Source organism: Sphaerodactylus townsendi, linkage group LG06 (genome assembly GCF_021028975.2).
Source record: "Sphaerodactylus townsendi isolate TG3544 linkage group LG06, MPM_Stown_v2.3, whole genome shotgun sequence".
NCBI lineage: Eukaryota > Metazoa > Chordata > Lepidosauria > Squamata > Sphaerodactylidae > Sphaerodactylus > Sphaerodactylus townsendi.
The window spans coordinates 59,712,754-59,784,842 of NC_059430.1; the positions used below are offsets into that span (position 1 = coordinate 59,712,754).

At 41.0% G+C, this 72,089-nt stretch overlaps 1 protein-coding gene and 1 long non-coding RNA gene across 4 annotated transcripts; one reads left to right on the top strand and one right to left on the bottom strand.

Annotated features, from left to right (window-relative positions):
* Window positions 1-3,479: 3,479 nt before the first annotated feature.
* On the bottom strand, window positions 3,480-41,972 carry RAP1B (RAP1B, member of RAS oncogene family). Of its 2 annotated transcripts, none has more exons than XM_048500472.1 (8): window positions 41,817-41,969; window positions 20,490-20,576; window positions 18,080-18,148; window positions 15,703-15,759; window positions 14,100-14,240; window positions 11,916-12,059; window positions 11,024-11,139; window positions 3,480-4,737 (listed from the first exon to the last, which is right to left on the bottom strand). In XM_048500472.1, exons 2-7 carry the CDS (start codon window positions 20,544-20,546, stop codon window positions 11,053-11,055), a joined length of 555 nt encoding a protein of 184 aa, XP_048356429.1. In that variant the 5' UTR covers window positions 20,547-20,576; window positions 41,817-41,969; the 3' UTR covers window positions 3,480-4,737; window positions 11,024-11,052. The 2 variants fall into 2 exon arrangements, with proteins under 2 accessions (XP_048356429.1, XP_048356430.1); XM_048500473.1 differs by lacking the exon at window positions 3,480-4,737 and adding an exon at window positions 7,092-7,686 and having other exon boundaries at window positions 41,817-41,972.
* Window positions 41,973-42,104: 132 nt separating this feature from the next.
* LOC125435062 lies at window positions 42,105-49,890 on the top strand. 2 transcript variants are annotated; one of them, XR_007244850.1, is made up of 3 exons: window positions 42,105-42,265; window positions 43,423-43,561; window positions 48,268-49,890. It is a non-coding gene; the product is annotated as an uncharacterized LOC125435062 (long non-coding RNA). The 2 variants fall into 2 exon arrangements; XR_007244851.1 differs by having other exon boundaries at window positions 42,105-42,243.
* The last annotated feature ends 22,199 nt before the right edge of the window (window positions 49,891-72,089 follow it).

Sequence of the window (72,089 nt, forward strand, 5' to 3'; positions counted from 1 at the left end):
AAGGGAGATTATATACCACTTTACTGTAAGGAGCCTCAAAGCAGTTTACCACTGCATTCCCTCCTCCCCAAAATAAGACACCTTGTGAGGGTGGTGGGACAGAGTCTTGAGAGAACTGTGACTGGGCCAAGGTCACCCAGCAGGCTTCATTTGGAGGAGTGAGGAAACAAACCCAGTTCTCCAGATTAGAATCTGCAGCTCTTAGCCACTATATCATGTAACAGACTTCCCTCTGTGATACACCTCTGAAGATGCCAGCCACAGATACAGGCAAAACGTTAGGAACAAGATCCACCAGACCACGGCCACACAGAACCATCTTGTGGGTGGTTCCCACCATCCAATCGGAGAGGCAGGAAATGAACTGTCTTCCTCTTCCATTGGACTGGGACTGCCCCTTTCTTCCAGTTCTATTTCTGCTTCAAGGGGAGTAGCACATTTCTGGATTACCTGCTCCTCCCTTACCTTTTGTCTCTAACTTTCTCCTGTTGTCTACCTATTTAACCTGCCCAACCTAGTTCCCAGGGACATAGGTATAGATTTTTTATGGGGGGGCTCGGGGGGGCCACACCCCCACCCGCCCCAGGGCATGGCCACGCCTCCCCAAGCCCCGCCCCTGGCCTAGCGCTTATAAAAGCAGCTCTCCGAGGTCGGGGATGGCAGACTCCCCTGCCCTGCCCTGCCCTCCCCCGCCCCCCTGGGCTGAGGCATAAAGGGAAAATGGAGCCTGGTGCAAAATCTGAGTTGCCCCCCCCCCCCGGGGCAGCCGCTGTGATGCAGGAATCCACCCCCAAACAGCATCACTTTCAATGGTGTTTAAACTAGATCCACCTTAAAGGGAGAATCTGGGGTCCCTAGTTAAACAACATTGAAAGTGATGCTGTTTGGGGGTGGATTATCCCCCACCCTGAAACAGCATCACTTTCAATGTGGCATAGTGGTTAAGAGCAGGTGCATTCTAATCTGGAGGAACCAGGTTTAATTCCCTGCTCTGCCACTTGAGCTGTGGAGGCTTATCTGGAGAATTCAGATTTAGCCTGTGCACTCCCACACATGCCAGCTGGGTGACCTTGGGCTAGTCACAGCTTTTCGGAGCTCTCAGTCCCACCCACCTCACAGGGTATTTGTTGTGAGGGAGCAAGGGCAAGGAGATTGTAAGCCCCTTTGAGTCTCCTACAGGAGAGAAAGGGGGATATAAATCCAAACTCTTCTTCTTCTTCTAAACTGAGGACCTCAGATTCTCCCTTTAAATCCATGCCGAAGGGGGTGGATTTAAAAGGAGAATCTGGGGAAATTTGGGGGTTGCCTGCTGTCAGGGGAGCAATGGTTAAGCTAGAAGCACCAAACTTTCAGGGTATCTTTAGGAGTCTCTCCTAATGATACCACCCAGGTTTGGTTAAGTTTGGTTCAGGGGGTCCAAAATTATGGACCCTCAAAGGTGTAGCCCCATCTCCTAAGCTCCCATTGGAAACAATGGGGGCACCCCCTTTGGGAGTCCATAGCTTTGGACTCCCTGGACCAAACTTCACAAAACCTAGGTGGTATCAATAAGAGACTCTCCCGATGATCCCCCCCAGGTTTGGTGAAGTTTGGTTCAGGATGTCCAAAGTTATGGACCCTCACAGATGTAGCCTTCATCTTCTATTAGCTCCCATTGAAAACAATGGAGGATGGGGCACTCCCTTTGGAAGTCCATAGCTTTGGACCCCCTGGACCAAACTTCACAAACCCTGGGTGATATCAATAAGAGACTCTCCTGATAATGCATCCCAGGTTTGGTGAAGTTTGGTTCAGGGGGTCCAAAGTTATGGACCCTCAAAGGTGCAGTCCCCATCTTCTATTAGTTCCCATTGGAAACAATGGAGGATGGGGGCACCCCCTTTGGGTGTCCATAACTTTGGACCCCCTGAACCAAACCTCACCAAACCCGGGTAGTATCATCAGGAGAGTCCCCCAAACAATCCCTGAAAGTGTGGTGCTGCTAGCCCAGGGGTAGGAAACCTGCGGCTCTCCAGATGTTCAGGAACTACAATTCCCATCAGCCTCTGTCAGCATGGCCAATTGGCCATGCTGGTAGGGGCTGATGGGAATTGTAGTTCCTGAACATCTGGAGAGCCGCAGGTTCCCTACCCCTGCGCTAGCCCAAACAATGCACCCCCTGCAGGCCAAAAACCAAAAAAGCACTAAAACGTTTTAAAAACCCACAAACGGGCGGGCGGAGCTTCTGTCATGAATGGGGGTTTTTTTCAAACCTGAGAACCCCCCCTTACCTACATGCATGCTAGTTCCTCTCCACCTGAGATTGCTAGCTCTTAAAACTAATACCCAATCATTATAGAATCATGAGTTGGAGGACACCACAAGGGTCATCGTCCAACCCCCTGTAATGCAGGAACCCACTATGGTCATCTTCAGAAGCCTCGCAACCCAGGAGAGGGCCATCTTAAATCATGGCATCAAAGCTCTGGAACTCGGCACCCTGGGAGATCCCTGCCCTCACCTGTTGCCACCTTCTGTCAGTGGGTGAAGACTTGTTTAAAATTTCATTTGGCACTCCCTCAGTGATCTCTCCTTCCTGACCTTTAATTGCGATTTTTAATGTCTCTGTATGTTTTAATCTTAATTTGTTTTAATGTGTGTTGGGTGTGTGATTTTAATAGTTTTAAAATGTGATTTTAATCATGTGTGTCTTAAATTGGGAGGGCTGAAAGAGAGGATACAAATTTTGTAAATAAATAACAAAAGCTGCTATACCCAGATGTTTTAAGTATGCCCCTTATCAGCAGTATAATATTTATGCACAACAGACAAATTTATCTGAACGATATGGAAAAACATAATTTTAGCTTTGGCCAAAGATAACCTGGAATTACTAAGCCATTCACCACTTGCAATAGTTCTACCAGATGACACCAATGCAGGTACGTATGGTTCAGCATTCTGAACTTGCTTGTAGATCAAACTGGTATTCTCTGCACCTTAAACACAGACTTTTTTTGAGTTGCAGTACAAAAATGGTTTCAATATAGAATAAACAGCTTTTAGAATAAAATAGCTTGCAACTGGTGCCTTTTAAACCCAAGAATCTATGAACAGATTGTAGCCCTAGAAGTCTTACAGTATATCACATTCCTTAATCTTATAACGTTAGTGCAACCTGCCATTTTTTTAAAAAATGTACTTCTCTCCTTATCCCCCGCCAAAAACCAAAACAAAATTCACATTTGTTAAAAAGAAGAAGCTTAGGATATCTATAATGCTTGGATGCACTGTGCAGATACCTTACCCTGGAATATTTCAGTTCTAATAAGTACGTTATTAGTTTCTAGCTATCTGTGGAGTATTGACACAATTACCAAGAGCATGAGTTAAACTTGCTTGACTTCTAAAAATAGGTAATCCCAGGTTTTGTTTCTCCAAAATGAACATTATAACATCTTAGCACTAATCTCACTGAAATATTACACAAACACATTCAGTTACAGGAAGTTGTAATGCAAGCCCTTGCATGGCAATCCAAATTTATTGAACTACTGATGCTAAGTCATACAAAATTGCACCACTTTTAATTAAGGCTTTTAGTTTACATTTGGCCACCTCAAAGCAGTTGTAACATTAGGTTGGTCAATTTAAATACTGTGGCTCCCTGTTGGATTTTACACGCAATCTTTACACCCAAACGTTAATGCATACAAAGCAACAAGGCATTGTTAAATAAATCTGCAAAAAGGTAATTACTGCAACTTAGGCCCTGGGACCAATTACACATGATTAAAATTACTTCCCACATTCACATCCACAGTACTCGTCCACCATTTAACATCTCAATCAAAACATTACACATGTAAAACAATCACTAACAGGCAAAAATACTAAACCTGTATATTTGGTATTGCAAATACACTTATGCATGAGCAAGCAAGGGAATTCACAGTGAGAATCTACAGCTGCAGAAGCCCAAAAATGATTTACAAAAAATTGTTAAATCATTAAAAAATTGTTTTAAAATATACACTTCTTGTTGTAGACCCCCACTGTACACACAACTATAAACATTGTTCCCTATGTAAACAAGGAAAAGGAAACATACAATAAAAGGTTGAAAAATCTGGACATTTCCTTCCCAACAGATATTAAAGGCGATGTCTATAGTCAGACATATACTGAAAGGACTCATTTTAAAGACTAGATCACTGTCTCCACAGGTTTTTTTATCCTAAAATTAAAAAACTATATAGCTGTTGAGTTAATCAAAGCGCTTTTGTACAATACAATGATGATCCTGTATTTCTTTTAAAAAAGTTACAATAAGCTACAAATACCGATGAAGCAAAGTTATCTGGAGTAGTCTATATAGGAGCTCTTTGGACTTTCTTTTATTATGCTAAAATAGTGGTGCTTTTAGGATTTACATTATTGTACTCTCCAATAGGAAGTATGGAGTTTGTTGCAGTATACAGTACAGTTTTCATACATGTACAACATTGGTGGATGAACAATGTCTCTTATCAGTAATACTGGATGTAGGCTCTGGTTTTACCAGTTGTATACACATAGATTATTTATAAGTAAAAATATCTCGTGATACTGGAAAGTGATTAGAATGTGCAAACTGATGTAGTAGCTGTCATCCATTTCATAAAGGGTACCACCACAGGAAAGTCCATTTTAAGATGTTGATAAGTTTAATAAAGTTGGAATGCTGGCACTGTTGTAGTCAGCAACAGTTCTTCAGACCTGGAACACAGATAAAATGGAGATTTAGGTCTTAACATTTATCTCAGCAATGAAAGTGAAACATTTCTTGATTAAAAGATGTTTCATATACCATGTTGTATGTTTCCTCTTATGACTTAATGCTTGTTTTGTCTAACTTGTTTTTACTGATGGTAAAATTATTCCAATTGAAGACTGAAGGAGTGGCAACCCACAGCCCCTGATAATATAAATATAACTGAAGCATAAACAAGCATCTGTTTTCTCTTGACTTCCATTAGTCAGGTGCAAACTTTGCCCCCAAATTCCTAAGTTTAGGTATAAGCAGTAAATTTGCAGAATAGAACAGACTGTGAAGGGAGTGATATATAGGTTGAACAAAAGTAGAAAGAGGGCAGAAAAACTGCACTGAAAGCAAAAAAGACAAGGACTGAAAAGCCCAGAAGAAACACTGAAACACCACAGATTTGAGGCATGCAGTGGCAATGAATAGCAGGGGGGCAATGATATTCTAATAAGCGTGGGGAAATCATTTTTCAGCCAAGACATTTTCAACCCAATGCAGAGCCAATAGTGAATCCCAACTGGCAAATAGATTTAATGGTGCTTTTACGATGTTTCAGAGCACCTAATACAAACTACATTTCAAATATGCAAGCTTAGCACAACAAAAATCTTGGTTGTCAACAATGGTAGGTATAGTTTTATAGCAACTTGTCAAATTTGTTTGGCAGTTGGCTAACAAAAAGTAATGTTTCTCCTTATTCCACCATCTTCTAATAAACCTAATGGCGGAATATAGAAAGTCTCACTTCAGATCTTACACCATATATTAGCCCTCTTTTATTGATCTGCATTTTATAACAATGAACCCTAATGAAGGAATTTGAAACCTCTGTCATTAACGGCCACCCTGATGAGTAAAAAGAGATGCAAACGCTAATATGCCAACAGATGCTGTATCAGTGTCTCAGTTTCCAGTGTGGAAATATGGTAGATAATTCTGTATATAGAGAAAGAATACATGCTAGGACCCTCAACCAGCTAGTCTGTCACCAGGTGATATTTTCGTATTGATTTTTAGCTAGTAATCAGTAATCTTTTGCATATTTTATTTAAAAATATGAAGACAGAATATGCCTTACTAACATTTTGAGAGCGGAATAGCATATTACAAGCAAATGTCTTTTTCAACAGTATATATACATTTTCCTATGAGCCAAAGGAACATGGAAGACAATAATGTCATTTATCAAGGAAACAGAATATGACAGTTAAGGACAATCTATCAAGGAATATCTTTAATAACTTTCCATCTTACTCTGTCCCTTCTTGCAACTATATTTAAAGTATGATGAAGCTGTTTTTTTCTATAAAAATATTAGGCACATTTATTTTTTGACAGACCTAAAAATCCTTTTGACATGCAAAATCAAAATTTTAATTTCACATTTACTCACAATCCAAAATTGTAAAAAAAAGTTAGTGGCTGTTATATCCCCCCCCCCCCCAAATACTGAATTGGGCAGCATTGCTGTTCAGCAGAACAAACTACCAAACATAAAAAACCCACAAAAACAAAACAAAACACTTCCTCGATCTGGCAGCTTAAACTAGCCTGTGAATTATTAAAGAAAGATTTCCATTGTGATAAGTGACAGTGCCACATCTATAAAAGTTTCATGCTTTTCCATCAAGCCTTTCTTGTCCAGTTTATACAGGCACATAAGCTGATTCGCTAAAACTGAACTGAAGGACCATGACATAACTGAAAGCCGTCAGAGCAGTCAGCTGATTTGATAAAAGCTTACTTGAAAAGAAATTCCACTCAGTTCAATAGGGCTAATTTCTTGATAAGTATGCTGGCCAAGGCAGGATATGAGGGGTAAAATGTGAGATACTGTATATATACCCTAAGGCTGAAAAATGCCCCCTCGGCTTATACACGAGTCACCAGCAATCACAAGCTGCTTGTTGATGCCCTCCCCGGAGGGTGAAGGGGAAACCTCCGCAGCCAGCAGGCTCTTCAGGCCTCTGCCGAGGCTGGGGGCATGGCCCGGGACGACCTCCCTGCAGCTGCACAAGCTGCTTATTGCTGCCTTCCTCGGAGGGTGAAGGGGGAACCCCAAGGCACCCCGGCTGGCTGGGCTTCCTCAAACACCAGCCGGGAGGCAGAGGGAGCTCCTTATTTGGACAGTGACATCAGGGGGAGTCACTGTCCAAATAAGGAGCTCCCTCTGCCTCCCTGGGTGGAAGCCTAGCCAGCAGGCAGAGGGAGCTCCTTATTTGGGCAGTGACATCAGGGGGAGTCACTGCCCAAATAAGGAGCTCCCTCTGCCTACTGGCTGGGCTTCCTCAAACCCCAGCTTCCCACCCTCAGCTTATACACAAGTCAATAAGTTTTCCCAGGTTTTGGTGGTAAAATTAGGTGCCTCGGCTTATACACGAGTCGGCTTATACACGAGTATATATGGTACTTCCCTTCTACCCAAGGGCAAGAAATGTTCCCTAATTATTCTCATCTTCTGAGCTTTGCTGCTGGGCAGCTTTCATATATATATAAACTTCCTCGGTTTCCCTCCAGATTGTCCCACACTGTACCTCTTCAAAATAAATGTACATATGAACCAACTTAGGGAATTGAAATGGTCCCCCTCCTCTTCACTCATTCTGTTTTACCTCAGATAACCATGCTAGAGACTTCTAAAATTTCAACCAAAACATTTCAACCAAAGAATTTTATTGAACATGTCAGGGAAATAGGATAGGAGAGAATATTGCTAATAAGGAAAGAAGCAATTTTATATACAGGCATGAAGATATTCTTGAAGTTCAGCTCAGATGGTGTTCTGCTGTTTCATATGATTTCAATTTTTCACAGAGTTTTTAATACTTCAAAATAAGGTAGACTTTCTAGATGTAACACAGCTTTGTCTTTATACCCAGAGGTTCACGTGTTAACTCTGACACCTGTAAAGTATAAGGAAAAGAGTATTCACCCAACTCCCTTTCCCTTAAAACTTCTCCAAACTTTAAGATCACTTTACAGCATTTGAAGCAATTCCTCCTTAAAACCAGGGATGGGAATTCTTCTCCTACATGCAGTGAAAAATTCCCCTCCTGACTTGAGAGTGGTTCTTCTCTGACACAGACTCTCTCTTAGTTCCCTCAGTTCCACCCACTCTGTCCAGAAGACAAACTACCTCTGTTATTAGAACCTGGGCTAGAAAGTCTTTTCTCCCTTGAAGATAATTCTCTCCCCTAGAAGATAATTCCACTCTATGGCTAGAGTATGGTTCTCCCTGCATCCCAACTCTCTCCCTGTCAACACCATAGGCCTACTCACAGACACTACACGTCTGATCACTCGGATTTCAGAGTGATCCTTTCATTCCTGCCAGAAGCTCTCACTGCCTTCCTAACTCCACCCACTCCCAACCTGTCACTCACCACACAGGCTGTGTGAGAGATTAACAATTCATAGTCAGGCTTTTCTGCTTGTGCATGCTATTTAAATCCATCACACATGCATATGATTAAAGGCTCAATCTACATGAACAATAAAAAGGATGGAAAAAAACGACATATTCCTTGAGAATTTCTTAGTAACTTCATGGTGACATGTTCTTGACACACAAAGAATACCCACAAGGGAAAGTTCTCATAAAACACATATACTGTGTGTCTGACTATACAAAATAATACTAGTACATTGTAAAGCAATCCTGGCTACAGAAATATTTATAAGAATAATCCTTCTAACAGCAAGCTAACTAGGGTCTTTAGTATCAAAAAAGTGATGAAACAATAATAAAGTACAAGATACTCTAAAGTAAAATAAACAGAAAAATTAATTCTACAAAGGCTGACATTTTATTTAGCTGTTTCATGAATAAAAAGATAACAAATTTTTTATTGCTAGTACGGTGTGCACTGGATCATGCCAAGGATGTCTGTAGATTTCAGAAACAATAAAGAATGTTTCCATCTAAAGACAGCAAATACTCAAAAACATGTGGCAGGATAGTATCTGTTTGAGAAATTCTCCTTGATTGCAACCACCTTCACAAACACATATGAATATGACTGTTTCCTAGCCTGAATTTAATTTTTTTTACATTTGTTGAAAACTGTGAGGAAGATTTTCCATGCTGTGAGGAAGATTCTCCATGCTGCAAATGATCCAAAGTCTGCTTGGGTTCTCTGCCTCAACAATAAGAGATGCAACCACTGGCAATATCACTTATATCTGATTGGCATCAGTCTGAAGAACCATATCTGTCCTGGCCAGAAAGGCACAATTGGAATAAGATCTGTGTCATTTTCTTCCACCTTGATGAACACTCTTCCTTTTAGCGAAGGAGGAAGGAACATACACAACAGCTTTCTTGTCCATTGAATGTGGAATGCATTCTCTAATGTCTCCTGCCAAACAGCAAAATTCTGGTGTCTTGGTGTTTTGACTGATTGCAAACATTTCCACTTGCAGAAGACCCCATTACTGGAAAATGTCCTCTAAGTAGCAATCTTGGATCACCCATTTGTGATTTCACAAGTTCACTCTCTTCAGACAATCTACCTTTCCATTTTGTATGCCCATTATATGAATGGCCAGAAGTTTGTTGTCCGTAGTTCATATGGTAGTTGCTTCTAGAGTCAAAAGCCAGGACCCCGTACCACCCTGCTTGTTTAAGTGGAAGATTGCTACAGTGTTTTCCATTTGAATCAACGCTGTCTTGCCACACAAAGTATCTGTAAAAGTCGTTAGGGCATATTTAATGGCTCTCAGTTCTAGTAAACTAATATGTAAATCCTTCTCCACACTTTACCATAACCCTTTACCATAACCCTTGGACAGAGTAACTCTCACAATGAGTCTGCCATTCAGCTAATGAGGTACCAATAGTTTCCACAATCTCATGAGAACTTATATCAAATTCTGTTCCCATGAACAAAAACCTTCTATTCACTGACCTGGATAGTGTCCTTGCTATGCCCCTAGAAATAGTAAATTTCTTATGTGCTGAGTGTATATCTGGCTTAAACATCAATAAACCATGATTGTAATGGTCTCATAAATAACCTGATGGCCAATGCATAGACCATCAAATGTAACAAACATGGAATCTTCTTTGTGTCCCAGAAATGATGAGTCATGAACCTCCTGGTCATATGTATATTCCTACTCCTCCTCTCCTGAGGCAGGATACCTTTCCCTTACACAGAATCCAAAACCACCCCAAATAAACTGTGCCATGTGAAAGGGTTCCATTTGGAATTTCTTCCAGTTAATAAATAATACCAGCTCTTCATGCTTCTGAAAAACAGTGGCAGTATTGTGAACAAGTCGCTCCTTTGAAGATGCAACAATCAGCCTGTTGGCTAAATAAGGATATCCTCCGAGGATAGCAGTGTCTCCCTCTTTTTAGGCATTGCAAGTAGTTCTGCCTTCTGCTTCTTGCCTGCAAGCAGGTTGCCAAGCAGAGCGGTGGCTGGGGGGAAATTCCCCACTGGTATACCTGGACTACCAGTCTAGCACTAAAAAACTTTTGCCAAAAGGCAAAGAAGTCCACCTCTCCCCCAAGGTGCAGAGTCACACAAGAGGATGTGAGGAGACAAACAAATAAGAAGAATCAAATAGGTGTAGATAGAAAAAACACACAAAGAACAGTGGCAGTTAAAGCCACTGTGACTGCACTTCCTAAAGGCAGGAAGCAAACTGGAGAGAGGAGGGCAGATCCACGGCACAGAGAGGAACCTGGGAAAAATTTACAGAACTTCCTGCCTCCCTGATTGGTGATCTAGCAAAACCCAGATGTCCTTTTGCTCAATGGAGAACCATTCCAGCCTTGTTGCTGTGCTTGGACTTTGGCTTTTTGGCTGGTGGTTCAAACAAACTCTTCAGTTTTTGCTATTACATTGTAAAATAGATTTTGCCTGTTACTATGATAAACAATGCATAGTTTGGAATTTACTTTAAGCAAGAGTGTCTCAGTTTTACTATCATTCCCTAGTTAACCGCCAGAGTATTTATTCCCAATGTATGACTTTTCAAATGCATATTCTTGATTTCAGACAATTAATCAAATCTGAAATGATTACTGTGAATTCTGGACACTTCATAGAAATATAATACTTTATATGTTTCTAACATGCAGTTGACATATAAGTATACTGTTATATTTAATTTAAAAGATCAATAGAACCTGCCCCAAAGCAAAAGTAGTCCATCAATCTGCTACTAGTTTAAATCCACCCAATTATCTGTTGCAGCTTTTCAGCATAATTTTCTACTCACTAATCTTACCTGGCTCAGTGCTACAGTACACACATGTATTAAAGTAGCTGACACGACGACTTTTTGCGTGCTTTTCCAGGCACAGGAGTTTTTCTGTTAATTTGCCGCACAAGGTCATAAAAGATCTGTAAGAAGAGAGCTTGTTTTATATACTCAATGTTTTTCAAGGAATTTAGTCATTTGCAGCAATTTATTAGTGGTTTTAAACATGGAAAATGTAAATATCACTGCATATTTTTTGCATTTCAAGGCATTACATTGTAATTCTAGGAGTGCTTAAATTCTACTTCTATTTTTAAACTGAAAAACTTATTAAGCAGACCAGGGGGAGCTCATGAGTAGAAGCTCATATAGTCTATACAACAAAGGAGTAAGTAGAAAGTGCTAATTGGTTGTTGAGAACTAACCAACATGGAAAGCTAATTGCTCAAGTGGCACTAAACAGGTACAAGCCCTAATGCAGTTACCACTGTTACTTCAGGTATGAACTTGAACTGTTTTTTACTCTATTTTCCAACACAAAGCCCAAAGTGGTAACTCACATTGACAAAAAGAGAAAGACATCATTTAAACTTTGTCATTAAAACTGTCTATAACGTCAAACCAGACAGAGTTCATGCTCGTTACACATCTCTATCCTCTTCCTGCAAGAATTCAAAGCACTTTATTTTTGTTTCCCAGACTACATGACAGTTGTTGAAGTCAATAGGATATATCAATGATGACTGACATTTAGATCTTATTGATTTCTTCAGAACTCTGGCACAAATATATTTCTTTCCTGGCTCAAAGAATACAAGTTTAATTACATGGCTACTGAAATTCACAAAAGCTGTTGATAGTGCTGATACGGCCTGATGTGGATAAAATAAGGTTAAAGCTTTATAGTGCTTAGTTGTACCTCATTAACATTTATCTTTGATTTTGCAGAAGACTCTAAGAATGCACAATTATTCCACTGTCTTGCTAAGTTCTGTCCTTGTTCTTTCCCCACAACTCTTTCATCTTCCAAATCACATTTGTTGCCGACCAAAATCATCGGTACCTAAAATGATAAATTTATGTTTACCCTTGAAATATTTGAAATGTACACATTAAAATATTTGAAATGTACACATTAAAATATTTGAAATATACACGTTTAAATATTTTATGTGAATAATCAGTAACTGGAAACCTTAGGAAATTATATTTTTATATCTGGAGGCTGAAACAGCACCTGGATTCTGACAGGTATAAAAACGAGTGGGAATTATAAAGCATTTAAAATGCATAATTAGGGACGTTTTAAAATAATTGTTATATGCTCAAAATGGCCCTTAAAGAATGTTTTAGATTTAGAATTATAAAAGCCAGCTTCACCAAACATAGCACAGAACAATGACTATGTAGTTGAAATAGCTCACATATCCAACATACCAGATAGGGATGCTGGCAGGGGTAGAGGAAAGGAACGAGGGGGAGAGGACAAGATGTAGGGAACTCTTCCCTGGGTTAGAAAAATAATAATAAGATCTTAGTGTTTCTACAGTTAACCAACTATTACTTCTGCACCAGGTTTGAGATTGGAATTTACCTGTGAAAGATCCTTCTCCTCTGAGCATCAGAGGACATCTTTCTAGGTAATTCTCATCACTGACCTGGGAGGTGTTCCCTGTGATCATGTTTAGATATTTGAAGGGATGTAATGGTGGTGAGGGAGCAAGCTTGTTTTCTGCTGCTCCAGAGACTAGGACCAGGAGTAATGGGTTCAAGGTGAAAGAAAAAAGATTCCACCTAGACATCAGGAAAAACTTCCTGACAGTAAGGGCTGTTCAACAGTGGAATGCACTACCTCGGAGTGTGGTGAAGTTTCCTTCTTTGGAGGTTTTTAAAGAGAGGCTCAATGGCCATCCGTCAGAAGTGCTTTGATTGTGTGTTCCTGCATTGCAGGGGGTTGAACTTGATGGCCCTTGGGGTCTCTTCCAACTCTATGATTCTATGATCAGTGGGAGTTACCCAGAGATCCTCAGTTCTGGTCCTCCCAACAGATGTCTGATTCAATTTGGACTGAACTATACAGTATATCAAAGAGTAAAAGAGTACAACATAACAGTTAACAGGAAAACATTAGGAACAAAACATCTTAAATAACAAACCAGTTACTTGGCTGATTTACGATGATATGGAAGGGCAAGATGTCCTCCAACACTCAGAGGAGAAGGACCTTTCACAGGTAAGAACTAATGACTGTTCTCCCTCTGAGCTTGGAGGACAACTTTCTGGGACCTCCAAGAATTATTCTACAAATTACTGGGTGGGTCATTGTTGTCCTCTTCCAGAATGTGTTGAAGGACATGACAACCAAAGGCTGCATCTGGAGAGCTGAATGTATAGATTTTATAATGACAAATGAGTGAGGACACCGAACCCCATGTCACTGCTTTACAAATCTCTTCAATAGAGGCATTTTTCTTCAATGATGCAATCACCGCAGTATTTCTGACCGAATGAGCACTGATGCCGGATGGAGGCGCCATGTTGCTGGCCTGATAGACCTCCAAAATGCAGTCTCTGAGACATTTACTACTAGTCAACCTGGAGACCTTTATTTGGTGTCAAAAACGAGACAAATATGGTATCAGTTTTGTGAAAGCCCCATGTTTGGATAAGCTTGTCCATTCATGTCCAGGTTGTGTCAGATTTTCCAGAGTAACAAGAATATTTAAGAACAATACCATTATTTAGGAATTAGCAATTAGGAACAAGGAGTTAGGAATTAGCAATTAGGAACAAGGAGAACCCTGTTGGATCAGACTAGTGGTCCATTTAATCCAGGATTCTATTTCAGCTATTCAGATTTCATATATGTAGATTTATTTGAATGTCCATAAGAAAATGTAGTTGGCTGACATGGGACTTTTTCCGTGGAAAAGTTTTTTCAAGAATCTAGCAACAGAACCTTCATATAGTTTTTAGCAGCTAGCTGATATTCACAAAAATATTACCAAAAATTGTGATCATAAATTGCTAAACATAATACTTGTTGTCAGTCAGAGAATGGAAAGCCTGATTTTTACAAAGGGAATCTCCATTAGTTACTTACATCATCAGTGTCTTTGACTCGAAGAATCTGTTCTCTTAGATCCTGTAAATCATTAAATGTGGACTGTGCAGTGATGGAATATACTAAAGCAAACCCTTGACCGTTTTTCATATACAGGTCTCTCATGGCTGTAAACTGCTCCTATAAAGGCAAAGACCGGACTCTGTTAACAAACCAACATTCCAACAAAAGCAAACTAAGTTATGCAAGTATGACACTAAATTACAGAGCCAACATTTTTCCTAGTAATTCTTTAGGATTGTAAACATGTGCCGGCCCATTGCCTAGATATGTAGAGAATCTATTGACACTTGTTCAGAAAACCCTACAAGGACTGTCTCAAGTATAAAATTTGCATCAAAACTAGGACTGTGGCAAGTGATACGACTATGAGCTACTGTTTTTAATCACCCATTTGGATTACTGTTTTATCACCAGCCTTGTATAACCTATTGTACAAGATACATGTTTTAGTGAAAGTATTCAGCAAAAGAGAAAAGAGAACAGTTAACATGAAACCTATGTCTACAATTTCAGTGTTCATAACAAATGGGTAGTTGTGAATCCCAATATTACAGAAGGCCACTTGGATGAGATTACTATGCATTATTTTGCTTAGAGAAAATCTAACTTTACCCATCACTGTTATTTGAATTCATGTTCTAATCAGTGGCTTGGATACTGTATAGTTCCTCACCAACCTCTCCTAATCCTGCCACAAATGTATTCCCAATGTTGCTCCCCAAGGACCTTTATAAACAATTGGGGGAGGGGGGAAGGGTAGAGCTACAACAAGGGGGAATTACAGAAAAATAAGATCCTCATAAGAGAATATCTTCCACAGGTCCCAACCCAATCAGTGTTTTGTCCAGTCCCTGATGATTTTTAAGATGGTTCAATAAGGCCCAACTTAATCATGTAAACAAAAATACTGTGCAAGACTAACTATGCATGGGAAGTAACTGCGAATTAATAATAAAGTAGCAAGTTTTAGTTCCTGCCTCCCTGAGAAAGGGTTGGGAAATCACCCATCCAAGATGCCCACAGTCGCCTCCAGGAGAATTAGATCACAATAATTGTAATGCTGTTTTATAAATATATAGAACAGCCACATTTGGAATATCAACAATGGACAGACCCAGAGATCAGTCCTCTAAATCTACCCTCATGCATGAAATAGTGTAGCTTGGTGTGCAGAGAACCAGTGCAGTAAACCACTGCAGTATGCATGCAAGCCTATCACATCTTCAAGACACCTGCTGGAACAAAGCATGACATTTTATTTAAAGGACTGAATAGAAAGAAGTCAGTATGACTTTGTCCATCTCTGAAACTCATACAGAAACCAGGTCTTCAGGTCACATTTCCATTCTCGCATTCCATCTTCCTTTGCTACTCACCAATGATTTTTCTTGAACATTTCTGCCTAACAGGTACAGGGGAGGAGTTCAATTTATTTGTGATTTGGTGTAAATCTTGATACCATACTAACTGTCTCTGGGAGACAGACAAAAACCTACAATGATACTCCAAATCACAATCTATTATCCTATAAGACATTTGTATATACACAAGTTGGTTTGTTTAGCTTTACTTTACATACCGTTCCTGCTGTATCTAAGATTTCAAGCATACATTGTTGTGCATCTACTTCAACTTGCTGTCAAAAGAACAGAAGTAAAATTTTATTGGAGGATACATAATGAGACTTCAAAACACTCAACTGCTTGCCTTTACAAGTTATAGCCACAATGCACACGTTTTGACCCTTTCTATATTTAAAGCAGTTGGCAGGCTAAAAGAGTTAATAAAAAAGCGAAATACTTCATTTTGCTTGGTTCTGGGATTACTTGTGGCAAGAATTTTACACTCGACTGGAGAGGAAGAACAAGATAACAGTGATAGAAGTAGTGCTTGTTATTATGCACAGTACCGTATATACTCGTGTATAAGTCGACCCGCATATAAGTCGAGGCACCTAATTTTACCACAAAAAACTGGGAAAACTTATTGACTCGTGTATAAGTCGAGGGTGGGAAATGCAGCAGCTACTGGTAAACTTCAAAAATAAAAATAGATACCAATACAATTACATTAATCGAGGCATCAGTTTTTGAATATTTATTTCAAAGAAAAACAGTAAACTAGCTCTGTAAGTAGAAAAGGGAGTCAACAAAAACAATATGGTCTCAACAATAACTGTAAAAGCACAAAAAAGTACAAGCTAAAACACAAGAGTTAAAATCCTTCAAAACTGGATTTTTGGTCAGGGGAGGAATGTTTATCTTAGCAGTACCAACATTTCAAAGTATCTTTAGGAGACTCTCCTGATGATACCACCCGGGTTTGGTGAAGTTTGGTTCAGGGGGTCCAAAGTTATGGACCCTCAAAATGTAGCCCATCTACTATTAGCTCCTATTGGAAACAATGGGGGATGGGGCACCCCCTTTGGGGGTCCATAACTTTGGATCCCCTACACCAAACACCACCAAACCTGGCTCGTATCAGCAACAGGTTATCATCATGATACCACCCAGGTTTGGTGAAGTTTGGTTCAAGGGATCCAAAATTATGGACCCTCAAATGTAGCCCCATCTACTATTAACTCCCATTGGAAACAATGGGGGATGGGGCACCCTCTTTGGGGGTCCATAACTTTGGACCCCTTGAACCAAACTTTACCAAACTTGGGTGGTACCATCAGGAGTGTCACCTGATGATATCCTGCAATTTTGGTGCTGCTAGCCTAAAAACTGCGTCCCCGGCAAAGTAAAAACCCTAAAATATTTTTTAAAATACAGCTGACTCGTGTATAAGTCGAGGGGGGCTTTTTCAGCACAAAAATGTGCTGAAAAACTCAACTTATACATGAGTATATACGGTAATTTTGAATCCGAAAAAGACATTTTTCTGCTCACTACTGCAAGATCTACCTTCTCTCAGTGTCTTCATTCACCTTCTCTCAGGGAAGGCAGCTATTGCTAGAACTGCAAAAGTTGGGGTTACCAAAATCCTGATTAGCCAATGCCTTTTTGGCACTCCTCCTTCTCTCCTCTTCATCTATCCTCACCTCCAAATACAGCATCTTCTGGTCTTGAGCTCTGTAGGTTTCCCTGAAAATTCTTTTAGCAAAAACAAGGGGGAAGGGGCTGGGGATTTCTTCTAACTACCTTTCCCTAAGTTCCTGTGTTTTATTTCACTTCTACCCTTCCTCAAAACTCCATACCTCTTCACCTCCCACTGTCTGAAACTTCTTCCCACAGAACTTCCTGAGCCAAACTAATCTTTCCCTTCATCTTACACAACTGGGCTGCATGCAAACATTAACAGTAAACAGCTTCATTCTCTCAGCAGAGCATTCAACTACTACCAGTCACTGCCACAGGCATTAGTGATCACAAAATAACTGTGCACTGCAAATGGTACTAAAGCTTGCTACCGGTATTCAAGACTCTCTATCTCCCATGACACTTTAAAAATCACCTATTGGCCAAAAAGTGGGATAGAAATGTAATCATACTCTTCCTTCAGGAAGGGTTAGGACAGGTTAAACAGTACGGCTAGCAGCTTTCCATCTTGATAGTAAACTGGTACACCCAATTAATTTCAACAGTGCTACATCAGGCAGCTCCCAGAATATACCTCGGGAGTGATAGTTTCTTGATAAACTACAGTGTGAGCAACAGTCGTCAAGCTGGTTACATTGCTTGACTTTACCTTGAGTGACTGCACCAAGTTTCTAGACAACCCAGGAAGAGACTCCTTATTCTCTGAAAAGCAAATAAGGCTGTGGTCTTCCCTTCTCATGCTGCAGTATTTGGGTTACCACTTAGCCACCCAAGAAAATAGTTCAAGTCCTTGCAGGGGCCTGCAGTTTCACTGTTGACTCACCTGCAGACTTGGGCAACAGGGATCTACTCTGTATTACACTACCAAATATGCCATTAATTTAAAAGTAGTTTTTTCCTCTGTTCACATACCTTTCTGTAAGAATCTTCTATCGTAGGATCATATTTTTCAACGAATATTCCTTGAACAAACTGTACTGTCTACAACAAAAATATGTATACATTCACACAGTTTATATACAATTATATTTAACATGTTTCTGTACTAAGACAGTTTGGACAGTTCACTACACCTATTGGAAAAGAAAGTTGTTTTTAGGTTGCTTTCTGGATATATCTTAGCTTCTTCATTGGTATGGCCTACCAATTTAGATATAAGACTTACATTAATTATTAACTACGTCCCAGAGAAAAACCTGCACAAGTCAAGAATAGAAGTGCTACTAAACTTAATGTGGTATGAATTCTACCTCTCATTTTGGCTCAGACAATGCTACCAACATCCACAGCCCTTCTCCATTAGGTATTTAAGCCTGTGGAACTCCTTTACACTGCTAGTAACATGTTTAGGGTAAGAATCACAGAAGACAAAAGAGGGGAGGAGGTACTGGTTTCTGTTCAGAGGGAAGCATCTCTGTAATAGCAAATTTAAGCAACTACCGTATGTTTGACTATTATTGTAGATATGTGATACTCATGGCTGTGGTCTTCCCTTCTCATGCTGCAGTATTTGGGTTGCCACTTAGCCACCCAAGAAAATGGTTCAAGTCCTTGCAGTGGCCTGCAGTTTCACTGTTGACTCACTTGCATGCTTGGGCAACAGGGATCTACTCTGTATTACACAACCAAATATGCCATTAATTTAAAAGTATTTTCACAGCACGGCACCACACAATTTCATACTCTGATTTTACAAAGTACTGCAACACTTGCAGCAAATTTTAGTCCCACTCAACAATAATTGGAAGTCACTAATGCAGATGTTCCGCACATCCTACTCTCCCCTGGAAATAATATTCCTGAAGTTGTTGGACCTGTGTGGACAAACAGCTGTATGGGTTCAGGGGGGCACAGTGAGGAACAGCTGGGTAGCAAATCACCCCCTCTTCCTTAGCAGTGCTCTGCTGATGCAAGGTAGGTGTGATTTCACCCACTTCTATCTCTGCACTGTACCCCTTCAAACCCACATACTTGTTTGCCCGCGAGTCCTGCAGTTCCAGGAATACTTCCAAGGGACAGAACAGAATAAGAGGCAAATCCATATCTGTTCTATCAATGGTTTGCTAGAACCTTTGTTATGTCTTCCTTCAACATTTTATTTTAGCAAGAGGGTATATTTTCATTTTGTGCTGCTGCTTTATGATTTTTTTTCATGAGAAAATAGATAGGCAGATTACCAGACATGCTGAGATGTCTAGTTATGCCTGTACAGAGACAATATTAATTTTTCCCTAATTTGTTTTTTTACAAAAGCTAGATGCACAAATGCAAATTTTGTGCAGTCTGCTATAAATAGAATATGCAGTTCATGAGTATTCACCTTCTAAATATCCTGGCACCATGCTGTGAAAATATGCAACAGACTACTTTAAATCCCAGTTGTTTCCTCAGCACCTCCTTATTTCTGAGGACTACTCTTAGACAGTGAAACCACACATTACACTGGGACTGATCTGATACTTCAGAAGAATCTCTTTACAAGGAGCAAAGATTTTTCTGTGGAGAAGGGGTTTATAAAGCAAAATACGCAAAATCTGTCCAGATTAAACAGATCCCACCCAAACTGTACCATAGTTTGTAGGAAACCACAAATACATGAAACATTTTTTTAGTTTATAGATTTTGTAGGACAAGGGAGAAGGGGGAAAAATACCGGGGTATTTACAAGTCGAATCCCAGCCAGTTCCGTTCTACCAAGTAAGAAAGATACAAATAATGCCACTGCAATATCCACTATGAAAGCAACCATGATTCAGTTTTAAGAGCTCTCATTTAATTTTTTTAAAATTCAGACTCCAGATTCTATTTGCTTTTACGATGTGTTAAATATCTGATTGACTCATTGAAAAACAAATTTCTGAATAGATAACATCGAAACCGCTTGCGTTTCAAAAGAGAAGCTGTGATTTTTACCCAAGTGGTCAGAGCCAACATAAATTTCTTAAGAGACCCACCTATTATACATGTCTATTAGGTATCTGATAGATAGATAAGTGGAATATTCACTGCAGCATCCAAACTGTTAAGACACTTTAAGCAGGTAAATTAAAATAGGATAAGTGATTAAATCTCTCTCTCTCTCCCACCCTCCCTCCGCCTTTAAGAGTACTTCATCAAAAGAGATACTACTCCTTTAACTTCAATTGCATGCTACTTTCTACTGCTTTGATTTAAGCCTGCTTAATCTTTCAAGAAAAAAAGGACGTGGGCACTTTGCACCACACAGATTTAGTTAGAAGAAGCCACAACTCTCTCCAAGTCAGTTAGCAGATATCAGTTTTACACATTTCATTTTATTCATAAGCCACCAAGGACTACTTACCAAAGCAGACTTTCCAACACCTCCCGAACCAAGGACTACTAGCTTATATTCACGCATGGTGAAAGCGTTGAGTCAACCTTTCAGAACCTACAATGTAAAAGAACACAACCCACTGTAGTAATGTATGTCTCCATGTCTGGTTTATTAACCTTGTTCCTAAAACGATACAGAATGTAACTTGTTCATACATTCCACTAAATTATTTAAAACTAGCGGTACCCGGCCACGGGTTGCTGTGGGTTATTGTGGTGAAATGGGAAAGGAACAGTAGCAGCAAATCAATTGCAGAGGCCAGCAGTACGTGCTCATGGAAGCGCATAGTCTGATACTGTGCGATGTCATTGATGTGTGTGCCCGCATTCCTGGGGGTTGGGGGAATGGAAAGGCACCCCTCCCACACATCTAGGCTGGCTGGTCACGATCCTTTACCTGGGAGTAAGTTTGGTTGGTGGCAATGAGTGTCGCTTCTGAAAAAACCCTCTGAGGGGCACAACGCAGCCATTCAAATTATTTCACGGTTGCTGTACCGAGCTTACTCCTAAGTAACGCGTGCCCGTTTTTCTGTAACTGGAGTATTCAGGGAATCTAGGCTGGCCCCTCCCTCCCGTCCCTTGCATGTCACCCCTCACTCTCTCCCCTCCCTCACTTCTCTTCCCTTTCATGCTACCCCTCCCCCTCCCAGGATGGGTGGGTCATATCCAGATGCTGGGACCCCTCCCTCCCCCTCCCTTGCATGCCACCCCTCACTCTCTCCCCTCCCTCACTTCTCTTCCCTTGCATGCTACCCCTCCGTCCCTTCCCTCTCTCTCTTCCCTTGCATGCCACCCCTCCCCCTCCCTCCCTCCCTCGTGTGTATGTGTTTCACTTCCACTCGAAGTGGAAGTTATTGCCTATGTACTGTTTCCACTGCTCATATCTGGCCATCTGAGCGAACATTCTAAGCTGAACAATCTTCATCATGGAGCGCCAGGAAAAAGGCGTTTTACCTGGGCCAGGTGTGAAATTTCAGGTATGTGAATATCTAAAAACACTCTCGCCTGGCTGACTACAGTGGCTGGGAATTTTCAGAAGAATTGGCCCAGCAGTTACTGAGCTATACCATCACTAACAAATACACGGTTAGCTTTTTATATATATATATAGATTATACTTCTGTTCCAGAATGCCCCAGAAGATTTAAGTATCCTGTGTGGATAATCATTTGTTTACATGCAAACATACAAGAATGAAACACCTGCAGTTCCTCCTTCATTTTAGCACTGTTTGATCTATTATAAATATATTATTACACGACAGATTGATATAATCACAAAACTGAAATCAGTACATCTGAAGGAACGCCCTGCACCAAGACTCCCTTGATCTCAAGATCTTCAGAGGATGGCTCTGCTTTCTGACATACATGTGCTGATGAAGAGCAGGGCCTCCTTTGTCAAAAGGCCCTCTGTGAAAACTCCCTGCCTTAGAAAATTCATTCAGCTGGTTCACTGATAAACTTCAACAATCTTTCAAGTTTATGAATGCTTTATGTAATACGGCTTTTTGCTGTTGGGATTTCACTGGCTGCTGTTAATTTATTTTTAATCAATTTAATGCATTTGTTTATGATGTAGCCACCACAAACCTGTGCCAAAATCAGTGGCAGCTTAGATCATATTGAATAAACTTTACAATGTTATTTTCATGAACCTTTATTTGTTTTAGATGATGAACTTTTTAATATATTTAAGACACTGTAAGCATTTTCCTAAGAAGCAACAAAATATATAAATATATTTTAAACAATACATGACTACATATTCTGGTGCTACAGGGGAAAATCCTCCCAGTGAAAGATTAAAAATCCTTTACTTTAAAAGCCTATCAGGGCGTTAACCTTGACATGATAAAATAAGTGTAAGTGTACAGCCAAGAAAAGTTTCCAGACAATTTTTGTCCAAGCTATAGATTTTCCACTAGGTAATTGTCTCTCGTGGATCTGTAGCCGTCAAGCTGAAAAAAATCAACACAGCCTACAATGAACTCTCCTTTTTCAGTTACTCTATGAAATATGGCAGCGGGCATATTTGTCCAGAGAATCCTAGTAACAAAGCTGAATTATTCTCAGTACTTTGGGTTCACCCCTGATGGTTTAACAAGGTCAGACAAACATTACAGAAGTAATATGGGATTTTGCCCCCAACAGTATGAATATTTAATTTATTAGATGGGCCACGAGAATTCTGAAATTTAAATAATATCCCACTACTCGTCCCTTAAGTAAAACTGATCACAGCCAGCTGTTTAAGTAATAGTCACAACAATGTTTAATATGGATGTCAAAAAGGGGAGTTGTAAAAGCTGCCAGTTAGAATACAGTTACATACTTCAGAATTAAGACTGTCATTTCTCTTGAAAATAGTGAGGCATTTGTTATATTTCCACAGCAGCAGCTGGGCTTCAGGAAATGAGACACGGCTGATGATGTGAAGTTCTAAGCAGACATCAGGCAGGGGCATGATTTTGAACAGTTCTCACATCTACTGAATTGTCACAGTTACTTCACAAATTAAACACAGTGGAAAATAGGACTGCTATCATGGCAACATTTGGTAGAGACTTAAAGATCATTCTGGCTCTTAGATGTATTTACCTTTACATGGCCAGAAATGGAGATACTGACTCAATCTATGCATGTAAAATGATGAAATAACCGGCAATATTTTAGACTAAAAGTTGAGGAATACTATCTTTTAGTGTTTTTCCATATCTTTAGAAACAGTTAACTAGTATGTCAAAATAGTTAACTGGTGTGTCACCCAAACTTTTCCCTACTGTGCGACTTTTCTTTATCAGGGAATTTGAAACACACACACAGAGAGGAGTCTTATGCCATTTTCAGCCATTTCTGCTGCAATCCAAACTATACTGCAGCATTATGGAAAACAGAATTTTTAAAAACATGCCACATTATGATATGTGGTCTCACTCATCATTGCAACATATTCCCTAAATCAGTAATACTAACTCAAGATAACTGGTAAGAATAAAAGCCTAGCTACTCCAGCATGGTGCCTCTGTTGAACTTTGCTACACTGGACCTTTCACTGTCAAAGTGCGATTTGACTAGCTGCATGAAGAATATTAGAAGTGGATCCTAACCATGTACTGAACCCTCCCGCCCATGATTTTAACTGATGGCCCTCTGCTTTTCTCCATCAGGCAGCCTGTAGTCTTGTGTCTCAACCTAAACGACAGATTCTAAAATTTACTCTATTATCGGAAAATATGAAACTCATTAGTTTGTATCCAAAGGGACCTTAGGTTTGACCCATTCTTCCAACTTCTCCCAGTGTGGCTTGCTCTGACGTACAAAGCAGAAATTCAGCTGTGCCTAAATGATTCAGAGTTGCTGAAACCCTTAAATAGGGCAGATGGCAAAAAAGGGTGAACAACAGAATGTAGAGAGTACCCACGGAAAAGATGTCACCCCATTTGTAATAATTATAGTAGAAAGAATGTGTCATTTAATACCCACAAGTTGCAAAAGATTACTGAACTGCTTTTATCCAGTGAGCTTCTTCAATACTCATGGTCATCTCCCATATTATTTTTCAAGAAAAGCTAAATTGAAGATAGTAATTGACCCAATTCAACTACAGGCATCAGGGCCACAGATGTTTCTTGCTGCTGTTCTTCTAGAGCAGTCCAAGGACTAGTGCCACTTCACAGACTGTTTCCTGATGTAGTTTATGAACTTTGTAGAAGGTATGATTTCCAAAAAAAGTTGTTTTTTCAGCAGCAGATAGTCACAATCAAATTCCCATGATTTTGTCTCTGTGGTGATCTTTTGTTTGATCTCCTGATTGCTAGGTACCACAAAAATTGTGTGCTTGTATGAGAACTATTAAGGCACAGTACTGTTGTGTATACATTTGCATCGATTTGACCTGACAGGGAAGAAAGAAGTAAAGATGAACCAGAACTGCACAGAGAAGTGGGCCAGGATCAGTAACTAGTGAGCATGAAGAAAATTATCTTTCTGAACACTCTGGATGGTAGAATATGAAAGGATGGGAGGGTAAGAATTGTTTTAGCAGTGGGCAAGTACAAAATGCTTAGGCTTGGAAACTGTAGAATTTGGGACATACAAAATTCAGCAATCCCACAAAGTGAATTACAGAACAGGACACACACTGCTTTAGTATGGGACCCATGTGTGAATATCACAGAAGGTGGGCTTACAGTCCTGCTTCCCCTTTTAATTGGTGGAATATTCCTACCCTAAATCTGTTTTTTACATCATAGAACATTTTCTAAGTATGGAATACTTTAAAACCACCCTCTATGTGAGGACAACATTCTGCAAAGCACTAGGTGTACAAAGCTGTTGGTTTCCAAATTGTTACATCAAATACAATGTTTTCAGATGGAAGGCTAACAGTTATTTCTGTCCTTAGGCAATAGTGGTCCTGATCTCACATTATGCAATACAGATATACATGAACTAGTATATGATACTAAAATAACAACAACAAAAAAAAAACAATTTATACCCTATTTAAGTAATACACCCTGTCTTAGATATAGCCTCCAGTTCAAATATTACCTCTGTCATTAAATTATTAGGTGGACTAAAGCAAGAACTCCTTTTAGGCCAGTGCTTTTTTTCCACCAGAATAGGGACATAATAATGTCCTTTTTTAGAGTTGTTGTAAGAACTGCAAGACAGTATGAAGGACTCTGAACACCCAAAAGCACCATGCTAATGTTAAATATTATTCTCAGAGCTTTTTGGCTGTCACAGTGAAAGTTTCGGTTGGCATTTCTGCATTTTATACTAAGCACTTTAATACTGCAGCAGCTAAACAGGCAATACACTGATAGTAGGACAGAACTGCCATACCATCATGCAGTGACAGTCATCCTAAAAGCTATGAATGTCTCTATGGTTAGAATATCATTTCCTATTTAATATCACATGGAGCTTGAATATATTTTGCATTTTAAAAAGGTGTTCTCAGTTCCAAAATATGCAGCTTCTTTGACTAGTTATATATATCCAGAGCCCTCTCTGTGGGCTCGTGTGCACAAAGTTCGTCATGTGGGGGGAAAATTGCCCCCTCCCACACATCTAGGTTGGCCTGGGCTGCTGGACAATGTGAGTGCATCTCAGCGAGCAGGAAGGACTCAGCTGGCGGGCCTGGTGCATGTGCTCCAGGTGACTGCTGCCTGGGGGGGGGGGGGGGCAGAGATGCTAGAGAGGCACAGAGCGGCGCATGTGGGACTTGCTGGAGGCTACAGCAGGCTGGCCCCCGCCCGAGGGAGTTCTTCAGGTTAAATTGCTGCGTTGGCACTCTGCGATATAAGTGGGTTTTGGGTTGCAGTTTGGGCACTCCGTCTCGAAAAGGTTCGCCATCACTGTACTAGAAGAATACAAATATAGACAGTACATTCTTATTTCATTACATACTTCATTACTCAGATTCACCAAGTGTTCTGATAAGTAGATTTAAAAGCTTATTCACATTTATGTGTTTGAGATAGGATAAAAATATTTTGTATGTATGCCTAGGTACACGGATTCCAATTGCCTAACTCTGCATCTGCACACTTAGTCAAGTAATGCTTCAGTCTTGAAAACAAAGAAGTACTCAATACCAAGTACCTTTTTCATCCAAATCTATTACCCAGAACAAAGTAGCATACTTTCATTTGGCTCTGTCATCTCATCACTTACAGCAATTCAGCAGGAACGTGCTTGAAGTTCACAATGCCCAGGGGGAAAAATAAAAGTAGATGAAATAGTGAAGAGAAGATGCAATTAAGGCAATATATCTTCTGCTAAGATTTCATCATACCGTATTTAGTGTTGGGCTTCACATTGTTAACAACATGGTTAAAGGATTCAGCAAAGGGCAAAGTAAATTATCCAGCCTGCAAAGACAAATGGCAAAAGATGGTGCAGAATCATGAAGTAACACATAAAATGCAATTGTTGTATCTGCCCATCAGACACCATATGTAAGGTAAATGCAGCAAGCTTCCATAAAAAAGGAAATCCTGATGTTAAAAAATTTATGGGGAGAGGAGAACCTTGAACCCAAAAGTGTTTGGGTTTTTTTTTTGCTTTTGGAACTGATTTTCAAAGTTTCTCTCCTTTAGTAAAGTTCTAAGAAATCAACATATTTTTACAAAGGTACTTTATAACCCAATTTCTTTTCCAGCAAGGGAAGCCAGGGTATACCAAAGTGACAGATGAGCAATAACTAGGCCAGGGGTAGGGAACCTGCGGCTCTCCAGATGTTCAGGAACTACAATTCCCATCAGCCCCTTTCAGCATGGCCAATTGGCCATGCTGAAAGGGGCTGATGGGAATTGTAGTTCCTGAACATCTGGAGTGCCGCAGGTTCCCTACCCCTGAACTAGGCCCTCTTGTGCAAACTGGACAGAAACCATGGAAAGATATGGTGGCATTACCCATGGAGGCCTTAGAATGAATTGAATGTTCATCCCAGCAAGAGTAAAAGCAGCACAGACTGATTAATTTTAGGAAGAGTGGCTCATTTGCCAAAATTGGTTGTTTTTCCTCAAAGGAAGCTTAATATTATCTGCTGGACCAAATAAGGTTTCACTTTTAGATGCATAATTTAATTACCAGTTCCAGCTCACTATATTGATTCCCTACTGTGAAAGAAAGCCTTTGTGTTGGATTCCCTTCATGTGAATGGCCTTTATTGGCTATTATTGACATTAGATTATGCTCTGCCCAGTTCAGGAACTCTGATGCTTTCCTGTTGTGACTGAATTTTTTTGTTTATCTTTATGCAAAACAATCACATGTCACATCACTACCAAGCACTAGCCATTTGCCCTTTCTCCTGAAAAAAATGAGCTATCATCTATGTCATTGAGTATGTTCCTATTATTTGTTTTGTCGGCAGAGGTAATTTAACGCAACGGTAGAACTTGTGGCAAGGAGAGAGTGGTGTAGTCTTCTTGCACACAACAGGAACCTTCTTCACTCATGGAAATAAACACTCTTCAGACATCTTCTTCTTTCCATGGGAAGGCCTTTACTTAATAAGTTGCAAGATATACAAGACTACAAATATAAACTACTATACCTATACAGAACATTTCTAATCTATATACAGCACACAGCTTACTTTAAAGACAGCTCATTACAGAAGAACAATATGCAGAGTAGGAGGTAACATATAAAGGTTCCCAACTCTAGCTTAGGCTCAGTCTCATACATTGGATACATTAACCTGCCTCAGCAACAAGCCCCCCGATTGGTCCACAACTTTCCACCAATCCCTTCAAAGATCTACGCTTGCTACTTTTTCACTGAAGCCTAACTATCACTTGAACTTTACATAACCTTTAACTTTATGATGCTTTCTGCTGGACTGAGAAGCTGAACCTATATTCATCCATTTTGTTTCTGTCAGCCATTTTACTAATCCTGACATGTTTGTTTTGGCTGTTTACATTGGTCTATTATAAGTGAGCCTGACAACGATCTTAAGTAAATCACCTAGTCAGTGCCAACTACAAATGTAGATTAGCCATGCGGTGAACTCTTGAGGACTAAAACTGAAGATTTCCACAAAACAGAAAGTCCAGATGTCAAGATTACTAAATGTTAACAGTACTGGGCAGAAATTTTCCTAATTTATGTAGTGCCATTAGTGTGCATCCTCCCACTTTACAAAAAGTACAAAATGACTGGCTCAAGGAGTTTATAATCTATAATTTGCTAGAAGGGAAACAATGAGAGGAAGGAAGGGGAAAACTTTACACATACTTAGGTTTCCTTCAGTAGGAGTCTGGCATTAAAAACATATGTCAAAGGCTTCTTGAATATAGATTTGGAACAAGTGAAACAGGTGGAATCACATAGGTGTTTCGGGGAAGCAGTTCCAGGCATAAGGACAGCAACTGTGAAAGGGGAGAGTCATTTAAATGTCTGTTTCTCCCTCAGATAACAGAGGGCAGGAACTAGGGGGGAAAAGATCAACACTGGGGACTAACTGAGAAGCAATGGATTGGGTTATGACAGGAGAAGGGTAAGACAGGGCAAGGCCACAGAGGACTTTGAGCCCTTCGGGGAGGGCAGTTTATAAATACAATAAATAATAATAATAATAATAATAATAATAATAATAATAATAATAATAATAAATAATAATAAATAATAATAATAATAAGGCAAGGAGTCTGTGTTATATTCAGGAACAGACAAAAAACCAATCTAAGGAGAAGAACAAGAAACAAGGAAGGAGCTGAGGTGAAGTTATGGAACTGATAGGAAGCAGCTGCAATAGAGGAAGATTGAGATGGCTAAAATATTCCTATCCCCCTCACTCTATGGTCTACTTGGTCATGGTTTTTACCTCCCCTTTCTTCTTCTTCCTCCCACCCTTTTTCTGGTTAGGAACATGTATGTGTTGCTGTATCAACCACCCAATGTTCTATCCCTACCGCCATTGTCACTTCAACGTATCAGAACTGACCTTAGGCTAAAAGGTTCTTAGCAATGTGTCCTACCCTGTTTCCCCGAAAATAAGCCCTAGCATGATTTTTCAGGATTTTTGGAGGATGTTTGAAATATAAGCCCTACTCCAAAAATAAGCCCTAGTTATTCCCCGGCACAGCTGGTCTGGTCACGTGGGGGGCGCAAAATCATGGGGAAAAAATAAGACATCCCCTGAAAATAAGCCCTAACACATGTTTTGGAGCAAAAATTAATATAAGACTCTGTCTTATTTTTGGGGAAACACGGTACTATTTGTTCTCAGGATGCACTCAGAAGTGAACTCTGATTTTAGCTCCATAATGGTTTAAGTGTTTGACTGATGTCCTCCCACAAAATCCTTCTCATTCTCCGCACTCCCAAAGTAATATCAGATTTTTAAAATGCTGACACTGGATGTTATGGAAACAGCATGGACAAAATATTCTTTAAAGGGCTACACTTGAGAGGCTGATCCCAGAAGGTACCTTCTTCCGCACCCAAATTATTCATTGCAGCAGCAGAAGCATCACTATGGAGTTTTAGCCTGCATCAGTACTGCAAGCTGAACTGGCATATATTTTTATTCAAGGGATCAATGATAGCTCACCTCTTAGATGAACACATTTTCACAATGATCTTTAAAAGTGATAGATTGGACCTCACAAACTAGGAACATTTAAAGGTCACAGAACAGATCTCTCTACTCAACTTCCTGTGCTCTTCCCCAACCACAGTACAGTGCACCGGGGGGGGGGGGGGGGGAGTAACAAAACAATCTACAAATCTGTTTTACTGATGGTTTCCATACGCCGGATATATATCCTAAGAGATTTATGCATGTGTAACGTATTTCAAGCTTTTTCTTTGGAATGTTTTTACCATGGGCAGAATGAGGGTGGAACAGAAAGAGAACTCTGGGGATAAAGACAGGATCTGGTTGAAGGACCGTGTCTTGATGGAAAACACAGAGTCCTTTCCTGGCTGATTGGCTCCCAATTCTGAGACCCTTCAAGTCATAAAAACAAGGTATTTGTATGCAGCTTCTTAAGGGAAACTTCTCTTAGTAGTTCAAAGGGAGCTGTCGTAAGAGCCGATAAGACTACATATAATCTCCAAGTGGAAAAGCTATGGATGACAGGTGGATTGGTCTCCGTCACCCCTTTAAGACACAGAAGGATGTATAAATGTCTAGTCAGAGGAAGATGTGGTATCTGAGGAACGATAATCTCTTTGGCTACCTGATGATGCAGTGCATCATCAGGTAGCCAAAGAGATTATAATTATAGATGAGACCCTAAGTTATAGATGAGACCCAGTCTCAAATAAAGGCTAACAGATGGCTCAACTCAGGGCCTAACAAGTTTTTGTGCTTGTTCTGGCACCATCTCAGAATAGCTTTCTATGATGAATTGTACAACAACAACAACAACAACCTTTATTAGGCATATAAGACAAATTGTATATATGTCCAATGGATATCTTCCAGGAGACCATGATGATTTTGGCAACTTCTGGTGTGTAACCTAGCTTCAGTAGCCCATTCTTTTCAAGAACTACATGGTCAGTCAAATACACTTTTCATCAAAGCCTTGGAGACGTCTGGAAGTGGCAGAAAGGTATACAGGAGCCCTTGGGGCCACAGAGAATGCCATCCAAGTATGAATAAATCTGGATTCCTTGTCTTGAGGCAAGCAGCCACTAGTGACACAACACCTTGGAGAATACTTGAAGAGGCAAAGCCAGTTCAAAAGGTTGTTCTCCAAATTGGAAATGTTGGCCTTGGTAACAGAATCTGAGAAACCTGTGATGACAAGAGTAAGCGGAGATGTGCAGGTATGCTTCTGTGAGGTCTATCCAGGTCATTAAGGCCCTAGACAGGTGGTCTTAGTGACTGAGTGCAGAGTCCCCATGTGGAAGTGTCATTGTGCCACCAATCTTTGATGTATTTAAGGTCAAGAATAACATGCCAGTCTGTTTCTCTTGGGAACCATGAAAAATATGGAATAGACTCCTAAATTATGCTTGCAAGGAGGTCCTAGCTCAATCACTTTTATATTCATAGAATCATAGAATTGGAAGAGACCACAATCAAAGACCGCACTCCCGACATATGTTCATCCAGCTTCTATTTAAAAACCTCCAAAGAAGGAGACTCCACCACTTTCTGAGGCAGTCAATTCCACTGTCAAACAGCCCTGCCAGTCAGAAATTTCTTCCTAATGTTTAGGTGGAATCTCTTTTCCTACACCTTGAATCCATTCCTCCGTGTCCTAATTTGGTAATTATTAGTTGACAAAGGAATAGGAAAGGAATTATTAGTTGACAAAGCAATAGGAACAAAAATATTTTGGTAGAGTTAGATAAAAAGGGTGCAGCTCCTGTGGAGAGCTATATCCCAGTTGCTCTCCGTGTGTGAAGTGGGAATTAAACTGGCTCAAGACGGGTGGGAATTAGTTCTGCCTCATTTAACAGCTAGTGGGAATCACCCAAGATAAAGATGCACTCCTCCTCAGAGCAAGACGGCCTTTCTGCATACATCTTATGTGTGTTCTCACACCAAAGCCTGGTTCACTTTTGGGTCACTACATGGCTATTTATGTGAAGATCTGCTCTTTGTCAATATATAATACAAAGCAAGAAGATTGAGATTAGCACTAGGGCCATACTACATATTCAATGTAGGCTTTAGGTTTGGCCTTCATACATACATAATCTTGGTGAATTCTATACCCATGGGTCATTTTTACATGTATCTGTAATCAGCTGGGAGTTGCTGGATTGTGCTACACTTGATTAGCAACAACTTAGGAGTCAAAGAATCAGGAGTGGTATTTTAAATGGCTAGTAGCATGACTACAGTATGATAGCTTAAACAAGAGAAAATCTATTAATTATAATGACTTCATAGAATCTTTGACATCAGATGAGTATTTTGAGTTCATAATAGTAAAGTCAAGCTGCTCAGCACAGGAATTTTTTTGTAAGACTTCTAGAAGACCAATCAGAAAAATGAAAGGTATCTTAACCTGCTCTTTCTTAGGGATATCTGAAGTACTTCCTCTCCTTGCATGTTCCCTTCAGCAGTTCAGTTTTTCCCAAAAATGAGCTATTGTCCATACCCCCATTTGAAATGCTCTGGGCTCAGGTTTTTTCTGCAGTGTGCTGATCAGGCCCAATATTCACACCTACCCCCATCAACAGGAGATCTCCAAACCCTACCTCACCATTATTCATGAGGATCTCTCTGTTCCAAAATAGCAACATTTCAAGGTGTTTTTTGGATTGCTGAGTGAGGGGACGTCAGTAACAATGCCCACACTCTGCACACAGAAATCTAGGCAGGTTTGCAAGCCTATGTTTGTTTTGATGTCTATTTTTATCCAACTATTTTTACACTGATATTACCTACTTTTGGTACTGAGGCACTTGAGACAAATGCAGGCGTCTAAATATTGTAAATGTATAAATTTCTTTTCTTATGCTCTATCAAAAGAATCACCTATTCCTGATTTTCTTCTAAACAAAAGTAAATATTATCTTGTTCATAATTTCCAGGAAAATTGTCTAAGGAAAATCTTTGATAACACAGCTTGTTAACAAACTGGTGTTGTCCTTTCTGCATTTGGAGAGCTTGCATTTTATTCAAAAAGGCTAAGCTACCAGCAATACAGAACAGAGCTCTTTGTATAATCACAAATAAGCATCCTGCCATCCACATGAAGTACTTTAATATTAACTTTAATGACTCCCTAGCCATCAAAATATTTGGATAGTAGTAGAAATCCACAGTTAAGAAGAAGTAGCTTTTGATACTAGAAAACTGAACTTGCAATCGATGTTCCCTGTAAGGCACACATGTTGGTGCGGTGTAGAAAAGGGGCCGCCTGACAGGAGCTCTCCTGGGTAGCTCAGTTTTGCGCAGTGTTTTGGAACTTCCATGCAGCACTGGGGAAGAATTAGAGGGAAACTTGCTTACAACAGATGGCATAATACAAGTTATGTGTAGTGTTCAATGACAGAAGATATACAATTCCATTTTTGAACTTAGTTCACCATACAAGACTTAATAAAATCCTTCTTTAGGAAAAGCACATTTAGAGCATTTTGTTGTGGTATTGCAGAAATGTTCTTTGATGCATTTGTTGATCTTGGGATGTGGTACCAGCATCATTTGCCCCCTTTTAGTGCTGCCATAGACTCCCATAGTTTGATAGCATTATCAAGCAATCTAAATGCTTGCATGAGAGCTCACTTTAGCTGTGGTTCAAACCTTCTTGATTATTTCCATATAGGTGAATTTTAGCATGAGATCATACACAGTTATTTTAAAATATTATTGTAAATTCATAAGCATTTGTTCTCTTCTGCACTGCATGAAGTTAAACTTGAACACATATATGTTCACAAGGAACCTATACTACTAATGAAAGATAGAGGGGTGGTACAGAGTATTTTATCCCCCAAACATTTACCTCATTAGAACTTATTAGTGCCCCAAACTCAGGAACATGAAAGATTTCAATGAACAATGAATCTATAGGCAAAATCTGAAAGAATGTTTTAACACTTTACACATATTTTGCACTGTCTATTCAATTCACTTTTAACATCATAGTAGGTAATTACTGTGGAAGTTGCAGCCCCAAACACTTTTTAATACATCCTCACAAAGAACTACAGAAAAATTTAAGCCCCCAATCAATGAAGCCATTGATTATATATATTCCAATTACTTTCCTAGCCATACCTAACCAGTTTACAAGCTATACATAAAATGCTGTATTCAGTGTCATTCATTACCTAGCCCCTGGATTCCTTCATGACATGAAAAAAGGAGCTGAGGATGAAAGAACCAATCCTAGACTGAAGGAGCAGAAAGTGCTGGCAATGTGCAGGAGCACTTTGATAGTTTGATGCATCCATGCTTTTCTTTTGAGAGCCAAAAATAGTCTGTTGACCTATAACCCTAAAGCTGGAAGAAAGGGATGTGTTTTATAGTCATCATGTTCAGTGCTATCTCTTCACAGATCTTTACATAGTATCCCACACTGAATGCCTATCATGAAACCTGCTTTCTGAGAAAAATATGAGATAGGAAACCACCTTGTACTACATGGGGTTCATATACTTGGGTAGGTTTCTGCCACTGTGTCAAGGAAGAATATGACATCTTCTTCATGAGATACCAACACTCACAAAAAGACTGGCAAAAAGATTGAATGCCATTCCTATGATACCTGATCAATGGTGTCAGAGATTCTGTGAGTCTGCCAAAGTATATTTAAAAATGAGACATTTGATTTGCCTATATTGTTTTGTCTCTTCTTTTAAGCACATGTTTTGCCATATATCTTTGCCAAGTGGTTAAGAAGTAAAATCAATGGTATCAGACATTGTATTTAAGTACAAGAGCATTAAGCTACAAGAACATTAAGATAAACAATACCAAAAAAGGAATATTCTGGTGCCATATTTAGTATTTGTACATACAAACCATAAATGCCAAGGGTTCAAGTACAGAAAAAAATATTTTAGCATTGTGATAACATGAGCAGTATTGCAACACTGGTCCCAAGAAATGAAGTACCATGGGTAAGGGTGGGGGTGCAGTGGGGGAGAGGATTAGAGGTTATAAAAGTAACTTCATGGCAGAGAACGGAATAAAATCAGTATGTTTTTATTTCTTTGAGAAACTTTGTTAAGCATCACTTTGCATACTGAACTCTCCCTTTTATCTACTAAGGCAGCCTTTTTCATATTGCCCATATGTATTTTTACACTTTAATACTATTACAAGAATACAAACAAAAAGCATACCTCCAATAAAGAAAATCCCTACAGGGTTCTACAAAATAGGTCTAGGACACAAGCTTCTCATATAATGTGAAAAGTTCACAGGCAGCAAATCAATCTGCTGTAAAAGAAACCATCATATATGTGATTGAATATAACTATGATACAGCTGAATATAGCTGAAGGTTCTTGATCTCTAGAACAGAAGATGCCTAGTATAAACAAGATGAATACTTACTTTAGGTAGTAGCAATGGAACTTCTATATGAACTAATCCTCCCATATACAATACCACAACAAATAATCTTTCTTCTACTTTATATCCTTCAAACAAGTCTTTCAGTTCTAGCATTCTCTTTTTTATACTTTATGTCGTCTACCCCAACGGACGGCTTCTACTCCTCTTTCATCTAAACAACTACCTTGCCATATTCCTTGTGTCTAGAGAAGTAAAACTCCAAAAACATAAAAAGCGTTCTTTTTTTAAAAAAAAAAATTCCCAATAGAAATATTGGAAAACACTTTCTCTTTTGGAATGAGTTAAAGGCTTTTCATGGCAAGGCTATAATGTATAGCATATTTTTTACATAAAACAATATCCAGCATTAAAGATAATTACTATGTACACTGTGGACATATACAACATATTTTCAAGACTATGTCCTGAATCCAGACTAATGTTTTCAACAGGTGCAAATATTTCTAGGAGAGGAAAAGGATTTCAGGGTAGGAATAAATCCTTATACCCACAGAAATGTTAGTCTGGATCCAACTGTGTTTGTTGTTTAAATGGGGATGATAACATATTTGATGGTAATATATTATTCCAGCAGAATTATTGAACTCTTTCACTTAATATTTTAATATGCTAGTAGCCATAGACGAGTGTTGCTGTCCAAATAGAAGTTGCTTTCTACAGAATTTGTTTTCCATGTTGTTATTGTTATTATTTATTTGACTTAATAAACCGCTCTCCCCTAAAGGGCTCTCACCTCTCAGATGTCAAAAATTAAATTACATGTGCTAAGCTACCAATGAGTGCAGCAGGTTGCAACTCTCTAATACTGGCTATAATTGCAATTTTTCTTATACTTTTAAATTCCACAAGTATCCCAAACACTGTTTTGTATCAGTAAATTATAAATGATGCACTGTATGTGATTAAATCAGTAAAGCAAGCATATGTTTGACAGGAAAGTAAATATTTCCATTCCCACCCAATTTTCTGGATTTTCCCTGAATTTAATTGGGGGGGGGGGGGGAATAGTTTTTTCATGGCTTCTAATTTTCCAGAGATTTTACATCTGTTCTTGCTTTATCCTTTCATAGAGACAAGTCTTTAAGACAACAGTAATAATTTCACAGGCTCAAAGTAGAAGCCCTTCCCCCACAGGACTTCCTCTTTCTTCATTTAGAAATTTTAAGAACTTAAGAGTGGTCAAGGTAGCTATCATAAAAAAAATATTGATGGCAGAAATGTCACTGAACTGGTACCGTATATACTCGTGTATAAGTCGACCCGCATATAAGTCGAGGCACCTAATTTTACCACAAAAAACTGGGGAAACTTATTGACTCGCGTATAAGTCGCGGGTGGGGAATGCAGCATCAATTGAGGCATCAGTAGGTTAAATGTTTTTGAATATTTATTTCAAAGAAAAACAGTAAACTGGCTCTGTAAGTGGAAAAGAGGGTCAACAAGAACAACATGGTATCAACAATAACTTTAAAAGTACAAAAACCTTAGCTCAACCAGCAACCAAGCTAAAACACAAGAGTTAAAATCCTTCAAAACTGGATTCCTCATCATCATCTGTATGTCCAAATGTAACCCAACTTAGATTTTAAGAGGGATATTATCAGAAATGAAAAATCTACTATTAGCTTCCATTGAAAACAATGGGGGATGGGGCATCCCCTTTGGGGGTCAATAACTTTGGATCCCCTGACCCAAACTTCACCAAACCTGACTGGTATCATAAAGAGACTCCCCTGATGAGACCAGCCAGGTTTGGTGAAGTTTGGTTCAGAGAGTCCAAAGTTATGAACCCTCAAAAGGGTAGCCCCATCTACTAATAGCTCCCATTGAAAACAATGGGGAATGGGGGCACCTCCTTTGGGGGTCCATAACTTTGGACCCCCTGAACCAAACTTAACCAAACTTGGCTGGTATCATCAGGAGAGTCTTCTGAGGGTACCCTGAAATTTTGGAGCCTCTAGCATACACACTGCGCCCCCTGCTGGCCGGCAAAGTAAAAACACAAATTTTTTTAATGACCCGCATATAAGTCGAGGGGAGCTTTTTCAGCATTAAAAATGTGCTGAAAAATTCGACTTATACATGAGTATATACGGTAACTCATAAGAATCAGGGGCAACAAATTTAATACTAAAAATTCCACTTCTAAGATTTCTTCTTTAGCATGAAAAAGAATTCATTCTTTAAAAGATAGCAAAGTTTAGTCATAGGCGAATTCCGCATGGGCCAAAAACAGCGGTGTGAAAACAGTGTAAAATGGTTTAAAACGGTATAAAAGGGTTCACAACGTTTTCACTCAGCTGTTTTTGGCCCATGCGGAATCTGCCATAGTCTCTTCCCAATTCTCAGGATACCTGTAGAAAACTTCAAAACTGTCCTTGTGTTACTGATAAGCATTTCTCACACTATTTTTACAGTTTTATAGTAGAAAGTTAACTGATACTTCTGGTTGTATTGATGACAGCAACACCTAATATCAACTCAGAGAGATAGCATTTTTGCTGACTATATATGCAAAGCTGTTATGTCAGTCATCCAGATCTCTTTCAAAGAGAGAATATTTGAATTTTTGTAGTATAGCAGCATGAGGAGCACTTAATTTTATTCTCAATGCTTTAAGGAGGCTTTGTCGATATTGTTAAGTAACCTGAAAATTAATGCATATTTCTAAACATAAGTTTATCCATATAGGTCATGTATTTTCTGTATAACTTCCGTGGGTTATAATGTGAATGAGCTGTAGAAATAGAAATCTTGTTGCTTGGTTCTATAATGAATTGTGTGGTTTACAGTATACTGGGCCAATATTATCTTATTGCCATCAGAGAAGTATTTTGAGGAAGTATGATCAAAAGGTCTTAATTTGGGATAATACTGTAGAACTTCTAAAATATTTTAGTGCCTTGATCTCTTATTCTTGCCATTTCTTCTATAACCTTTGCTCCAAGGTTAACAAATGACTTGAATTTTTAGTTTGTTAAACAAGAAGGCAGATCACATGAAACTAAGAAGGAAACGCTTGCACAGAGTTCGTCATGATGGGGGAGCAGAAAATCACCCTCCTAGGGTCGTGATTCACCCATTCAAACGTTGCACAGTTGCTTCAACAATCTTACTCCTGAGTAATGCGCGTCTTGGAGCAAACTGTTTTTTTCTAAACTAAAACCTCAGTATTCAGGTTAAATTGCCATGTTGGCACGTTGCGATAAATAAGTGGGTTTTGGGATGCAATTTGGGCACTCGGTCTCGAAAAGGTTCGCCATCACTGTGATAGAGGATTTTAAGAATGAATTTCTTCTGACCATTTTGTAGCCCTTCAAATTATTTTTTATAAATGTATGTCCTGCCTTTCTGCGCTTGTAAGGGCCACCAAGATGGCTAATGAATGAAAAATTACATAATAAAATCACATACTTAGAACCAACAAAAACACATCATTTGAACAATTAGCACTAAAGCTAACATACACAACGAAAAGGGTTAAAACAATGAGCTTGAAGAAGCAATCACTGAGGGAAAACCAAACAAATAAAGTCTTCACCCACTAGCAACAAAGAGGGCAACAGAAGGAAAGCCTGTCCAGGAACAGAGTTCCAGAGTTTTGGCACTACAAGTAAGAAGGCCTTTTCCTGGATTCCCACACACCTTAACTCAAAAGGCAGGGACACCTGAAGTAGGTGTCCCAATCACTGAAGCATAGTGATTGGGTAGGTTCACAAAGGAATGGACAGTCCTTCAAGTATGTTGGTCTCAAATCTTTTAGAGCTTTAAAGATGAGCACCTTGAATTGTGCCCAGATACAGACTGGGAGCCAGAGTAGATGGGCCAAAGCTGGAATGACATGGCTGATACAGCACACTCCAGTCAGAATTCTGGCTGCAGCATTCTGCAACAATTGAAGTTTCTGTCAAAGGCAGTCTCACATAGACCTATCAGTATTAATCCAATCTAGATATACCAACGCAAGCACTATAGTGGGCAGTGTTTTACTAACCAGGTAAGACTGCAGCTGGCTAACTAGTCAAAGCTGGTTAAAGCTGCCATCAGCTTATCTACCAGTGTGCCTGGGACAAAAGACACCCCAGATCATGAACCTTCAAGGGAAGTTCAACCCCATCTAGAATGGGTGACAACTAGAATCCCAGGTTAGAACTTCAGTTCGCCAGTAGCTCTTTTGCCTTGTTGGGATTAAGCTTCAGATTATTAGCCCGCATCAACAGCAAAACTGTATCCAGACTCTTCAGGGTTTCTACAACCTCCTTGGAATCAGTCAGAAATAAAATGTCATTTGCACACTGGTAATTCTCCTGCCCAAGGCTCTATAGCCTTGGTTTCATGTAGTGGTTTCATGTTGATGCTAAAGAGCATAGGGGACAAGGTGGAAACTTGCAGGACTCCAAAAGGCAATTTGCTGACCAGCAATCCACCAGCATCACTTTCTGAAACCTACCCTCTCGGTAGGATTTGTAACCACTACAAAATGCTTCCCAATCCCAGCCTAGAAAGATACCACGACTGAATGTGTCCAAAACCACTGAGAAGTCCAAGAAAATCAGTAAAGTCACACTCCATTTGTCTATCCTCCTGGTGCAGGCCACCTACCAGGACAACCAAGGCTGTTTCAGTCCCATAATCAGACATGAAATCACCTTGGAAAGGATTTTATGAAACTACAAGGAACACATTTATGGAAAGTGCTAACATAAAGAGTTATAAATACAATATATTTCAGAGTCCACTATAACAGGAATTCTAGATTAATCATCAATACATATCATCTTATCAATGGAACTGAAAATCTATTTTATCTTTCCAGAAAGATAGCTGGGCAAAGTTCATTAAAATATTCTTAAACTGTACTTGTGACTTATTTAAAACAGTATCCTGCCTCACCTCCAGAGTGAATAATTTAAATTTCTTTGTGTTTTTTTTAAAACTTAAAACTGCTTCTAATAGCTTACTCTCATGTCATAAGTCTTTTACGGCTCCTGCAAAATATCTGGACTTTAATGGGAAGAGTGCCCTTTGGTTTGGGGCAATTATAAAGAACATAATCAAATTTGGTACACATTTTATTGGTAGGGGATTCTTTTGCCAGCCAAACTTGGATAATAGGGTAGTTTGCCATGTACAGCTCAAATTATTCAAGACTCTATAGAGCCAAGTCAACATAATAAAACACACCCAGAACAGTACAGGAAGGTTATGCAGGATGCACAGTGCTCCACTTCTGAACGGCCTTCAAAGATAATCCCACTTATGGAGTACGAAAAAAACCAAACCTCCCAAGTTATGAAAGCTTAAATGCTTAATTCACACCTTGAAACTGAGATGTGAAATTGGGAAAGAACATCTCTAGGTGCAAATGCATCCTGACTTCCTAGAGACAGTGATAGTTTCAGGAGAACCAGAAGGCCACAATACCAAAGTGACAGATGACTGCATTTCTGATTCCACTTCCATGTTCAGTGGACTTTACAAACACCATTACTTCAGTCTGTCTGGATTCGGTTTCCCAGACAGTAAGTTTCTCAAATACTGAATTAGAGCAGGTCAACTAGAAACTATACAGCCAGTCAAAGGTAACAGCAAAAAGCTGAAGAAACCAACATCAGCAGCATGTAAGCAAATACTTAAAACACGCAGGTCAGAAGAACTTAGTAGACAGCATCTAGCAAAGACTGCTACTTTGAGAAGTTAACTTCGCTAAATTAAACTAAGCCAAGTGCAATGCAGCGGTCAGTCACAGCTGGCATTCTCAGTTACAACTCAATGGGACACCCATTAACTCTAGTGGAGTTTATTTCCAAGCAATTAATTTAGATCCAGGGAATTAAAGAGGTCAGAAGTCTTCCCAATTTTCTTTAACAACTGTATCTCAAAGCTCTTTTGTCTGTATAATCAACTTTATTCCTTATTTTAATTTTTTTATCTTCTATTTGCCCAGTTTTGCTCTCTAGAAGACAAACACCACTAACCAAGTTTGCAGCCAAGACAGTGCTCCCTAGTTCACTCTTTCAAAGGGAGTACTTTCCTCTGACGTTCGCCCCAATCCGGCCCGCTGGCCACACAAGAATAGCGCCGGGTCCAAGGGAGGGATGTTTCGCAGCGGGCCCGGGAGGCGCTTCTTGCGCTCAGAAGGCTGAAACAGATCCTGGCAGGAGCCTGGGAAGCGGAAGAGGCCTCTTGGAGCCTGCAGAGCGGCCGCCCAGCTTCCCGCTGGGGCGGAGAATGGAAACAGTGAGCCGCTTCGATCCAGCCGGACTAGGCGGGGCTGCGGCTCCCCACAGAGGCCGACGCCGCCGGAGTCCAGCCGGCGAGAACTTTCTTCGGGGCGGGAGGGATTCCCCCTCCCGGGGTGTCCCAAACGCGGCCGGCAGAGAAGGGCTCCAACTTTCCCCTCCCACCCTAACTTCTCCCCAGGAGGCGGCCGTGGAGGGAGGGAGGGAGGTGGGGGGCTGGAGGCGGCTCCTCGGGGCAGCCCGGCTTCCTCCCGTGGTCGCGCTGCTCCGTTCCGCCTCCGCCATGTTCGAGAGCCTCGTCCCGTCTGCAGAGCGCCGCCTCCAAAGCAGCCGCCACATCCCTCGCCGGGCCCCTCGCAGCCTCCGGAGGCTGTGGCTGCCGAGCAACCTGTGTCAAGACCCTCGCCGCTACCACCGCCCCGTGCCAGGGCAGCGCCAGCGCCAAACACCCGCGCCTTCCCTCCCGCCCACTCGACGCCGGGCCCGGCTGCCCGTCTCCCGCCTGCCTCGGAACGCCCGCTGGTACCTACCGGACGGCGCTACCGCTCCCCACCGTCCGTCGCCTCCTCCCGGGCTGCACCCCGCTCTGCGCACACGCCCTCCGTCTCTCGCTGCCTCTAGCTGGGCGAGGCTTGGAGCCGTCGCCGTGACGTTGCACGCCCAGCCTCGCTTTGGTTTCCCTACTCAAGCCGGTGCTGGTGAAGGGGAGGGGCGGTGAGGGGGGGTGACCTCTGCTTCCTCTGCGCAGGCGCGTGGCTCAGCCTGGAGACACTGCAGCCTTTCCCCCCTCCCCCCAACCTTACGCAGGGCCCCATCCTGCCGCAGCTTGTGGAAGCGGAAAAGTAGCTCGGGGCTGCTGTCAGCGAAAAAAGAAGAAGGAAGTAACTCACAAAGGCACCCACCACATCTCATTACGATAGCTGGGGGCGGATATGGTGCAGTCACCCCATACCTTTAGTAGTTAGTGGGGTTTTTTTTGGTAAATTAAACTGCAGTCGGCACCCTTAAAGGCTAATAAAATATGGTCTAGAGCAGGCTTTTGTGGGCCAGGGCTCCCTTAATTAGATGCAAGTTTTAGGTAAAAATTGCGATTCTAAGCATACTTTCTTAGAATGAGAAAATGATAATTGAACTTGGTGGGACATATTTGCGAAGAAAACGTGCTAGATCTGGCCATCAATCAGAAATAACCGTTTTAATTAAGAGTCAATCCGTGAGCGGCTTCATAATAATGTTCCCACCCAGTATTGCTAATCATATGTTAGGAACCCCTTCTTGGATGCTTTTCTTTACACAGCCTAGGCCAAGCATCCGTTCTTTTCAAATCACAGGGAGAGGAAAAGACACTCATTTTTGCATCCTAAAACAATGATGTGCAGCCTGGTCCTGGGTAGAATTAGGAGTTAATTCAGTTTCAGGTTGCGATCTGAACTCCTTATCCATCTTTAACTCCCTCCTCCCATAGTAGAAAGTTCTGAACACCCCTTAAAATAGATGGCAGTGGCCCTAGAGATACAGCAAAAGTTAGTTGTGACTGTATCTCAGATGGCATTCCATTGGTTTCCGTGGAACTTAATCTTGACTAATTTTAGCTGGATCAAGGAGTTGGTGTGTAACCAACAGGAAGTTGCAATAGCTACGCATCTAGAAAAGAGAAGGGGTGTGGAGAAAGAAAAGCAGATTCTAGCAAAAGTTACATTTCCCCAAAATTCCTTGCTGTTTTGAATGACTTCTGCATAACTCCCTCAGCTTTTATGTTTAGCTCAGAGCAGTAATAAACTGCCGTTGCTGCTATATGCATGCATCTGCTCCATTCTGCCACTGCGAGTAGCAGAGTACTGGACTAGATGGACTCAGGTCTGATCCAGCAGGCTCATTCTTATGTTCTTATTCTTTTTCAGGCAGTGATGCAACCTGGAAAAACATAGACTTTTCTTATCCTTGCACTTTGTTAAAGGTGGCCTGGAAGTAATGTCCATTTACCCCTATTTGGGGGTGGGAAGAAAATAAGGCTATTTATAAATAGACTTGTTTGTGTATTTGGATATATACAATGATACACAAGATTTGTTAGATTACAGATTACAGACAGAAGGACTCTGATATGTGTGCAGATAACAGTGCTTGTCTTCCCAGTTTTGCCACTGCTGAAATGTGAGCAAGGACCATGGTGGGTGTTGTTGACAAACAGGATTGCGAACAGGCATGGAAAGAATGCCCCATCTCCTTAATAAAGTGTGGAAATGGGTATCTGAAGCTTTTCACAACAAAATAGGTAAATAACTTTACATTCACTCTCTATTAAAAGACAGGGTTTTTTTTCTCTCCTGGCAGTTGGTAATTTTTAGGGTTGGCTTGGGGCCTGGAGTTCTCCTAGAATTACACTTATGCACTTGTGGTCTACTCTGCAGTGAGCATACATTCCCTTCAGGTCAGATTGTCAGTTACAGACAGGTTTCCTGTTCTTCACAACTCACCATGCTCTCAGTTTTGATTCCTTGCACAGTTTCCAAATGCTGCGAAAGTGTGACTTTTTGTCTTGTTTTGCAGGGAAAGCAAAGGAGACTAGTATGTGTTTAGCTTATTTCAGGTTTTCTGCTCCTCCCTGCCTTCCTCTACCTACACATAGCAGCAGTTCAGTTCACTCTTCTGCTAGCATTTCAGGTGGATCAGTGGGACTTCTTCTTTTAATTTTCACACTTAGGCTCCATTGCAGAAGCAATAGAACATTGAAATGTACCCCACATAAGGTGGCAGGCAACCTCCCAAAATAGAGGTTGCAGGGGAAAAATCGGAAGCAGGGAGTGGGCAAAATGGCGGCTCAGCTCGACAGGAATCAGTGGGGCACTTCCTCGCATGTAAATGAAGAAATTCACTGGGATCCCACTATTGCTCAAGCAGCCTCAGGGTAAGTATTGCATGCATAAATGTCCATAGTCCCACCCCTTCCTGCTCCCCAAGCCCCACCCCCAGCCTCAGTGCTTATAAAAGAAGGTCTCCGAGGCCGGGACTGCAGTCTCTTCTGGCCTGCCTGGAGCAGAGGTCAGAAGAGACTGCAGGCTTCCGACTGGGAGCCCAGCCAGCAGGGGGGGAAGGAAGGGAGGGGGAGTCCAGGGCGGGGTTGAGGGCACTTGGAGGCAGCAGGAAGTCCTGCTGTCTCGTCGTTTTTTGCGTGCCTCGGACGGGGTCCAGGCACGCGAAAAACAACAAGACAGCAGGACTTCCTGGTCACATGGGGGGCCCAATTTCGCGCCCCCCAAATCACCAGAAGAGTGGCCCCGGGGACAAGGTACCCCTTGTCCCTAGGCAGATACGCCACTGCATATGACCTTTGAGCTGGATGTGACATGACATCACACCTCAGCTGTGCTCTCTTCTCAGGAACTATGTTAAATGTCCAGTAATTTACCAAGACAGAGTTGGCAAACCTTAGCAACCCTGCTTTAAACACTGGCATTCTCCTTTCTACCAAAAGATCTAAGTACAATTGTGAACTCATCTACCACCACTTCCTGGACCTTCTTTGTTGTAGAATGCTCCCACTGGTTTCTACCTTGTTCTGTCCCCCTTCACTTCGTTTGAATGCAACGTTTAAAAAGAACTGCTGCAGATGGAATGAATCTGCAAGTGAGGCTGAGTGGCGGAGGAGGACCCAGGACCATGGCAGGTCAAATGGAAAACTTGTCCACTGGAGGCTGCTGCTACCTTCCTTGCTGCAGGCCTGGCTGGCTCCCCACTCTCCACCAGAGCTTGGATTCCTCCTCCACCAACCACCTGGGCTTTAAGGACAGTCGAGGCTAGACAATATGCCTAGTCTCAGACTTACTGCACATTATTCCTGCCAATGGCAGTGGCAGCAGTGGCCGTTCTGTGTGAGGTCCAGGCAGGCCAGACTCCCTTCTCATTGGTCATTCTCTGCCACCATTTCCTCCTCCCCCCTGTTCCTGGTGTTGCAGTTTCCTCTGTGCTTCTTCATCCCCTGCCCTGTCTTCGCAGGAGTATAAGGGGGGCATCGAGACTGCTGCTGACAATCCATAGTTGCAAGTGCCTGCAGCCCAGCTGAGAGTGCGGAGCCTAACCCAGCACTTTCCTCTTTGGCCTCCTATGCTTATTCACTGTCCACTGACTGGCCTCCTGTCCTCACAAATCAGGAACACCCACTCTGACACACCCAGAGACAGCCCCAGCTGTCACCTTTGTCTCCCACTGTTCCCTCTGCAATTTTGACTCTTTCTCCACCTCCTTTTGTGTCTCACCGGGCTTGTCCCTTGGGGGCTGTTGCCAGGGTCACTTTATTTGGCACATTTGAAGAGTACTTCTGTAGTAATGCACTGTTTAACTTACAGCACCGCGTGGTAGAACGTTAGCACGCCAACGGATCCCACGGCCTTCTTAGTCGTAGACCAAGCACTCCCCAATTTCTCATCCCCCCCCCCTAAGTGAGTCACGGATCATGAACTATCTGGCTCAATCTCACGCTTGTGACAATGTACTGGCCCAAGCCCCTGTGTGAGGATTAGGCCTAGACGCCACGCCCTCTCCTCCGGTGATCGAAGCCAGGTGCAGATCATGCATCACATGATGATCTCCCCACCCTCCCGGGCTTCCCGCCTCGAACTCCCCTCGTCTCCTCCCTCCCACCACTGAGTAGACAGCCAAAAGTGCCATGTCCAGCACGCTGGAGACCTCAAGTAGGAACATCGGGACTCCGGCTCCCCGCTGCTGGCGCATCTCCAATTAGGATGTTATCTCCACAGCTCTACCCTCGCTTCCACGCTGACCACTGCGGGGTCACTCATATACTTCCACTAAATGCTGTGCTTAAAAATAAGTTATAGTGCCCATAGTCATTCGGGACTATTTTCTACTGTGGAAGCACACTACTCTCTCTTCTGTCTCAGCACTACTGACTGCACTTAGATCTTTTGGTGGAAAAGGGTATAGAGATCTAAATCTTTTGTAGGTTGCCCATGTAGGGAAGGGTGTCTCTCTATAATTTCGTTGTGCGTGCACAATGACAATAAAATGCTTATGCTTATAGTAGCCTGCTGTGCCTGAGGCAGTTAATGTATTGAGTAAGGGGATCGAAGTATGAGAATTTTGCTGAGGATACTGAACGAGATCAATTCTTTTAGCCCTCAACTTTTCCCACAGATTTTCAGCAGTCTAAGCAATAGCAGTATGAAAATTATTTTTGTAATGTGTTTTTTTTTTGCTTGGACAGTGAATATTGCCATAAGCATTTTAAATGGTATTTATACTCACTTCCACAATTAAGTCTTCAAATGTCTTACAGTTTTTAACTTTAATACATTGATGAAATTGGAACATAACACTCCATAGGACCCTTCTTCTGAGCCCCCATGTAGATTATTTAAAGATAATTGTACCTTCATCTAGTTCAAACGGGAATGGTTTCTGTCCTGGGAATAAACAAGTGCTAGATACAAACAATTCTAATGCAGAACTGACTCAACACTCTATATTGTAGCCCTGTATTCCATAGCAGTAGTGACCATGACTAACATAAATTTGATCTCTATAGAAAGCCATCTACTTAAAAATCAAAAACATCCACCCTTTTATTGCACTTTATGAGTTTTTGGTATATACTCAATATCATTTACTTTGAGTAACTTATCCCATAACATCATTTTACATAAGGATTGGCTAAATCTAGTCTTGCTTGATATGTTTTTTAAAACTGAGATCCCCATGTTTCATCCAATGTGAGTTAAATTTAAAAAGCAAAGAGGCACATTGGTTAAAATTTTATGAATAACCCTGCCTGATCACATCAAGGGGCCCTTAAATCACAGTTCTAAGATAAGTTACTCTAAAGTCATTGTTGAAATCAATTCAGTAACACAGTATAGGATTGCACTGCTAATCTAGGGGATGGGGCGGTCTACAAATCTAAACAATAAATAAATAAAATAAATAAATAAACTTTGGCAAGAATCCCCAGAGCCAGAAATTCATCCATGGTCCACTGATGAACTATAGCCTATCTTCTGGCCACCTCTGATTTAAACATTCTGTTGTACACATAAACAGAGTAGTTAAAGAGTAGGTCTTTTCTACCTTTTCAGTTCATGCGTAGCAAAGTTGCTTGCTCTTGTTAGTTGTTGTGAATACTGATGTGATGAGGGGTAGATACTCCAAATTAACATCTAGTAAAACAATCCAACTGATGCATTTTTCTTCTACATAGAAATTCATTGATGGGACTTTATTGAATTTTTTCATATGTTACACAGTCTTTAAGGGCACGAGAAATCCATAGCAGTTGGCTGTCCTAAACATATCATAAACTACTTTGATACCTGGTTGTGTGTATGCAAAGATGATTAAATGCACCCATGTTAAATGATTTTGTGTAGGAGTGCTAACTGATAGAGCATAGGCGTCACTTGCCTAAAGCACCATTTGTGGTTTATGCACAGCCAATAGACTAATAGATGCTGCATTACCTTCTCTGTAAGGCTAAAAGTGCTTATCAATTATTTAAAAAATATTTACATATTGATAAAACCCTACTAGTTAGATATGAATTGCAGGAGGCTTCATATACAAGATATATTACCTACTAATTATCTGTTTGAGGTTCATTTGTAGACATTTATTTATAACCCATGGGCATTTATTTATAACCCAGAAAAGATTGACTTTGTCAAATCTCTGCATGCTTTGATATTGATATTAGAAGGTGTTCAATGGAAAGACTTATCTATGATCAAGGTTGGGAACATGATCTAAAAACAGCTGATCATCCTGATTGCATTGAACAAAGTAGCTATCTGGAAGCAGTATCAAAAATGCTTTCAGAATTACTGAAAACCCATTGCTTTGGTATTAGGATAAAATATCAGCTTGGACATATAAACATATTAGTTGTATACAAATCTGTCATAGATGCTGGTGAAAGCCTAGGACCACAAAGACACAATTATACTGTGTTTTAATTTTTTCACTCTTCAGAGAAGAAAATTGTACTTTGGACCACTGAATCCTGCCTCAGTCTAATCTGTGTTACATAAGCACATTCAAGACTTCAGTTCATAGTTCAAGGTATTTCAGCTCTCTGGCAAGTTGTATTGGATCATACTCCTTTGCTTTTGACACATTCCATCCTACCAAAAGAGGATCCTGTGACTTCGGTGTCTAACAAATGAAGGTTTCTCCCTCATGTGACTCTCAGTCTGCATTGTTTGTAACCTCTTCTACTACTCTTAACTCTTGGTTATGTAATTAAGGCTTCCTCTAACACAGTCTTTCCCACAAAATGGAAACACTTCCCATCTTCCCCTCTCAATCAGGAGGCTTGACTCTGAGCTTACTAATTTTCTTCACACCTCCTTAAACCCTGGAAAAATCAGATGTTTTGTATTCTTATCCCCCTACAACCTATATTTGAAGTCTCTCAGTACCCAACTCTTGAAGTATCCACAATACTAGGTACCCTGCATTTTAGCTTCCTTGGTATACTCACTACATTGAGATTCCATATGTTCATGGGAAGCAGTGTGGCTCAGAGGTATAGCATCTGATTGTATGGAAGTCCTGGGTTCAATCCCTGGCATCTTCAGTTTAAAATAATCTGGCTATTGGTGATATGACAAATCTTTGCATAAGTCCTGGGTGAGGGCGGGTTCATGTAACCCGCCTTTCCCCCGCTTTTATTGGCCCGTGCAGAAAGAGCCTTTGACAGGAAAAGTTTGGTGAGCTTTTAATTTGGATTTCTGTGTGTTAAACATCTACTCTGAGGGGATTTCAGTCAGAGAGTGGATCTGACTTGAAATATACTGAGTGTATGAAATCTCACAGTCATATTTGGAATACAAAAAAAATATATTTATTAAAATTGGATAATTGCATATTTATAATTTAATAGTAAAATATAGGAAGTATTTGACATAGGAATTATTTAATACAATATATGCAATTTATCATACATAGACACCATACCGTCTGTTTGTATACATTCTAATGATAGAATCCCTGTGGTGGCTAAGTATAAAACCAATTGAGGAGTCTCTCATTGATTAAGAAAAGTCAAAAACACAAATGCGTGTCATGTTCTGATTGTTATTATATCTTCCCATGACTGTGAGATTTCGTACCCTTTAATGATGGCTTGTGGATTACCCTACGCAGATTCCGACGTCCCGGTGCGGCTAATTACTTCTACAGCTCTTGGAGCCGGTGGCATTGCATCAACCGCAGTGACTTGTGAAATGAGTCGTACGTTGACTATATATACAAAACTGTATTGGTGTAATAACCTTTATTCATTCATGTGATCAGAAGGAAAACACGGAGCAAGTCCCTCTTGGACTGAACTGAATCATATTGCTAAATATATATGATTGTAATAAGATGTTATTAATGTTGATTTAAATAATAGTAGAAAAAAGTCTAGTGATATGATATAGAGCAATATACAGGCATGCACATTAGGATAGTATTGCACAATTGATGATAATATATATTGGGAATATTGTATAATACACTTGCCATTGCAGTATCAATATGCAGCGTTGTGGTTATTGATTGCATTATTTTCTGATGGTTCCCATTGTATAAGTTCCTATTTAAACTACATTCACAATATATACAATAAACAGCATTTGTACACTTGTAAAACACTTGTAAACTCCTTGATCTTTTTACATTAGTTTTCTGAAGGAAAAGAGATCTCTTTGCACACTTCACACCTTCCATATTTGAAATGTCCTGCTGTACTTAAGGTGGTTTGAGCTAGTAGTTTTCTAACATCAGTTTTAATCAGAATGTTTCCTAAGGATCTTTGGGATACAGGAAGAGGTATATTTCACACACTGGCAGATGTTGGATAATTGGCCAATATCTGTTAATAATTTTCCTGATTTTCTCTTTCATATGTGAGTATTCAATAGAAGTAACTATTCTGTAGTTCCCAGTTTGTTCTTATTCACCAATAAATCTTTCCTCCTAATGTTGTTTGCCCTTTTCAGAAAAGTCTAGCTTTTTTGATGATTGGCCAAGAGTATCCCCTATTCAAAAGTCTGACTTCTGTAGCTCTTGCTGCTTTTGTATAGTCTCTCTTAAAAGTACTGTTGCTTTTGACCCTTAAAAAGATTCCATAAGGGATATTGTTCCTAATGTGACTGGGGTGAAATGATTTATGCTGCAAATAGGCTTTCCTGTCTCTTTCCTTCCTATATAAAGAAACTGTTAGTTTGCGATGCTCAGTCACTGTGATGTTAATATCTAAATAGGGAATCTGTCTCTCATTTTAGTGGCAGAGAGTTTAATTGTCTCATGTAAAGAGTTCAACCACCATACCAGCGATTCCACTGCTTCCCTATGTCTGATCACCATAAATAAGTCATCAGTCAATCTTTTGTAAAAAAAAAAAAGAATCTCATCAGAAAAGGGAATAACTACTGGATCCCGAATGAAACTGTCTTCAAATCTGGCCATAAAAGAGTTGGCGTTTGAGGGAGTGATGGGAGACCCCAGTGCCAAGTCTCTGATTTGCCGGAAATATTTGTTATCAAACCTAAAAAAAGCAGTGGTCTAAGATTAAATCAAGGAATTCCAACAAAAATGTGTGCTTGTGAGGGGAGAGTGTGAAGTTCTGGATTGTTAAAAAAGTTTGGCAGTGGTTCTTGCCTCTTCATGAGGAATGTTAGCGTATAAGGAGGCAGCATCTAACGTGACCAAAAAAGGCCCCAGGTTGAATCTGAAGACCTTCTATAATTAGGTCAGTAGTGTCTTTGATGTAGGTAGAAATTTCCTTGACAAAAGGTTGTAAAAATGAGTCAAGATATTGGGCTACAGGTTCCATAATGGAGCCAATACCTGAGACAATGGAATATCCAGGAGAAGGATTAATGGTTTTGTGGATTTTGGTTAAGCAACAAAAAATTGGGACTCCTGGATGTTCATTGATAAGAAATTTACCTATGGTATCATCTATATGTCCCATGATATTGCTATCTTCTACCACCATTTTGACAATCCTTTTAATGTTGGTAGTAGGGTTTTCCTCCAAAGCTTGCTAAAAATTAGTCTCCCACAATTATCTGTTAATCTTATTCAGGTAATCCATAGTATCCATGACAACTAGCCCCACTCCTTTATCTCCTGTCTTAATAATGAGAGACTCTTCCTTCACTAGTTCTTCTAAGGTTCTTCTAGTGCAGGGGTAGGGAACCTGCGGCTCTCCAGATGTTCAGGAACTATGTAGTAGTGCACCGCTGACCCAGCAGCACCGTGGTCAAGCGCTGGAACACCTACGCTCCTACGGCCTTCTGGTCGCATCGCACCCCGCAGGTTCCCTACCCCTGTTCTAGTGCTCTGGGGTAAGTTCCTCCTACTAGGTTTGTGTTCCTTTTCTGCTGTCTCCATCTGAGTACCACATTGTAAATGTAGTTAGGGCAGGTATATCAATATTAGGTGTGAATCTGAGCTTGGGTCTAAATGGAACATTAGTCATGGTCTGTCCTGTTTCTCAAAAACTGACCATAATTTAATCTGTCACATCAATTTGAATGTCTGCTCTAGTTCTAAAGCACAGGTGTCAAACTCGTGGCCCTCCAGATGTTATGGACTACAGACTACATGCTGGCAGGGGATGATGGGAACTGTAGTCCATAACATGTGGAGGGCCACAAGTTTGACACCTATGTTCTAAAGGCATTATATTTAGGTGTAGGAACAAACTAAAGGCATTATATTTAGGTGTAGGAACAAACTCAAGTCCTTAAGTTTAAAGCCTAAAGATGTCTTCAGGATGCCTTATTTCAGCTTGAGCCGTCTTTTTTTGAAATCACTAAAATGTGGAGGGTTTTTTAAAAAGTAACCTCAAGTTGTCTTCTTCTAGCTGTACAGAGCTGAGAAGCTGAGGAGACATCTTATTTTTCCCTCCTGACCATTAAAACCTCTTGTCAGTTTCCTTTGCTGCTGGCACCTGACATTCTCTGCTGCAGGGATTCTCAGTGTGTGCAGCAACTTGGTGAAGTTTACCCCAGACTTTTGCTCTGCAGGTTTTGATCCTGGGCACTTTTTCAGCCCCAAAAGTATATGGTTGTACTCTGCTCGTCCTGCTGATTCTGCCAATATTTAGTTTTTCCTAAAAAAATTTTTTGGGGTGAGCTGTCTTTGAAGCTACACAGACATGATTTCAGAACCACAGCTGATTTTCATACCATGTCTGCATAGCTTCAAAGATGGCTCATAGAAAATGTAAACAAGGGGAGACTATATATTGCAGGATTCAGCAGGATGCCCAGGATTGGTGCCTGCAGAGCAAACATCCAGGATAACCTTCACCAAATAGCTGCATGCATGGAAAATCCCTACAGCACACAATGTCGGGCGCCAGCAGCAGAGAAAACGGACATAACAGCCAGGTGGGGGAAAACACCTCTTTCTCTGATACCTTTTTTGGCCATGCTATCTGAATAAAAAATTAGGAGGCAGCTTTTTTAAAGACGTCCCCAGGACATCTTATTTGCGCTGTGTGTAATGGACCCTGATTTAGCTGAGAAGCCCATTTGTTTTCACTTCCAGGCCCCAGAGCCATTCTGGAAGATATTGCAAAAAGAACAAAGAGCCTCACCTGCTTATCATCCTTCATGAAATACAACTTTTGTATCTCCTCTGGTGAGAAGATGCACAAGCTGTGGCTGCACTGAGAGGCGGCACATCTCTATTTCCTCCAAAATGCAGTTGAGAATGAATAGAAAGCAGGAGGTTATTCCTGCTGTTTGCTTTGCATCACTAAAATACTCAGTTCCACTCATTTCCCCCCGCCAATTTTTTAACATTTTTATCATGCAAAAGACACATAAAGCATACATAGGCTCTAACACCAACAATAACAACAGAAAAACAAGAAAAAGGAAAAAAACAAATCCAAATCTAACAAAATACTACCCATTACACATCTTACAGTGACTACATTGACTTCTAGCTATCTCGTCTTTGATTAAAGCTGACTCTAGATTCAAGCATAAAGTTTTTTTTATTAAAGTCATTACATTATTAAATCCATAAGGTTTTACTAGTATTCTAATGCATTCTGCTGTTTTCTTCTAAATTTAAAATCCTGCTATTGTTTCTCTCTTTGAACAAGTTCTGAAAAAATATTTTGTAAAAGGTTTCCAGTTTTTTAAAAAAAATTCTATGTTCCACTCCTGATCAAATTCAGTGATACAGTCCCACCATGCCTAATTAAATGACATCTTGAAAACTGACAGAAGCCTGAACATGTGAAACTAGAGTTAGGAAAGTGGTTACAAAAAAAAGAAGAAGGAAAGAAAGAAAGAAAGAAAGAAAGAAAGAAAGAAAGAAAGAAAGAAAGAAAGAAAGAAAGAAAGAAAGAAAGAAAGAAAGAAAAGGGAAAAAAGAAGATGCAAACCCTAGACAAAATATAAAAATTTATTTATTTATTTATTTATTTCATTTTTAAACCGCCCTCCCCCGAAGGGATCTATGTAATATTCTACAGCTCTATGCATGGAATGTAGAGTTTTCCAGCCTTCTTCTCTGTTCCTGCAACTCCTTACAACGCCTGGAAAGAACCTGGAACATGTCTGGAAGAGTATCTGTGTGGGTCTGGGAGGGGTTGGAATGTGAAATTGTTCCTCCTTCCTCTTCTACATGCAAAACTCCTACTGAGGAAAGGGGTCAAATGAATTCCCTTTTCTGTTCTCACTCCAACCCACTGTCCTACACAAGTGTTTTTCCACAAGGATTCAGTAACCTCAGAAATAAATATTCTGGGGACTGAAAGAGCTGCAGCAAAGGAGAAGAACATGAGATAACTTCAGCCTCATACCTCAGCATTCTGTTACTTCATTCTTACTTCAGAGCTGGATCCAGCAGACTTTCCCAGTCAATCTTACCCAGGGATAGTTTATTCTCTGAAGACAGCATGATGGAGACAGCATTGTTACCAATGGTGGGATTCAAATAATTTAACAACCGGTTCTGGTGGTGAGATTCAAATAATTTAACAACTGGTTGTTTACAAGCATCATTTTAAACAACGGGTTCTGCCAAAGTGGTGCGAACCTGCTGAATCCCACCACTGACTGTACTCATTGTGCATGCATTCACCCAACTATTGCCTGAGCTAAAAACATTTTGGGCATTGAAGAAATTATTGTATAATGAGTATGGGCAATGATAGTTCTTGCCACACAACCTCAAGTTTTAAAACACATTGTCTTTCTCTCGTTCCAGAGTTTAAAATGTATTTTGAGATAGCCGCTTAAAGAGAAATTCATAGGAAAAATTAATGTCTGTGTATCAGAGAAAATTTCACATCTAACTCGTAGTGATATGTCATGGCAGCCTTTAATCAGAGGAATAATGATTTAGTATAAAATGTGATACAGCATATTCAGGTAGTATTTGCAGTAGTATAAAGCTTTTTGTGTGTTTCTCCTAATATTCCTATTCCCATCTGCTTATAACTTATAGTGAAACTAAAAGAAGATTTCAGTACTAGTTTCTGGTTGTATAACTTTACACATATACACACAGACTCACACACATATTTTGGAGTAACCTAGGATTAAAAAAAACACAAATTCTAGAATGGCAGCTCACAGAGTGAGATTAAATAAGTAGCAATATGTTTAACACACATTGTTTATTTGATTTAATTATATACCCAGTTTGTCTTGAGAAGTCATCAACACAAAGTTTGTTCAAGTATGTCAAGCCTATGTTAGAGATAGAACTGTGCTACTGGTGAGGAAAATACTTCCCTTATTGCCTTATTAATTATTTATAATTAAAGAGCAAAGCTCAAGACTCAGATTTAGAGCCAGATTTCAATACTCCTAAATTCAGGAATTAACTGAACCCAGATTTTGATGTGGGCCTTTGTAGAAAATAGCTAGGGAACCAAAACAAAAACAAAAAAACCAATGATCTGTCCAGTCTTATTACTCCCCGGCACAATGGGATGTATTTCCATGGCAATTCTCCCTAAATTCCATAGCTACATTAATCTCGTTATGTGCCATGAAACCCATTTTATAGGGTAAATGGGGATATCAACTTTCACTCTTACCCTTCCATTGAAACACCCGTAAAACTAAAGCTCCCAATGGAAGTTAGCGTAAGATGAGAAGATGATCATTTACATTACAATAATGACTGTTCTATGAATGAGGAAGGAGAAGAAGTTAGTAGAATTGTACATGAAGCTTTGAGAACTGAGTTGAAACTGATAGACCTGGGACTTGTGCTGATGCTTTGAAATATCCTGTGCTTCTTCCTGATCTGTTCTTGGCCACCATTGTTTCAGAAGCTAACATGGTATGCACATACTGCTCTATAGAACCATGCATCATTCACATTTTCACTTTAGGGCAGAGCTCTGCCCTTGAGTTTGAATTTGTTTTCTGGAAAACAACACTTCTAAAGTACAGGAAAATGCTACAGAATGTCAGTGATAAATTGAAATAATGTTCCATGTTGCATTTGCACAGAAAAAAGAATCACAAAATGAAAGTGTTTTGTATATTTTTGAACTATTATTTCAGTAGAGAAGAAAAACAGCCACCCATGGATGGTCAAGTATGCAAAGTGCTAAAGGAGTTGAAAAAAAGCAGGTCACACCTCTTGTAAGTACAGTCTGTGGTGTTGGCAGAGTCAGACAGACAATATGGTATCAGTTGGCAGGGATTACTTTTTTCAAGGTTACAGTGGCTTTCAGCATTAGTGTCATTTTTAACAAATGAAAATTAAGCTTCAAATAGTGAAATCAATAGCAAAGTTTGAACCATGTAGTACTGAATGCTTCAGGGTGGTATGTTGTTTAAAATGATCAGCTCATTAAAATAATGGCAAGTGAAAGAAGTACAACCAAGGAACAACCTAGTCATTCTACAATACCCAGTAACACTAAATCTCAAAGTTCTTTGTGCATTTTATAATGCATATTATCTCATGCAAGTATGGTTGGGGGAGGACTGAAAGTGAAGGGGGAATCCTGTCCCCCAACCAACACTTCTCCACTCCTTCTGCTCCCCAGCTCTTCTACTTTACACTTTCTTCTCCTTTCACCCTCCTGGTCATGCATCTTCACTCTGACCAATCCCTGCCCTGACCAAAAAAATTCCTATTTATGTGGGGCTTTTTTTGGGGGTGGGGGTGGGTGGGTGGGTGGGTTGATATTTCTACATGTGCAGACTTCATCAGTTACTGGAGTGGGGAGGAGGGTTAAACCCCTAGTTCAGATTTTTCAGCAAGCCTAGATGGGAATTCAGCAGCCAAATCTAGACAACAACAATGAAAAAAATAAAGGAAGGTGCAGGTCACAAAAATGAAAGCAGCCCATAAATCAGTGTGTTTTGCAACTTCCAGGTGTGGTGTCAGGTGAGGCCACTATGAGCAGATCCTGACAATCACCCAAAAGGTTAACTCTGCATAGCCAGGGCATTTGGGGATTTGTTGTTGGAACTCTACTACATTGAATTTTCATATGAGGGTTTGATAGAGTTCTGATTACTGTACCTTACTGAAAGATAGATGTTAAATTGTGACCAAATACCCCTCTTCTTCCTGTGAAATGCTCCACTGTGGGCATGGCTCTTCAGGAGCAGACCTACAAGTGGAGCATTCCACAGGAAGAAAAGAGGTATTTGGTCATAATTGAGCTTCTATATTTTGGTGAGACAAGGGCCTATTATCATACAGCATTAGCTATTCACCCCCTTGGTAACCCCGATGGCTGGGGATGGATTGTAGTGGGGGAATAGTCATTCATTTCCCTGGGAAGAGTGGCCTGGCCACCCACTTCTTCCTGTATGTGGTGAAAAATAAATGTGCTTCTTGGGTCCAGGCATGACAGGCCAGCAGATGACTGAAATATCCAGGGAATAGTTGCACAGACTAAGCAGTTCAGGTATCTAGGCAGGTGGTGCAAGGTAGTGGAGGTTCAGTAGTGGAGAGGTCAGTCTGGAGGTGCAAGTCAAACAGTCCAGGGGTAAAGATATGAACTAGAGACAATGGCTAATGAGGAGCCCAGGCACATGGGGCTTCTCAGGGAATCACACTTGTTGCACCCAGGCAGAGCTGACCCCAGGCAAAGCCACCCTATTACTACGACCAGCACCCTACAAAGACAGTCCTCCTCTGATGTAGTTGCTTCCTGTTCACAGAGCCTATTGCATAATGAACTGCAATGTGAGCACTTCTTTCATTGCTTAATTCCTGTCTCTGCTTCTGCCTCCGTTGTTCTAATGATTCATTATCTCCTGCTGACCCTTCCTCCTGTGTATCTGCTTGTACTGATGGCTCCTCTGGCTGTGATCTGTATGAGCATCCCTTTTGCCTACTAACTCTGCAGGGTAGGCCACCTTTGCCAAATAGGAGCTGTGCTACCTTCAGTATCAGTGAAGACATGGCTCTGGCTTTTGTTTACAAGCTCTTTACATCTGGTTAGGCAGTTAATATCACTCCTGTTGTATCACACTTAAGCTCCATTCAACCTGTTCCTTCCTGCACACCAACCAACATGGCACTTCCCCTGCCTCCCTTTTATTCTTCTCAGGAGGTTCCCTCCCCTCTGGGAGCTCCCTGTTCCAGCCTGCTAGTGGTTTGCAGGCTGTTAGTCAAGCCCTGCCAGCCAGGGATTGGTCCTTCAGTTTTTCTGGCCCATCCCTTGATCACAGCCTGCTTAGGGCTGGGCCAGCTCCGCTCAACTCTCTGAGATTGCTGAAGTCTGTTGATTGCAGCTTGGCTGAGGCTGAGCCAGCTCCACCCTTCTCCATGGAACTGCTGAGGCTTGATCCTGCTGCTCAGGCCCTTGTGTCAGTTGTCTGCTGGCTTCCGGCTTCCTGGTCTTGCTGGTAAGTTCAGCAACCACTAAGATACCGTGGTTGCTGATAGCTTCAGAAAACCTGCTATACAGTCTTTTTCCTGATAGCCAATCATGGATAAAACCTTTTAAGGCGCAAACTAGTGGTGCCCTAAACTTTGACCCTGGAGACCACTGCCCACGTGGAAGACCAAAGAAACGGTGGATAAACAGCATTGCGTGCTGTCAACCTTACTCCTGAAAATGCCCCAAACTGAGCTATTTGGTGAAGAAAATGTCAGTGCTACCCCCACCCCACCCTAAGGAGAATATAGCCCAAGAACAACAATGACAACAACAAGAAGACTAGTGATGCCATAGTTAGATGGGTGTCTGGATGTGGTACGTATGCAGCCCTTAGGATTATGCTGTCGTGCATGCGGCAATCACTGTACTTTTTAAGCCTAACTTCAATGGACACTGAAGGATATATGACTGTGTTTAGGACTGCACTGTCAGTAGTCCTAAGATTAAGCAATTAATTTCCCTAGTGCTGATTTCAGTTTAAAACTTTACATATTAATCAGAATATTCAAAATGTGTTTTGTGAAACATTTATAACCTAGCCATTTAAATGTTACAACATTGTAATGGACATCATATAGTCTTATGAAAAAGACAACTGAAACTGAGGAATATGTTGTTGCTATGGGAACTCTAATATTAAAGGCCATATAGCAGTATAATTTAGTGTCTAGCATTACTGGGAAAGTTATGAGAGATATTAATATTTAAAATATCAATATCAAGTGTGATATTGGTAATGTTGGTTCCAACTATAGTCATACAACTGTTATTAGTAGTGGTACAGGTACAGAAAGCTAGTTAGAATTTTCTTGGGGAAAAAAATTAAACCAGACCCAGTGGAAGCAATAATCTCTGTGCAGAATCAGCTTGGCAGCTGTTCCTTATTTCAGAACCCGAGAGTGTGTTCTTCAACTCAGGGTACCTGGAGTGAGTTGCTGGAGATGGAAGTGGGCCATGAATTTGGACTGATGTGGGGTGGGGAGGAGGAGGATTGGCCATACATGCATGGGAAAAGTATCTACTCCAGCTGTGTTCTACTTGCCAATTAGAAGTGCTCATGTTAAATTAATTAGGGTAGCCCCCAGAAGCTGATGAATCCAGATAGCTTTTTGATAGCTCTGAGGCATTTTTCTACTTATCTCGTTCTGTTGGTTGACCTCTGAAATGTGGAGGTAGCTTGAGTGGTGAGCATGGTTGCTCCTAGAAGCTCTTTCCTACTAAGCAGAGCCCAGTTTCTTCTTTTACTTACTGCAGAACTGGCAATAATGAAATGGCAATGGATGGTAAATAATTCATAGCAAATCCAGCTGCATATGACTGGAGTTCATTTAGCAATGATGGCAGCAGAAAAAGAACGCTGCTATAATACTGTTGCGTTTCTCCAGTGCTACTCAATGGATTTACAAGTGTTTAAGTGCCTATTGCCTACAGAAGGAGATGGAGGCTTTCAAAGGCCATCACGGCCAGAATCAACTGACTGTTGTGGTATGTATTGTCGAAGGCTTTCATGGCTGGACTCCTGGTTGTTGTGGGCTTTCCAGGCTGTGTGGCCATGATCCGGTAGATCTTGTTCCTAACGTTTCATCTGCACCTGTGACTGGCATCTTCAGAGGTGTATCACAGAGGGAACATTAGGAACAAGATCAACCGGACCATGGTCACACAGCCCGGAAAGCACATAACAACCAACCAGTGACTGTTGTGGGTTTTCTGCACTGTGTGGCCGTGGCCTGGTAGTTTTTGCTTCTAATGTTTCATCTGCCTCTATGCCTGGCATCTTCAAAGGCATATTATGGTAAGATGTGTAATATGGAGAAAACTTCAGACAGGGTATATCTGCATAAAATGGTGCCTGGGGCTCACCCTGGGTGCCATCACCACCCGCAGCTGCACCCCAGCCCCTTGCAACTGTGTCCTGCCCCTGAACTCCATATAGAGTTTGGGGCAGTGGTGCAGTTGAATACTGGCCAGCAGGGCTCACCCACAAAGAGCTCAAGAGTGCGGCCAGCCAGAATTGTCCTGCTGCCCCCAGCATCAAATGGCCCACACCACTCCCGGGAGTGGGGTCTACCCAGCTGGCCCTGTTCCTGAGCTCGACATGGAGTTCAGGGGCAGAGTGAGCCTCACTGATTGGCATTCAACTGCACCTCTGCCCTAAACTCCACAGAGAGTTAAGAGGGGCACAGTTAAGAGGGGAGGTGGCACAGTTAAGAGGGGAGGTGGACGTGCAATACACCATACACATGACTGTGGGAAGTGATGTCCAAGGCTCTAGCCCCCTCCATACCTGCTCGCTACGCAACTGCCTTTGGATGCCTGTTGCGACAAATTTGCAAAGCATTTTGTTAATAAAATCATTTGCATCTGAACTGACTTGAACTGCACTTCCTTTTGACAGCCAGCATGGTGTAGCAATTAAGTGTTTGATTAGGGCCTGGGAGACCCAGATTCAACTCCGCTGTCCATCATGAAGCTTATTGGGTAATCTAGGCTAGTTACTCTCTGTCTCTCAACCTAACCTACTTCACAGGCTTGTTGTGAGGAAAAAAATGGAATAAGGAAGATGATGCAAGCTACCTTGAGTACCTCAAGGAAAAGGTGGGAGAAAAATATACTGAATGCAATAAATACATAGATTAAAACCTTACTAGGGGTTGCCATAAGTCAGATGCGGATTGATGGCAAAAAAGGTAATTTCTTCTCTGCTTGTAGAGACTCAAGATGAACCAAGACGGACTGCCATTTCCTTCAAAGAGTGTGTGGTGAATTCACTCTTGAAAAAACATGACTTGATCTCTCTAGCCTTTGGTCAGTGTCCAGTGCGCTATTCTTTGACATGGTGCTTGGGAAATAGCACAGCTCCAGAGATTTTGGTACGATATTGACAATGTGGATCCATTTCAGTTCCCAATCTCCATTTCAGTCCCCAGTCAATTCGGTTTCCAGTTTGGGGACAGAGACCACCTCAATCACTTTTATGGACAATCTGTGCCAGGAAATAGAAAGCGGAATATAAGACAGGCAGTATGCTTTCCTGAGCCTTTGAGTGGCCTTCGTTTCATGTTGCTGTAGCAATGCATCCAGACGCTCAGGATGCTGTTCCAATGTACAACTACTCAGGATTCTACAATTGTGCCAATGTAGCTACGCTGTGCTAGCAATTTTCAGAAATATATCCTTTAACTTGCAGGTTCATTTCAAGAGCTCATGTTTCCTGTGGCGTCTAAATGGAGAGAGACTTTTGCTGTGCTGGAGAGTACCCTGCAATAAAGAGATTAGAGTGTAATAATATAAGCACAGTAAAAATGTCCAGTCAGGTAGAGAGAATGGTATTTAGACAAGCACCTCAGTTGCTGATAGAATGTTTTATGATTCATAAAAGCACTCACACTTTCCCCCACCATTTATCTTAGATGAGTTTTGAAAGATAACTGGGGACTATTTGCAGATTTGGGAGGGGCATTCTTATGGTGGTAAGGAAATAAAATGTGTAAAAACTGGGAAGAATTTGTTAGACTGTAAGTCTTTTCAGTTGCAATTTCTTTGATGTTTTTGAGAGTGTTTCCTTGTTCTGGGTCATAATTAGTAATTATCTCTGGTCTAAGTAGAATATTTCTGTTCTACACATAAGTGATACAAAAATCCCAACTTCATATATACACTGATAGGAGCTAGAACTGAAATTGACTAACCAGGACACAGATGCCAGAGTTGTGGTAGACAGCTCAGTGAAAACACCAGTTTGCAGCTGCAATGAAAAAGACAAGTTCATTTTTGAGTTTATTATTGAAAATAAAACCGCCAATATTGTAAAGGCCTTAAATAAATGCATTGTGTGGATGCATACTTCATGCAGTTTTGATTGCCCCACCACAAGAAAGGAGATTATAGATTTGGAAGAAGGAAAGAAAATGACAACTTAAATGAGCAAGGGCATCCAACATGTGAGGAAAATCTAAAACACTGGAGGCAGTTTAGTTTAGAAAAAAAGATGTAGGAGAAGCTTGATAGAGATTTATAAAATTATTCATGCTGAGAAAACCGTGGATAGAGAGAAATCTGTCTCCACTATAACACAAAAAATCAGGTCACCCAATGAAATTGTGTAGAAGTAGATTTAAGACAGACCTTCAAAAAGTACTTTTCACAGTTGCATAATTAATTTATTAAACTTGCTGCCACCTGAAGAATGTTGTGGGGGGGAAACTGTGCAGAATTCCTCCCCAAATTACTTTTTGAACTGTCCAGAAGATGTTTTATTTGTGTTGTATGGAATAGGCCTATCTCTATGTCACTGAACTGTCTAATTTCTGGTTCATTCTTGCAGTCTCACACACTTGTACACACTTGTGCTTTACTTTATTTCCCACAATCATGTATAACTAAGGCCAGAACTGCTGTTTTAATATTGTAAAGCTATTAAATCTAACTCATGTAACAAGGAAGCTTTACCATCTATGCTAGGCTTTAATGTAAGATATATCTATTATTTATGAAGCTTCTTGAGAGTAACCACAGTTGGATGCAATTTGAGAGGACTGACAACAGAAGCTAAATATCAGATGTTTACCTTAATAAAAGTGCTGAATTATCACTCAAAAAATTAATCTGAAAATGTAACCTCTTTCTGTGGGTTCTGTGGGGCAGTACTTGGAAGGAGTTGCAAAGAACCAAATTTAAACAAAACAGTTTACTTTACTTAACAAATAACACTTTTAAAACATTTAACATTTACACTTTGCAGTCCTGTTAAGTTTGCATTTTCAAGTCCTTATTTACAGTCTACTGATATTGCCAAGTCCAATTCTTCTTTGCTGGTGGTTGGTTTTGAAGACTTCTGAGGCTTGGTGAACGGGCTTCAAGATGATGAAGGTTCCCAGAAAACTCTCACCATTTACATTCACAAAAACCCTGAAACAATAAATTCTAACATTTACAATATAGCAAAAAAAAATAAAATAAACTCCCTTCCCACTAGTTCCCCACAACATTGCAGTTACCTTAAACAAGGTATTAAGGGCTTAATAAAATCAATCAAGGTCCCAGCCTGGTAGCCTTGCTTCCTCCAACCTCATGAGTTCTGCAGCATTCTGCTTCTTTTCAGACTCCACCCCTTTCTGGGTCATCCCGTTCTTACACAGGGGTTACAAAAACACTAAGCAGAAATCATCACAATGTATGATTGAATTAAACGTATAGAAACTATTTTTCATAATGTGACTTTTTTTTACAACATTTGTCATCATGTATTATTTTTCTGATCCAGACATTGCTTTTGGAGATCAGATATTGCTCTTGGAGATCTAGATCCAGATTTGCTTTTGGAGACCTACCAAGCAAGTGGCAACTTTTCCAACTTATAACATCTCCTGGTTATTCCCTCATTAAAAATGGCTCACGTGGTATCAACAAAAGGCCAGTACTTTTTCTGTGGTTGCTCTGACTTTACAGATTAGTCTCCCTGAGGTGGTAGGGTGTGCGTGCAAGCACATTGTCCTAGGAAACCTTGCTGTAAGGCTGTTTTATTTACTACAATTTTAAATAGAGTGGGTTTTGCTGCATTTTATGGTTGGCAGAGGAGTTTGGGGTTTTATTTTTGTCAGGTCTTTTAATAATGTATAGTAACCAGCCTTAAGCTATGGGAAAAGGTAGGATATAAATCTTTAAATAAAAGTTTTAGATGAACTGTAGCTCATACTGATGTTGAGCTGGTCTAATTCATCTAGCATTCTTCATTATATAGATGGTTTAGTGTTCATAGGGAGTCATAGGCATAGTTGGCATAGTCTGTCTCAGGGGTGTAACGAGGCAGCCCTGGGCAAACTGTAGCCCTGGGCAAAACCTGAGTTGGATGCGTCCCCCCCCCCATGGGCGGCCACTCCACCATGACCAAATTTCTTTTTGCACCAGGACATTGGTGCCTGCAGGGGGTGCATTTTTAGACATATCAGCACCAATATTTCAGCATATCATCAGGAGACTGTCCTTATGCTACCCCCCAAGTTTGGTGAGGTTTGGTTCAAGGAGTCCAAAGTTATGGACTCCCAAAGGGGGTGCCCCATCCCCTATTGTTTCCAATGGGAGCTAATAGGAGATGGGGGCTACAGCTTTGAGGGTCCATAACTTTGGCCCCCCTGAACCAAACTGCACCAAACTTGGGGGTGCCATCATCTCCAGATGATACCCTGAAATTTTGGTGCCGATACATCCAAAAATGTGCCCCCTGCAGGAACATCCTAGAAATTTGCCCAAGAATCTTTGTTCTGCATTGAGTTTTCTGCATTGCTGTCAAGGTAGGTTGCAAGCTGTGGGGGGAACATTTCTGAAGACACAGTCTCAAAACTTTAAAATTCGATATCGACAGGAGACTGTCTTTATCGATAGCCTCCCCTGTGGTTTGCAGTGCAGTTTGGTTCAGGGGGCCAAAGTGCTATGGACCCTCAAAACTGTAGCCCCCATCTCCTATTAGCTCCCATTGGAAACAATGGGGGATAGGGGCACCCCCTTTGGGAGTCCATAACTTTGGACTCCCTGAACCAAACCTCACCAAACTTGGGGGGTAGCATAAGGACAGTCTCCTGATCATACGCTGAAATTATGGTGCCGCTAGACTAAAAGCTGTGCCCCCTGCAGGCCAAAAATGGAAACCACTAAAATACCCAAAAATGAACCCAGCATTTTGATGCCCCCCTGGCAAGGTGATGCCCCTAGTAGCTGCTCTTCACCTCCCTTTGCCCAATGGGCATTACGCCAGTGGTCTGTCTAATTCGAAATTAAGTCTCTATTCTGCAAATGCATAACTCTCTCTCAAACACACATACACACAAACCCTTCTTGATATGTAAATTGATCCATTGCCTTTAGTAAGATAAATCGACTGCAAGGAAAGAAGTTATCTGATGTCACAGAAGTTAAGGGGTCTCTCTAGAATTGTTTGATAAGAATTGACATTGTTCAGTTTACAGACGGTGTGATCACTAAGGCCTGTTATGCTTGGAACACTTTTGTCAGGGCTCTTTGCTCTACAGTGAGGTTGTAGTGAAGTCCTAGCATTCTCTGTTTACATGTGAGTATGCACCCCACTGCCTGCTGTGTGGCTTGCCTTCCCTACTTCCAGGTTGCTCTTGGTAGTTGCAAGGTTGTTTTCAAAGCCCTTAATTTTTTATATTGTTATTACTGGGTTATATCAATATTTCTTTGCTGTATCAATACTGTAGTGTTATTTCTGTGTTATAGCGATATTGTAGTGACTGGCAGCATGCATGCCCTGATAGGATCTTTTTCATCCCTCTCTCCAGTGGGGAAATTGGTCGTCTGGTGTATTTGCTGGTGCTGGAATACAGCGGTTCTGCTCGGCTCTGCCCAGCTCTTCCCTTGCTGCTGCTTCTGCCTCCCTCCTCTCCCTCTGACCACAGAAAGGCACTGCTGGAGTCAATCAAAGACTATTTTATTAGTGGGGGGTGGGGGGAGTATGACCTGGGACTGGTAATGCCTCTTGAGACTAAGCTTTGGGAGATAGGATAAAAAGTGCACTGTTTTGAACTTCTTGGAGGAAGGATGTGAGGCATTGACCCCCTCCCCCCCAGTATAATAAACTCTTATGCTGAATCAGATCCTTGGCCCATCAAAGTCAATATTATCTACTCAGTTGGCAATGGCTCTCCAGGGTTTCAGGCAGAGGTCTTTCTCATCATCTATTGCCTGGTCCATTTAACTGGAGATGCCAGGGATTGAACTTTCTGCATGCCAAGCAGGGATTGGCTTTCTGCATGCCAAGCAGAAGCTCTTCCACTAAGCTATAACTCTTCTTCTCAAGTACTACTAGACTATAAATGCTAGAATGAAGCCAGATGTCTTGTTTTCACATGGTGTTTGGGGTTTTGTTTATGCTGTGTGAATGAATGTGTCAGTGGTGGCTTTTGACTGTCCTGCTAGGAGCCTAAGATACCCCCAAGCCAATGATCTGTGGTTTATTTTTAAAGAACACTGTTGTTAAAGTTATATTTGATGTTTCCCTTGCTATTACTTTTTTACAAAGTATATTGCATTCAAATTTGTTGATGTACAGTGTTAAATCAAAGTGTAGACATATCCAGCAGAGAAATTCTTTAATGAACTGGGAGCTTTTGAAGATGTAAGGAAAGTACATAGAAAGACATCAAAGCTGGCAGAAAAACCAACCTTTTAAGGAAAGACTCAGTTCATGCCAAATGATCCAGGGGCTTGTAGAAAATAATTGATAATGAAGAACATCAGGAACTGCATGGAAGTTCAATGGAAATGACTTAACCATGAAAGTACATTAATGCAATGCTTACCACAGATACCATTATATAATAATAGATACTAAGGAAGTGGCTGGAAATTGGATAGTGTATGGCTTATCTCTAGTTATGTTTGTCAGGAAATAATGCACTGGTAACACACATTTACATGTTGGCTTCAATAGGTCAGTTTACCCTTGTTATTAGAACTAGGCCCAGCAGGGCAGAAATTACATTTTATTCTAGAACAATATTCCTAGGGGAAAAATAATGTAGACCAACTGATTCAAACTAAATGGAATATTTATTCACTAACAGTCAATCACACCACTATACATGACCCAGAACTGCCGTTTTAGAACCACAGCTATTTTGGAAGTGAACTGCAGTAAACCAGAATAATCCATTCTAAATCGTCCTGTCCTCAATATGGATGAGGGATGGGGCAGGACATGAGAAGGAAGGACTTTCAGATGGGCTATACTACCTGATCTTTGGTATGTGACTGGCAAGGGTATCAAAACAGTGAAAAGACCTGACATCCTGACATATCATTATCCTTTTATGGACAAGGACCCCAAAACTATATCCGCTGCCAACAAATTCCACATTTTAATTGCTCTCTGACTAAAGAAGTATTTCCTTTTGTAAGTCCTAAATCTGCTGTCCATTAGTTTCATCAGGTATGCTCAAGTTCTAGTATTTGGGGAGAAATAAGCAAAGTTCTCTTTGTCAATTCTCTCCACCCCAAGCATAATTTTAAACACTTCTATCATGTCCCCGTTTAGTATCTCTTTTCTAAACTGAAAAGTCCCAGACCCTAAACTGAAAAGTCCCAGACCCAGATCTTTCCTCATAGGGAAGATGCTCCAGCTACCCCACCCCCCCAAACATCTTGGTTGCCCTCATCTGTACTTTCCCCAGCTCTGCAAGGCTCTTTTTGAGTTTCAGTGATGAAAGCTGCACGCAGTATTCCAAAAGAGACTGCACCATAGATTAGGCTGACCAGATGTTCCGCCTTAAAACAATTTGTCCTGCGGGTTTTTTCAAGTGTCCCGGCTTTTGAAAGGCTGCCGCATTGCCTTCTGGGGCGCAAGGCAGTGCGGCAGCCTCCTGCGCGCAGCCGCAGGAGTGCACGGCCTTCTGTGAAAGGGCGGGAAACGGGAGCGCCCCAGAAGGCAGTGCGTTCCTGCGCATGCGCGCACGCAGCCACCCGCTTGTTCCGGTTCACAAAGGTGACCATCTGGTCACCTTACCATAGATTCATACAGGGAAATTATAGTATCAGCTATTTTATTTTCAGTCCCTTTTAAAATAATCCCTAATATAGAGTTTGTCTTCTTTTTCACCACTCCAGCACACTGGATTTCAGCTATCTACTATGACCCCAATATCTTTTCTTCTCTCAGACTCAACAGGTTAGCCTGTATTTGAAGCTGGGATTTTTTGCCCCAAAGTACATCAGTTTACCCTTACTAACACTGAATTTCCCACTCATCCAATCTGTGAAGATCCTTCTGGGGCTCTTCACAGTGATCCTTGGCTTTAACTATCCTGAATAATTTTGTGTCATCTGCTGGCTTGGCCACTATACTACTCACCCAGAGGTGGGATCCAGGAGGTTCTCACAGGTTCCCAAGAGTAGGTTACTAATTATTTGTGTGTGCCGAGAGGGGGTTACTAATTGGTGATTTTGCCACGTGATTTTTGCCTTAGTTACGCTCCTCCTCTCAGCAGTAGTGCGCAGAACTTGAAGCAGTCTAGCAGGAGGTGCACCGGTGTGCATGGCAGCCTGCGCTCTGCATTCAAGCTTTCCTGCCCAAGGATCAAGCAGTGGCTGCTGCCCCTTGCCACAGCGCCCCAAGGCCCAGGAATGCCCCGCCCCCGGAATGCCTGACCACGCCCCTGTCGTGCCCCGCCCAGCCCCATTGGCGCTGCGCCACAGTTTGAATCCCACCACCATGGGAACCTGTTACTAAAATTTTTGGATCCCACCACTGTACTCACCCCCTAGATTCAGATAATTTATGGACAAATCAGATAGTACCATAAATGCATTCAATTCAGGTTTCACTTAATGTGGTTTTCAATAGCTTCCAAGCATCTTCTAGAGCAGGGGTAGGGAACCTGCGGCTCTCCAGATGTTCAGGAACTACAATTCCCATCAGCCTCTGTCAGCATGGCCGATTGGCCATGCTGGTAGGGGCTGATGGGAATTGTAGTTCCTGAACATCTGGAGAGCTGCAGGTTCCCTACCCCTGTTCTAGAGATTTGACTCTCTTATGTTTCACTTTCAGCTTCCTTTTAACTATTCCCTTCATTTTTATAAAGCTCCTTCTTTTGAAATCAAATGTTACAGTTTTGGACTTTAGGGGTAATAGGTCATTGACATGAATGCTGAACATACTACCTTTGAGATCACTGTTCCCAACTGGAGCAACAACCTCTACATCTCTCACTAGGTCTTGAGCCCCACTTAGAACCAAGTCCAAGATCATTACAGCTCTGTGACCAACTGTTCCAGTGCACAGTCATTTATGATGTCTAGAATTTTCTGTTCTGCAACATGACTCAAGCACAAATACCCAGACAATGTGAGGGTAATTGAAGTTTCTCAGTATCATAACATTATCTGCTTTATTCACCTACCTTATTTCCTTCTCCATCCCAAGATCAGCCTCCTGGTTTTGATCAGGTAGGTTACAGTACATCTCCGCTTTAAAGTAACCTTGAAAGTCCAGTATTTCCATCCATATTTCTTCTGTTGGGAAGTTATTTCTCCTGATGTTTGATAACTTATTTGATGTTGATGCACAACACAACACCTCCACCAGCCTGTCTCTTTGTGTTCTGCCTATAGACCTTGTACCCAGGGATGACTGTGTCCAATAGATTTTCCCCATTGTTGCTATAAACCAGGGGTCCCCAAACTTTTAAAACAGGGGGTCAGTTCACTGTCCCTCAGACTGCTGGAGGGCCGGACTAAAAAAAACTATGAACGAATTCCTATGCACAAATGATTGTAAAATGTTTGATTTCACCTTTCAGCCTTTCTGTCATGGTCTATTTTTAGAACAGTGACCAAAGTATGTCAAGTACAGGGTGGGCTCCAAATATTGTTGGGGAGGCTGTGGAATACCTTCCCCTGTAAAAAAAAAGAGCAGAACTTTCCCAATGAAACATTCCATCTAACCCAGGATCAGGTATCTTCCTGGGTTCTTTCCTCCCTAGCAGCCAGCGAGTGATTCGCCAGCCTGGCTGATGCCAGTGGGAGTGAGATGGAACAGAAAGCCTGAGAGCAACACATGGAGTAGCTGAGAGGGAAGGTCGGAGCAGACGTTGCCACATGTAAGGTTTCCAACTCTGGGTCAGAAAATTCATAGAGATTTGGGGGTGCCATCATGTAACTGCAATCAACAGCCGTTGGGGCCGGTTCCTCCTCTCCCTCGAGCCCCCACTGCACATGAATGGAGCCATTGCTGCCATGCCTGGCGGGCCGGATAAATGCCTTCAGGGGGCCACATTTGGCCCCCGGGCCGTAGTTTGGGGACCCCTGCTATAAACAGAGGTGCTGCACTGGCTATCAAAATACACAAATTCAAAACTTTTTTGGGGTGGAAGATGCCATTCTCTTCCCTAATATAATCCCCCCTTTAACTCCAATGCTTAGCTGATATGCATGTTCCTCAACACAATACTTTAATATATACATATTATACTGAAAAAAACCCCTGTTCCTGGAAATGCTGAAAGGAGCACAGGACAAAGCTGTATGGATGTCATGAACATCAAGGCAATGCCGGACCTTGTAATAACCTGGAGGTCAGGCATTCTGCATTAGATGCAAAGAAAATAGGTTCTGAATAGTGCCAGTACTTCTGCTGATTGCAGCCCTCAGTTATAAACCTATTTATTTTAGAGAAAGCTTCTAATCAATAATTGTAAAGATGCTCATCTGACTTGCCAAATGCAGGAGGAACTAGTGAGGAGGAAAGCATGGCTGAGAGTTAGAACTTCTCCTTTACAGCTTCCCAGAGGCGTTGCTGGGCCAAACTGCACCCAGCGCACAGTCTATATTTTCTGCCCCCCATGGGCCCCCTGCAGCCTCCTGATGGTATCTCCCTCTTTCCCCCTTGTTTTAGCCCTTTCCTTTTCCTAGAATTTTCAGGTTGAAAAGTGTCTCATTAACAGTTCAGGCTTAAAAATGGCCTGATGAGAACTATACTTTCCAGGAGACCCTGTGAGCCCCAAGGTCTCCTGGGAACTGTAGTTCCTCAGGCTGTTTTTAGCCTGTACTGTGAACAGGCCTTTCTTTCAGCCTGAAAAAGTTCTAGGAAAAGGAAAGGAACTAAGGTAAGCGTGGGAAGGGGGCTGGGGGTGCTGCGAGGGGGTGCCATGGGGGAAGGGGGAGGGGCCTGGGGGTGATTTTCCAGGGTCTGGATTTATATTAATTGAGTACAGCAATAAATTACAATAAGATTTTCCACTGAAGATACTAAAGTTGCTGTTTGGAAGTCATGGGAACTTTTAAAATTTCTATCCAGCTTTTTGAGCAGATGGCTCTTAAAGCAGCAAACAATGAAATCAAAGCAATTCAAAGTAATACACTAAGCACAATAAAATAAAAATGAACGTTAAAGTCAAAATCAATTAAATTTTTTTAAATCAAGGAATATCAGAGAAAACCTTCACACACAAACTTACACAAAGAATCAAATACTGCCCAAAATCCACTGTAAGAGGATAGCTTTGACCATAGGCAAAAGGGATGGTCTGGCATGAGTTTTCTTAGGCACAAATATGCCCAAAGAGGAACTTCCACAAAAGGAAGGTGTGCTGTCCTTTGTAGTCATTCTGTATAGCAACTCTGCTTGTAGGGGGGAGGGCATGGAAATGGCCATCTATAGATTATTCCTCTGTTGTTTTCTTAAGCACTTTTAAAGCAATGTTTTTTTCCAATCAATTTCTGAGCCAGTTTCCCTTTAGTGTGTGATCATGTTGAAACAATTTTTATTTCTTCACCCCAGCAAACACCTGGCTCTTATATGCCCCCCTGTTCAGTTGCCCAACCTCCTCTTCAAACATTTTATTCTCCCCCTCCTCCTTGGTTTTTGAAAGGAATTTTTTTTAAAAAAACCCTCTTTTTTCTATCACATTAGTGATGTAATATTAGGGCACAGACACACATCAGGTTGATTGTATCAGTTTTGTCAATTTTATCTAGAATTAGCAATATAATATAAAGGCGAAAAATGTTAAAGTGAATTGTGTTGGCAGTTAGTAGAAATGCGACCAGCATGGCCAAGCACATTTTCCTCAGGGGACCACCGGGTAATTCAGCTCCCTTATGACACACTCTGGGTGGGCAAAGAGGAAGTCAAGCGGTCAGGGAGGCAAGTAGATGAGCTTGCAAACGAAAGGACTGAAAACAGTGGTGGGATTACAACTGGTTCGCTGAACTAGACAAAAAATTAGCTACCAGTTTTACTGAACCGGTGCAAAATGGCTGAATCCCACCACCGCCACTGTGCCTTGCAGGAGCCAGCCAGGCCAGCTTGCTCACTCCCTGGTCTGGTCTAGGAGGCACCAGGTGGCTCAGAGGGTGTGTGACTGACTGAGCAGATCAGCCTTTCCTGACTGTGCAC

Coding starts and splice junctions, on each gene's coding strand:
- RAP1B (XM_048500472.1), bottom strand. CDS start 20,546: ATGCGTGAATATAAGCTAGTAGTCCTTGGTTCGGGAGGTGTTGGAAAG. Junction 18,149..20,489: donor GTGTTGGAAAGTCTGCTTTG/GTAAGTAGTCCT, acceptor TTTTTGTTGTAG/ACAGTACAGTTTGTTCAAGG. Junction 14,241..15,702: donor TCTTAGATACAGCAGGAACG/GTATGTAAAGTA, acceptor TTGCCTTTATAG/GAGCAGTTTACAGCCATGAG.